At 38.8% G+C, this 71,271-nt stretch overlaps 7 protein-coding genes and 1 long non-coding RNA gene across 9 annotated transcripts; 3 read left to right on the top strand and 5 right to left on the bottom strand.

Moving 5' to 3' along the window:
- Nucleotides 1–3,950: 3,950 nt before the first annotated feature.
- LOC121055013 (interferon-induced, double-stranded RNA-activated protein kinase-like) lies at nt 3,951–9,003 on the bottom strand. Its single transcript, XM_040526347.1, is given in 7 exon segments — nt 3,951–4,137; nt 4,232–4,270; nt 4,272–4,349; nt 4,455–4,560; nt 7,431–7,545; nt 7,622–7,704; nt 8,892–9,003. Coding segments are annotated over 7 exon segments (720 nt in total).
- Nucleotides 9,004–22,007: 13,004 nt separating this feature from the next.
- On the top strand, nt 22,008–29,580 carry LOC102710421 (tyrosine--tRNA ligase 1, cytoplasmic-like). Of its 2 annotated transcripts, none has more exons than XM_015838980.1 (11): nt 22,008–22,336; nt 22,520–22,624; nt 22,704–22,863; nt 23,404–23,687; nt 23,780–23,903; nt 24,574–24,679; nt 24,813–24,895; nt 25,509–25,654; nt 25,885–25,990; nt 28,362–28,421; nt 29,424–29,580. In XM_015838980.1, the coding sequence occupies exons 1-11, from the start codon at nt 22,152–22,154 to the stop codon at nt 29,448–29,450; spliced, it is 1,386 nt and encodes a 461-aa protein (XP_015694466.1). In that variant the 5' UTR covers nt 22,008–22,151; the 3' UTR covers nt 29,451–29,580. The 2 variants fall into 2 exon arrangements, with proteins under 2 accessions (XP_015694466.1, XP_006658119.2); XM_006658056.2 differs by having other exon boundaries at nt 23,771–23,903.
- A 1,636-nt stretch (nt 29,581–31,216) lies between these two features.
- LOC107304627 lies at nt 31,217–34,789 on the bottom strand. Its single transcript, XR_001550702.1, has 5 exons — nt 34,497–34,789; nt 34,064–34,099; nt 31,738–31,876; nt 31,556–31,645; nt 31,217–31,463 (listed from the first exon to the last, which is right to left on the bottom strand). It is a non-coding gene; the product is annotated as an uncharacterized LOC107304627 (long non-coding RNA).
- Nucleotides 34,790–41,488: 6,699 nt separating this feature from the next.
- LOC102707327 lies at nt 41,489–42,479 on the bottom strand. Its single transcript, XM_040526482.1, is given in 2 exon segments — nt 41,489–41,842; nt 41,844–42,479. Coding segments are annotated over 2 exon segments (756 nt in total). The 3' UTR covers nt 41,489–41,722.
- Nucleotides 42,480–48,346: 5,867 nt separating this feature from the next.
- Nucleotides 48,347–53,248, top strand: LOC102710136 (pectinesterase-like). The gene is made up of 2 exons (XM_006658055.3): nt 48,347–49,479; nt 52,166–53,248. Exons 1-2 carry the CDS (start codon nt 48,444–48,446, stop codon nt 52,858–52,860), a joined length of 1,731 nt encoding a protein of 576 aa, XP_006658118.3. The 5' UTR covers nt 48,347–48,443; the 3' UTR covers nt 52,861–53,248.
- A 72-nt stretch (nt 53,249–53,320) lies between these two features.
- On the bottom strand, nt 53,321–60,512 carry LOC102709857 (probable acyl-CoA dehydrogenase IBR3). The gene is made up of 16 exons (XM_006658054.3): nt 60,118–60,512; nt 59,433–59,573; nt 58,454–58,585; nt 57,757–57,945; nt 57,590–57,667; nt 56,576–56,695; nt 56,358–56,456; nt 56,172–56,289; nt 55,703–55,971; nt 55,361–55,555; nt 55,107–55,249; nt 54,804–54,888; nt 54,505–54,714; nt 54,273–54,425; nt 53,857–53,961; nt 53,321–53,775 (listed from the first exon to the last, which is right to left on the bottom strand). The coding sequence occupies exons 1-16, from the start codon at nt 60,388–60,390 to the stop codon at nt 53,584–53,586; spliced, it is 2,502 nt and encodes an 833-aa protein (XP_006658117.1). The 5' UTR covers nt 60,391–60,512; the 3' UTR covers nt 53,321–53,583.
- A 6,122-nt stretch (nt 60,513–66,634) lies between these two features.
- Nucleotides 66,635–67,550, top strand: LOC102707049 (ethylene-responsive transcription factor ERF071-like). The gene is made up of 2 exons (XM_006658898.3): nt 66,635–66,794; nt 66,869–67,550. The coding sequence occupies exons 1-2, from the start codon at nt 66,635–66,637 to the stop codon at nt 67,333–67,335; spliced, it is 627 nt and encodes a 208-aa protein (XP_006658961.2). The 3' UTR covers nt 67,336–67,550.
- A 508-nt stretch (nt 67,551–68,058) lies between these two features.
- LOC102709578 (60S ribosomal protein L18-3-like) lies at nt 68,059–70,415 on the bottom strand. Its single transcript, XM_006658053.3, has 5 exons — nt 70,333–70,415; nt 70,162–70,251; nt 69,927–70,055; nt 69,645–69,827; nt 68,059–68,553 (listed from the first exon to the last, which is right to left on the bottom strand). Exons 1-5 carry the CDS (start codon nt 70,333–70,335, stop codon nt 68,395–68,397), a joined length of 564 nt encoding a protein of 187 aa, XP_006658116.1. The 5' UTR covers nt 70,336–70,415; the 3' UTR covers nt 68,059–68,394.
- Between the last annotated feature and the right edge of the window lie 856 nt (nt 70,416–71,271).

The raw sequence follows: 71,271 nt of genomic DNA, 5'->3' as shown, positions 1-71,271 counted from the left end.
TAGCTTTTACTCTTAGATCGCTAAAAAAACACACACATATATATATATATATATATATATATATATATATATTATTCATAATTTATTTTCGTTTGTAAATATATTGTTTGACTTTTTTAAATGATGAGAGTTTTAAGTATCATGCACTGGCTATCTGCTGGCACTTGTGTTATAAGCACGACAAATAACTGATCTGGATCGGTGGCATTTATGAAAGCAAATACATCAGATTCAGTAAATATATCAGTGGCATTTACGAAAGCAAACATATCAGATTCAGTAAAGTTCAGTTGAAACTTGGAGCCCGAGGCAGTCTGCAGGTGCAAGCATTTGCGAGGGAGTGCCGAATAGCAATTAGCAAACGGTGTATTCGTCGTGTGCTTTGCTAGAATTTTGAGAAGCATTGGCCGCTTACGATCTGTACATTGGATATTGGTTTTCAACATCTGGTCATATGCTACTCAAACCTTAAGTTTGGATATTGTCTTGTGGCTTCTTTCCCCTGAAGGCCTGAACTTTACAGCCTTGCAGGCTAGGGAAACATCTGGCTCGCGATCGAGGAGGAGCGTAACAATCGGGAGACAATCAGGCAGAGGGTCCGACAGTTAAAAGCCATGTTTAGGTACCGAAAATTTTTGGCAAAAAAATCACGTCGAACGTTTGATCGGACGTCGGAATAGGTTTTTGGACACAAATAAAAAAACAAATTTCAGATTCCGTCTCGAAACCGCGAGACGAATCTTTTGAGTCTAATTAATCCATCATCAGCACATGTTGATTACTGTAGCACTTACGGCTAATCATATCCTAATTAGGATTAAAAGATTCGTCTTGCAATTTCTTCCATGTAATTAGTTTTAATATACTCAATGCTTAATTTATGCGTCTAAAAATTCGATGCCTTTTTAACAGAAGTTTTTGAGAGCTATAAACAATTAAACAGGGCCTAAGTTTGGTGTTTCCAGCAGATCATGCACTGACCAAGAAACGTCTCTGCACGTCTCGAGTCCAGTCACGTCAACAGTAGGTATACGCGTCTCGGAGGACACGGCACGTCCCGACGGCCGGCCATACGGTGATTGCACTCATCAGAACATGGTCGTGATCGCAAGGCATTGTCGATCGCCGTTGTCACAAATATTTTTGCTAAACAAGCAGACAAACGAAAAGCAAATTAACCACCAAGCGGAAACATAGCACTGTTTAGCAAATTAACCACCAAGCAGAAACATAGGACTTTAAAGTAGTAGTGTAACTTCTTCAAAAAAAAAAGAAAGTACTGTAACAAAAACTGTGACAGTGTATCAATGCCTAGCACTGCCAGGACAACTGCAAACTATTCACAACAGCATCTTGTCGTACTTCCGTTGGTACCGCCTATCACTGCTCTATCATATATAGCCACATTAGTTCACTTTCTTGGCTCGGAGAGAAGCACGCGCTGTGAAAACAAACAAAAAAAAACTTAAGCAAACACAAATAAACACAAACTTGCCAAAGAAATGCTGTTGGGTTAACTATATACGTACCAATATATCGGTACAGGATGGGCGACGCGCTGGTGCATTCTCAAGCATCCAAATCAGGAGTTTCTCATTTCCACTCCACCCTTTGGAGAGATTGGATTTTAGCCAGGTCTCATGTGGTTTTGTTTTCCACTTGTGACTTTTTAAAAGTTTTTGAAGTTCCTCCAATCTCTTTAATCTTTCAGAACGACTCTTAGAAGTTCCAAAGAGCTCGAAATATATCACTCCCAGACTAAAAACGTCTGTCTATAAAAACAAGAACGAATAATAAATATTTTTTATAAAAAATGTTATTTCATAAGCAAGAAAAAATATATAGGCAAAAACACGTTTTTCATACATATACCTATATATCACCCCCATCGTTTCACATCTTAGAACAAAAGAAAAAAATACGTTTTAGCAAATGAAAAATAATTACAGGTAAAACTTTTATATTTATATCCATAACGACTCAAAAGCAAAATGTGTAAAATATACCATGACGAAAAACAATCACAAAATCAAGTTCTAACATTCAAATTTTGGTTTATAAGAAGTTGTAACTAGGATGGCAACAGGCCAGGTTTGGTGCGGGTAAAGCAATTACTCGCCCGCAAACTAGAAGGCTGCGGGTAGAATTCCCTACCCGTACTCATGCCCGCTAGTAAAATATGATACACGTACCCATACCCGTTGGGTACCAAGCAAGTATCAGGTACCTGTCGGGTCTATCATTTCACATGTCAAAATCACATCAAAATAATCATTCCAACATATAAAAAAGCTAAACATATTGCACATAATACAATATTGCATCACACATGAAAAGTTCAACAAATATAACATATTGCTCATAATAAAATACTCCAACAAATACAACTAATTGTAGCAATAATAGCGGCATAAAGCATATTATCTGATGTTCAGATTCAGTCATTCAATATTGCATCACACAACAAAAGTTTAAGACATAGGTCACATCAGAGTTTTAGCTAAAAAGGAGTACATCACAATAACGTAATAAGTTTTTAGCCAAAATTCAATGTGGGCTACATTCGGATACCCGGGTTACCCGCGGGTGGGAAAAAACACCCGTGGCCATACCCGTGGATAAAAAATGGTATCCGTTCTCGTCGGGTCGGGTACCCGGTACCCGTACCCGGATTGTCATCCCTAGTTGTAACTGCAAACGAAGGGAGCCACTAATTTAATGCAGTGTACATTACAATATTAATCCGATGTTTAGATTGTCAGTTATGAAATGTAAAAGAATAGTGAATGTTACCTTCTGATTGTGAGCACTTGCGCTCTGCAGCTCAGAGGACGCATATAGCTCGGTACCCCAGAATTGACGACCACCCGGACAAGATGGTGACCCAATAAAAGCCCCTATTGGAAAAATAATGACATACTGTATTGAGATGATAAGCGATTTGAAAACCAATTAGATACTTAGAAATGAGATCTAATCAATTTAAAATTAAAAGTTGATTATTGAAGTGACTAAAAAGTATTTTTATATCTGCTTAGTCTACCTGATGCTAAATAAATTAAAAATGTTTATATTTTAATAACGAGATAGTTTTTTTACTTGAATGACACTTAAGTACTACGTAGACTCACGCCATATAAAAGACCAGCCAAAATATTACATAGACGACACTTATAATAAAGGGATAATCCTTTGTATACACTTAGAATTTTGGCTAATATTTTCTATGCGCCTGAAATTTGCTTACTTCCTTGTATACCCTAAAAATTTAATTTTGATCTCTTCTATGCCCCTTACATCAGTTGACCATCAGGTGACCGTCTAATTTCTATATAATTGACCGTTTTACCCTTTGGATGAACATAGAAATTTACGAATTACATTATTGAAAATATAAAAGTTTATCGCATGCGTCTATTAGTAGTTATTAGTTTGCTACCGATACATTATTTATGAAAAAAATTATTTATAGATAATAAAATAAAAAAATGCATTTATTTTGTTTTTTAAAATTCATCAAAATAAGGAGTGTTCGTACAAAGATAGGACTAGCAATGTTCATGATATTTTTTAAGAGTGTTCCGATAAAAAATATATTGTTATATTAAATTTCAAATAAAAAATTATTTTTATGTTTTTTATTTTAAAATTTATGTCAAAATTTTCTACACTAATTATATAGTCTCGTTAGTTACGTACAATGCACACACTATGCACCCAAACAAAAATTTCAATTGTTTTTCAAGCTTATATTCAAACCTAAATCATCGAGGGCATTAAAGACAATTGTCACAAACTTAACTATGAAACAAGGAAAATGTAAAGACAGGGGCATGGAAGGGAACAGTTAATATTTCAAGGATAAAAAAGGATCGGGTAAATTTCGGGAGTACATAAGAGATTGAGTATGTTTTTAGGTGTATATAGGAAATTTACCCAATATGTTTTTATTACTTACCACTGCCAAAATCTCCAATTTTGATCTGCTTTAAGTTGCCCAAGAAGATATTGTCCGGCTTGAGATCCCTGTGAATTATCCCTTGCTGATGGAGATAGATTAGTCCAAGAACTATCAGCTTGAATGACTGCAGCTTTGCATTGATGTGTTCTTTCTTCTCTATATAGTCATCGTAGGTGCTGAAAATGATTATAATTTCAATAAATTACTAGATTGTGGCTTCAATGAATAACCAAGAAAAGAAACAAGGTCGACAAAAGTATATCGTAATACCATCTGCACAATTCCTGTGCCAAGTAAAACCGATTGAATTCCTTCCTTCTCCTCTTTCCAAGCAATGGCTAGTCTCCTCACATTGGGGTGATACATCATCTTCATGATTCTTGCTTCCCTGGTTTAACAAAAATGGCAACTAAATTATTAGACTCTAGAGGATAAAAAGAGTCACATTTGGACTTCATTGTTTTTATTAGAAAACTAAGACAAGGATTATTACCTAGGCTCATCATTAGTTGGTTTTCTTGACGTGCATATGTTGACAGCACATTCATAACCACCCTTTTGCGAAGTACGTCTGTACACTTGGCCTTCCGCCCCCCTTCCTAGTACAGTTGTAGTATTTAGATGCATACAGTATTTTCTGAAGACATCTTTATAGAGTAATTGGAGGCTCTCTAAGAAGCCCCATATTAATCCTAAGAGGTTGAAAAAGCTAGAAATTTATATATTATTTGAAATATCTAGAAAATCACACGTTAAACAGAGAAGAGAAAAGGTAAAAACAATCTTGATCGTCCAAATGATGTATCAAAAGTGATCAAAGGTGTAGATTTACGGCCCGATAGACAAGTATCAAAGTCATAAAATTGGTTTCCAAGCCCGATTTTCTTTAATTAATAGTTCTTTATACTAACCTCAAGAGTATTACTGTATTTGAAAGCTGGCATAAATAGAAAAATAAGAGAATTCACACATCAATACAAAAGGAAAATATCCTATCGAATTATCAGAAACAGCATGCGCAAAAATAAGCAACTTAAATTAAGATTAGGATTATGGGATGTAGCTAATCAGTTGCATGCGAACGTATTACGGACCCTGCACTTCTATAGACCGCATGCCGCGTACACCTTTTAATTTGATCCGTTGCTACGGAAGGCAGATTATCAGCATACAAGTATGCAACACATATCAAACGAGAATTATCATAGTTTATAGGGGAAACGACATGCACACACAAAGCAGGACCATTCATCCATTAAGTTACAATCTTACAACAAGCTTCGGACGTCTTAAACTAAACTGTATTATGTGGGCTAGCTCTCCCTCATACACATAAGCATTGCAATTTTTAAAAAAGAAATAAGCTTGATAAATTACTATATCCAAAACTAGACATTTTCATACTATAAATAAATAAGCATCCGATGATTTATTAGATATTACTCCCTTCGTTCCAAAATATAATTATTCATGCGTATTTCTCAAAACGAATCTAGACATTTGAAAATCGTGTAAAAATTTTTATATTTTGAAATGGAGGTGGTAGTATATTTGAATTTGTCGGTGATATGGGAACTATGGTTCCCCCATACTTTGGTTCACGACGTCTTAAGAGTTGGCCATGCCCCTGCCCCCTCCACTTAAGGAGTACACAGGCGTAGCATGGTGTATTGGCGTGCGATCAAAGGTCAGTGCAGGGGTCCTATCAAAGAAATGCTTTGAGACGAAGGGACCCTCCACCTAACGCATTTAAGGTCAAACACACATAGTGTCAGGCATGCTCGGTGTCTGACACCCTTTGCCCCCATGCCACAACATTAAGTACGACAAGAAAGCTTGTCATTTGCTGGGTAGGCATGGAAAAATGGGGAGGCACCCAGATCGAAGACTCCCCAACGATCGATGACTCCGACCACCCTGTATTTGTGCGGCCCAGCAGGGCCGACAACTCCTCATGGCCTCATGGGTCATGCACTGACTTACGGCACCGCTGGTCCTATCGTCATCTTATCAACAGGGACGAGGAATGCATATTAATGGTTCCCTAGAAGACGCAAAATGCATTTATGACATGCAATCTCCATGATATTGTGGTATCATCATAAGACAATAAATACTATAAAAGGACCCTGCCTAACGGAGTGGGGACCGATCTAGGCTCAATCGGCACAAACACATTCTGAGGAGTTCAAACATTTAGTTTGTGTCCTCCCAACTTGTAATCTACCAAATAATAAGAATATCATAGGAGTTATTACGCCTTTGAATGGCCTGAACCTATAAACTCATTGTAGTTTGTGCACTTTCTGTTAGAGTTTGTGTTGAGTATGTATACGTAGTTAGTTACTATTTAGGAATTTAGGACTTGGAGTTATACTAGGTATTAGGGTAGTAGTGGAGTCGGACTCTATCCTAGGCCCTCCTTTAAATAGGAAAATAGACATGTTGTAACCACACGACGATAGTAGCATAGGTAGGTGTAGGGAGCGACCGTTGGTGGCATAAGCGATCGGCCATGGTCGTTGATATCTGATAAGCTATAATTATACTGGAATCAAGGAGGAGCGCCCGTAATCAGTGTCCCAGGAAGTAGACTTGTCTGAACCTCATTAACAAATATCATGTCTCGGTGTCATTGTCAAGATTGGATCTCCTATGGTGATCGCTTTCGTGTTTAGCTACCGATGTCGATTTCGAGGCTGGCTTTCTAACACTTTATTCACACATTATTCACATCGCCACATTCAAACTAGCGATCTCTCTCACGCTCCATAATCCCTAAAACAAACTCAAAATAAGGGTCTCACGATCTCCCAGTGAAAGGGTTCATCCTCGGACAGAATTGAATAGTAGGATTTTGGTGTTGTGTATTTTATAGACTGTTTCAATGTCTAAAACATCATACTCAAATTAATTTCTCTGTCATCTAAATGTACTTATAACTATACTATATCCATATAGTACGACAGCTATCCATGCAATGTTCTCACCTTAAAAATATTATCATGCTAGTAGATATAAAAAAAAAATCTTACAGTAAATTTGACAATATAACATGTTGCAGTAAATTGGAAATCTATCATATTGAAAAGAATGTATAATCGGTGAGGAAGAAATTACATAATACGATACATGCTTAGGATTTTAAAGAAAACAATATCAAGATACACTCTTATGAATCATAAATATGCCCATTTGACTCTTTAATATAAAAATTTAAAGTTTGACCATCAATAAATTTTAAAGTTTGAAAACATAAAATGGCATGCATAGATTCGCTTTGAAAAATATTTTTATGTTCTCATAAACTTATAAAATTATTCTAATACATTAACTATGGTCAAAATTGCACCCTAATGACTAGACAAACACTAAACCGCAAGTGACTGGAAGGAACACATATCCATGAAGGCCTGTGCAATTGCATGGGTCGAAGAACTAGTATTATTAATAGCCATCATGCACTTACCTAGGCTCTGCAAGACTGAGAAATGGCTTTTCATTGAAACATCAAATTCTTCAGCTATTTTCTTGTCAATGAAACCTTTATATTGGATACAGCGCTGATTGTGACGTGCATTGTCCTGTTTATAAAAACAAGGATTGTCATGATGATTTCTACAATAGTATAACAATGGTAAAAACGAATAAGACACAAACCATGAGAAGACTCTTATTCCCTGAGTTTTGAATTTCTTTCATATTAAAGCTCCAGGTTGACTTCCATTCCCATCTAGATTTCTCTGCACATTAGAAGTGAAAACAAAGAAATCAGGCTAAATATCACATTATGCAATCTGGTCCAAATGATATTGCCTATATATGGTGCAACACGCCAACACTAAAACAACATATGGATGCAACGTATCTCACAACTAGCCTACGAAAACTACAAGTATTCACTAAACCAACTCCATCTCACGATAAATTTCATCTGCAAGATATATTACAATCGAAGGCAATAGAACAACATGAGGTAAGTGTAACGTTAACCAGCCTCATCTTTTCGCTTTTGCTTTTGCTTATAAGTCAAAATTTGAATTTTCAATTCTAAATTTGGAGTAGATTTTAGGGTTTTCATCGTAGTTTCTTTTTCAGCCTTGGCTTCTATATTGCTAAGAGCATGTATATAAAAATTTTATTCATAAATTATTTTTCATTTACAAATATGTTACTTGGTTTTTTCCTAAAAAACCAAACAATCAACCATTATAAGTTGTTGTCCAGAACAAGTCAGTTGGCACTAAAGTTCTACTCATAAACTAATAAAGGAGAGGCTGATGCGCATGATGAACGATGACTCTCCCTTGGTGCTCTGGCGATAGAAATGAATACCCTCCCACTCCCACCATCCTAAATCATGCTGCTAAACTAAGCTGAAGCTGATCCCTCGACAATGCCTCATCACCATGGCATCGTCTGCAAGCTTGCCGCTTCTCCCCAAGGTACAACTCCTAGCTTATCTCGCCAGGGTTGTTCTTTTCCAACCATGTCCTTTATGACTTCTTTTTATTCCCTTTGGTCCTTTTCGCTATGTCCCTCCCACCTTTCCTCGTGCCCCCATTTGAATTTTTCTTCTTCCTCTTCTTCCTCTTGTCTTCCTCCTTCCATTTGTTCAGCCATGCATGAACTTCCGGTTCATTTTCCACCTTGAGTCGTTCTTTGCAAAACCTTGTGGAGCACAAACTTGTATCACCAAAGTCAGCAATAAGAATGTGGCAAACCTAATAATCAAATCTAGGGTTAGTTTCTAGGCTGGTCACAAGCTCCATTTCCATGGATCCTGCCATCAGGCGGTAATGGCGAATCAAAATCCACCTACTCGGTTTAGTCATTCGAACTTGGTCAAAAAGGAGTCGAGGAGTTCTGGAATTAAATCTGGGTTTAATGTCTTGGATATGAAAGTCACTATTCACTACTAGTACCAAACCTTTTACATGCTCCGCTACTGGAGGCTTTGGAATAACCCCCAACGAGGTCATATTCAGAAGCTTTCCACCCTCAATTCCAAGATTACTCCGTGGCCTATGTTGAAGGCGCATGTCTCTGGTCATAAAGAATCAATTACCAGGACAGATTTGTTAGTTCGTCCTGGAAATAGATTTTACCCATCCCCATCCAGCACTTGTAATTCTCTAGGTTGTTTTGCCCCACGGTTTTGCTCCTTTAGTACTATCTCCTGCATTTTAATTGCAACATGGATCCGTTCTAATTCTCTACTTCTAGTTCCTCTAACTAGATGTCTCAATTATTCACGACGGAGATTGCTATACTGACCCAACATTCCTCTAACTAGCTCCTTTCTCTGTCCATCTCCAGGATATGTCATCCTCTACTCCTTCCCAATCTCCATACTCTATTGCTGTACGCACATGTCAGGGCCAGATGCCTGCCATTCTCGTCTTGCTGCAGGCACAACGGGCATCGAACTTGGTTCGGCCATCCTCTCTTCGCCAGGTTATCGGCTGTCAGACACTTCCCTTACAGCAGCAACCACAGAAAGAAACGAACTTTTGTTGGAGCTCTCGTCCGCCATACTCGCCGGCCCTCTCTTGTTGTCGTGTTGGTCGTAAAGAACCAGCTATACGCCGCATTCACTGAGAACTGTCCATCATTGGAGCACTTCCAAATCCTCCTGTCGCACACTCCCTGTTGCAAACGTACCGGTGCCACAAAAGTTCGGATGTCACAAACTTAGGCCCTGTTTAGTTTCTAAAAACTTTCTCTAAAAACGTAACATCGAGTCTTTGGACACTTAAATGAAGCATTAAATATACATAAACATTAAAACTAATTACGTAGTTATGGAGAAAATCGTGAGACGAATCTTTTAAGCCTAATTAAGACGTGATTAGCCATAAGTGATACGGTAACTATCATGTGCTAATGACAGGTTAATTAGACTCAAAAGATTCATCTCGCGGTTTCCAAACAAAATCTGACATTTGTTTTGTAATTAGACTACGTTTAATACTTCAAATATATGTCCAAAAGTATGATGTGATGTTTTGAAAAAGATTTTACAAACTAAACAACTCCTTAAAGTAATATTTCCATTTGCTACAGTATAGGTCTGACAGCTATGATAGGTGGTTAGGAGAAAATTACGAAGTGTGTTTTTTTTCCTATTTGGATGTTATTTTTATGCCATGCATGTGTGTTTCCCTCGTATAGCATGACAGAAATATTCTCCCGTTCTTGTGAAGTGTGGATTACTTCTGCAATGTCGAGAAACTTCTCTGACACTACTGCCTCTTTTTTTTTCTCGTAAAACTGGGTAGAGAAACATTACTCTCTCCGTTCCTTTATAAAGGGCGTAACTCGCATGCATATAGTTCTTGCTGGCATCCTGGGAGTAGTCCACATGCATGCATGTGCTTAGGAGTAGATGTATAACTAATTTAATGCGGGTGGATTGCATGTCCATGCGCTCCGTATTTTAGTACAGTTTGTAAAAACCAGTTACGTCTTCTATAAAGGAATGGCGGGAGTATCATTTGTGTGAAGGCGTTCTTAGAAGGTACCGTGAAGAGAATAGAGAACTTTGGATTCATACAATACATACCTGGAGGTACCATCTAAGTCATCGGTTGTTGCCAAAATAGATTTTATGCATTGTTTGCCTCTGCCCCGCTATTTCCTCAATCAAAAGTCACCAATTCGATGATCTGAGATACCAATTTTACAGAACGTCTGCATTTTTCTTTTTATATGGGCCCCTCTAGGGATTTACCAATACGAAAAATACTTTCATGTATCCTCTCCTGTCAAGTGCCATTGTACTATTAACCAATGTCTCCTAGTTCTAGAAATTCCATTATTCTATTGTAATTTGTAAATGATATATATACCAGTTATGGCCCTGCATGAATTTTGTGTGATAGTGCTGGGCTGCACATGCATGTGATCCTGGATTTGCTTCAAGCCCATGTAAGGCTGAAAGTTGAAACAACATTTTTCCAAAACAAAGAGGCAGCAGCAGTAGATGCTTACAGAACTTGACCTTATAGGATACCCTCTCAACTCTCAAGTTTTCCCAGTAAGATCCCCTATAATTGATGCTTGGAGATCTATCTATTATTATAATATAAAGACAGGCTTAGAAATAAAACTCCACGTTCGCTCTTGGGGCTAAAAATTACCACGTTAATCAGAGAAAAAGAAAAAAATACATACTGTTAGATCTAGGTGCATCTAGATTATAACGGTGTTACATAAAAGGAAAATAAATAGCTCATGATATATGGACTAGGCCCGTACGGCCGTACCAGTCGGATTACAGCAACGCCGGCCTGCAGATAAAATACTGGAGTTTAATTAGCTCCGTGCAATCTAATTTGCGCAGGAAATTAATTGAACTATACTATTATTTCTAAGGGATTAGCGAGAGATAAAAAGACAAATATGTATTTGGAGAACGATTCCAATTTTATTTATCCTATCTGAATGCAATGATGTTTCTGACAAACTCAAGAAATAATAATACTCGACAGCCAAGAAAAAAACAGGTAATGAACATGGTCTCGCAAGACGCTCAAGCTTGCCTGGGAACATGTACTCCCTCCACATCTTAGGGTTTGTTACTTGCATCATCTTAGTCTAACTCATCTCTCTTATCCAGGCTGAGTGTGGCCTAGTTAGGGTACATATATAGTTGTTTGGTTTTGTTTGGTTGTTTGTATCAGTATAGCCTGGCTGACATAGGATTGTGTTTAGTTACTTGTCGAGTAGAGAGGTTGTTTGGTTGCATCTACCATTTGCATGAGTAACTATTATGTACTACCAATTAAGATAATTAATTTATGAAGAAAAATTCTTATTATAGAAAAAGTACATATATAAAAATGGCATCAATGGGCATGTCATTTAATTAAATCTATGTATTTTTTATCATTCACACGATCAAATCCAAATGATAAAATTAACTATACAGTCTGTACCATATACATACAACATAATAATTTTGCTCGGGAAAAAAAAAGGAAAAAACGATGTTGCCAGGAGCCAGTAGCTCGGAGAGACGGAGACGGCAAAGCTCAAAGACAGCAAGGATGGCGGCGACGACTGCCGGGCGCGAGGGCGGCGGTGACTACTTTCGTGCGCGCGTGGGTGACCCCGACCGGCGTCCACCGGTGTAAAGCGGCGGCGACGACGGATCTAGGTGCGGCGTTGAGTAGCTGCTGCGGCGGTGGCGGAGTCGAATCGTGAACCAGCTGCGCCTGCGGGGGAGACGAATCGTCGAGCACGGCGGCGGATCTGGTGCGGCGGCGATGGATCTGGTGCGGCGTCGAGGGGCGATGGATCTGGTGCGGCGTCGAGCGGCGGCGGCCTCGCGTCAAGCGGCGTCGAGGGAGACGAATCGGCATCAGGCCTCCTACACCAGCGCGTCCGCCACTGAACCCGCTCGTCCCCGTGTTTGCACGAGCTCAGCTTGGATGAGGAGCGACGCCCGATTCTTGCGTTTCCAGCGGGCCTGGCTCGGGGGGTCGGCATCCAAACAACCCTCCCCTGCATGCGTGGATGCGAACCAGCCTTGGTGCAACCAAACTCATCTTTAATAGATGACTTTGTTCATTTTTCCATCGCATGTTTAACTATTTGTTTTATTAAATAAATGTGCAAATATGCAAAAAAATTAAGTTATATTTAGATTTGGTAATAATTCCAAACACAAAAAAAATTATAATTATAGAAGTTTTTAATAAGATAAATGATAAAAGTAAACGATGTTATCTATTAAAATAATATAAGCAAAGTATTATAAAAACCTATATTTAAATTAAATCTAGCCGCGCAAATGCGCGGACCACCCTTCTAGCAACGCGGCTTCACGTTTGCTCTAGGGCCAGAAAAAATTACCACATTAATCAGAGAAAAAGAAAAAAAACATGCATCGTTATCGGGAAAAAAAAGCAAAATCATCAATAAACATCACGGGAAAATACGTACAAACCTACATTAATTATCGCTATGTTCCTTCAACGGCAATGGCAAACTACCAACTGATTTTCTAGATTACCATCTCAAAAAAGAGCTGATCGTCTATATTGATCTTATCATACGTTCTAAGATTTGTTATATAAGAAAAGAAAGCAAATAAATCTAAATAGAGAGTCATTGAAGGAAAAAAAAAAGAGAAAATATCATGTTTTGTGTAATTATGTGGAATCGGACTATAATTTTTAAGAAAAAAATCTGTGTAGATAGTTTGTTACAACAGTGAGAGGAGAATAAGAGATAAAAAAGAAGAAAAAAACATGTTTATGTGGAATCGTACAATGATTTTTAATAAAAAAAGTCTAACAGTTTGTTTATTCCGTGCGAACAACAAAAATAAAAACGAGAAGAAGAGTCCTGGTAGAAATACAAATTATAAATAGAGGAAATTTGAATTAAAAATAATAATAAATACAATTTTGAAATAATATACTAAGACTATGAGTCTACATAGAAATACATCTTAATAAAGCGATAAAATAGGAGCCACCACATATAGAAATTTACACATTAGTCAAAAAATACAATCCAACCAAAAACAATTTAGAAAGATCTAAAATTTTAAACAAATAATAATAAATATTGAAATAATAGTCCACGTAGACATACAAATTCAGTTAAAAAAATCCAAAATTTGGTCAGAAAGATGCCACCAATAGATAAAATTAAGAGAAAGTCAACATATAAATAAAGTATCTAATTAGAAATATAGGTAAATGAGAGAAAAAATTAAAATTATGCAGAAAAGAGTTTATGTAAAGGGTAGTTTAGAATATAGGTAAATGAGAGAAAAAAGAGAATCCAATTAGAAATATAATTTCGAAAATAAAAATAAAGAAAAATACTAAAAGGAGTTTGTATGTAAATACAGTTTAGAAAAAATCCAAATCACTGATTACAAAGTAAAATAATTGATATTTGGGAAAGAGTCCATCTACAATGACAATTTGGAATCATCTAAAATTTTGATAAAAAATAAGTAAAGTTAAGAGAAAGAGTCAACATATAAATATAAAAAAGAGAATCCAATTAGAAATATAATTTCGAAAATAAAAATAAAGAAAAATACTAAAAAGATTTTGTATGTAAATACAATTTAGAAAAATCCAAATCACTGATTAAAAATTAAAAATAATTGATATTAAGGGAAGAGTCCATCTATAAAGATAATTTGGAATCATCTAAAATTTCGATAAAAATAAGTAAAGTTAAGAGAAAGAGTCAACATATAAATATAATTTAGAAGTATATCAAAATTAAATTATAAATTAAATATTATGCAGAAAAGAGTTTATGTATCAGTGCAGTTTAGAAAACAAGTAAATGTGGTTCCACTAAAAATATAGTTTATGAATAATTATTGTCAAGATAAGAGACACATATAGATACAATTTAACGATGCTAGCCGTGCAATATGTGCGGACCACCATGCCAGTTTGTTTTTATGTAAGAGGTTTATCGGCTCATGTACTCATTTATGATGCACCGATACTGCTCATGTGCACTATCCTCTTACTATTTAATACTGAAATTTGGTGCTTCAATCTTCTGAACAGGTGAATATCATGCAAATAATCCTGAGATGTCAAAACTGCTGTACAAAGCAGTTTGTGAAAAAAAAAAGTGATAATACATACACAGGAATCTATCAATATCTTGAAGCCGTCCTGTCAATGTTAGTGATGCTTAATTGTTACTTTGCAGTTGGTCAATCCACAGATCCTTTTTAGAGCTGTGCATTTGGTTCACTGCTATATCTTTTACACTGCAGGTTCTTCGAGATCTTCTAGAATTGAGTGATCGTGCTCCTGTACCTAATGGCAAAGTTGAGCTCTCAACGCCCATCGTTGAGCGATTTTGTACAGGTCGAATGACCCTTCCCTTGAAGATATTTCCAGATAAACACATGAAGCTATTGCAATTATGATGAATAGAAGGTGGTGAGATGCATCAGATAACTTTCCGTTAAATGAAGACAACTATTTAATTATGTCAAACTGATCAAACAGAAACTACAATAGACAAGACAGTATTGCTTCTGGACTTCTCATTTTGCAACTCTATCCACGGCTTCCTGCCAGAGGAGATTTTACCCTCCGACACCTTGAAATACTTGATAGACAAAAAAGTTGTATAGGTATTTGTTTTATAGGATTGTACTTGAGATTTATGATGCATTTTATTTTGAGAATGGTTGTAGTAGACTTCTGTTGAGTAAATTTTGAAAATATAAGTTTTCTCCATGCTGCTAAACAAAATGTAAGGACTCATACAAAATGGCTTAGTGATCTTCTCTATGAAAGTTCGAATGTCGCTTATAACATTTAAAAAGTGTTCTTTTGGCTTAAAGATAACTAATTGGGTGGTCCGTGCATTGCGTGCCTAGATTTAATTTATTTATATGTTTTACTTATATTATGTATTAATTTTTTTCATACTCTCATTATACTTTTAATTCTCTTAATTGTTTATTATTTTAATATAACTCTATTAATGATTTATTTGCTTGTAAAATTGGTTATAACATATATTAATTGTGTGTGTATATCACAAAGTTTCCAATTCACTTTGAATGTTGCCTCCATTCTCATGTATAGCACTCCATCCATATTATTCTTAGTTTTCCATTTTCTATTTGCCTTCTAGAAGCTCACGATGTAAAATATCTATAGTATGCTTTCTTTTATAATAGTTTGAATTTGGATCGAATAAGGTGTTGACAAAATTAATAGAACAGACACCGACAGAATTGGCTTCCCAATAATATTCTTATGTTTCTTTTCCTTTCAGTTTCTTTCAAAGATTTTTTATTGGTTTATGTTATTTAATAATTTTTACCTATATATAATTTAGGGTATGTGATTCAACTGTTAATATTTTTATTTTTCTTCGGTTACTATTTAACAAACTATATGTTTATCATGACTTGGCAAGACTTTATATCGACTTGGTTCTGAGTTGTAGATTTTTTTTTCTTTTTTTTTCCATGGTAAACACTTTTCTTTTTTCAATCGAAACACTATTAGGATCCTATGTATGTACATGTACGTGTGCATGCAGAATACTTTTTTTCTATTCAAATTGAATATGTAGTTTGTTTTGTAATAGAAATTATTGATAAATGTAGACCCTTTAATTTACATCCACTGGAATCTCACGGTAGATATTTTTACTTTTTCTTTGATTAATGTGGTAATTGTGGTTCTGTGAGTTGTAGATCTTTGTTTTTCTTTTTTTTTTTCAATCGTAAACACTTTCCTTTTTTCAACCAGAAACACTATTAGTACTAATATTTAATCTAATGGCTTCGGTAAAAAAAATCATCAAACAACATGATGTTTATTTTGTTTTTGCCTGCTAGTATGGTGTGGAGCTCGGTATGTCTTGCCTTTTTTTATCTGCTTCCTTCCGATTGGTGGAGTCGAAAAACATAAAATGATATTAATTAAAACAATGCTTTATTTGATTACTTCTACAACTCTTAATCTTGACCGTGAAAATATAAGATCACCATGATTCTCTTTTTCCTTAATTAACGTTGTAATTTTTAGCTTTCAAAGCAAACCTCGTACCCCAAATTATATAAATTCATTAAATAACAATTAGGAATTTATAAAAGACATTTACCAGAGAAAGAGATAAGAATATTATTTGGAAGCTAATTCTTTCGGCGTACGTCCATCTGTCGTTTTTTTTCTCAACACCTTATTCTATTCAAATTCAAACTATTCTATGCACATATATGTACTACAGGCCTGATCGGATAAATAAAAAAAACAAAATCATCAATAATAATCACGGGCAGCTACAGTAGCTAATTAGCGGATCGATCGATCGAGTATGTACACGTACGTCTTGTCGAGCTGGATGCCCACGGCGGACATAAGTTAAATTGTTTATATTTCTTTTGCATATCAATCTACGCCGTTAACATTCTATGATTTAGCTATCGAAATTTTTTTTCTCCGATTAATCTACACCGTTATAATCTGGACCCAATATGATTTAACGGTGCATGTTTTTCTTTTTCTCCTATCAATCTACACCGTTATAATCTAGATTCACCATGATCTAACGGTGCATATTTTTTCTTTTTCTTATTTAACGTGGTAATTTCTAGCCCCAGAGCGAAAGTGGATCCTTCTTTCCGTAGTGTCTTTATATTGTTTTTGATTTCTTTAAAGACAGCCATATAAGACTAATACAGATAATTATGTATTATGATGTAAATTTATTTCGTGCTAGCCACGCAATTTACGCGGGCTATCTGCTACTGTTTAGCAATGTATTAAGCAGCACACAGTTTAAAAAAATACTCCCTCCGTTTCACAATGTAAGTCTTTGTAGCATTGGCAAAATTTATATGGATGCTAATGAATCTAGACACATATATAAATTATATACATTCATTCATGAATGAATTTAGACAAGGCTAGAAAGACTTACAATATAAAAACGGAGGTAGTATATATTAACTAACTTAGACCATCCCCAACAGCTCATCTATCCCATCCTCTATCCTGAAAATAGAGGATGAAGACTACAAATTAAGCTCCAACAGAACGGCTATTCTATCATCTATTTTTAGATGTCATAGAACCTACATATTTGGATGATCTCTTTCCATCCTCTAAAGAGATATAGAGAATATCATATATAGATGATTTAGTGGAATACAAAGAGATATGAATGATAAAACTAGTTTAAATAATCATCCAAATGAAGACATAGATGACCAAATTTAGATGAGCTGTTGGGGATGCTCTTAGCTCTAACTAATTCCTCCATAGATAATGCTTGATCATGTAATAGGAAAAGAAGCCTCCACATTCGCTCTCGCATGCTAAAAAAATCCTACATTAATCTGGAGAAAATAAGAAAAATAGAAAACCTCATGTTAATTGAAAATAATATGAGAAAAAATAAAAAGGTGTCAATCGGAGACTGCATCCATATTAATAGGATCGGAATCACGAAAAACAAAAAAAAAAAGATACAGTCCGAGACCATGTAGATTGATTGTTTCTTTGGGAAGAAAGTAACTTTTATGGGCTAAAGAATCCTAAGGATAAATAATAAAAAAAACAAAATTTTCAATCGGAGATATCCACGTTAATGATGGAAAACAAACTGCTTCCACGTTAGGAGGATCGGTATCAAGAAAAACAGAAAACAAACAGTCCGACATGTGATTGATTGTTTCTTTTGGGAAACATATTTTAGAAATTAACTTTTATTGGCTAAAAAATCACTGAGGATAAATGATAAAAAAGCAAAAATTTCAATCCACCATGATCTAACGGTGAATTTTTTTTCTTTTTCACCATGATATATCCCCGACTAATCTACATCATTATAATCTAGACCCGCCATAATTTAATGGTGCATATTTTTCTTTTTAACCATGATATTTCTTTTTCTCCGATTAATCTACACGGTTATAATTTAGACTCACTATTGTCTAACGATGCATATTTTTTCTTTTTAACCATGATGTTTATTTTTCTCCGATTAATCTACACCGTTATAATCTGGACCCATCATGATCTAACGGTACATATTTTTTCTTTTTCTCCGATTAACGTGGGAATGTTTAGCCCCAGGACGCATGTGGATCATTCATTTCGGGCTGTGTTTATATTATAATAGATATATAGATAGATAGATAGATGTCTTTTAAAGTGGTCAGTTTGTTATATCATTTGTTCGTCTGAATTTATGAAGTGGTTGAAAAGCCTATTTATCTAAAGTGCATGAATCAGGAGACGAATCTTTTAAGTCTAATTAATTTATTATTAGTATATCTAGATTACTGCAGCACTTATGACTAATTATGGACTAATTAGGGTATGTTCAACGGTAGAGCCCATTGTGGGCTCTATCTCAAGCTAGGTCAGCAACAAGAATCTATTTTAAAATGATACTTACAAAGGTAGAGTCAGGTGTGGTATCTTTAGTAATGCAATAAAATATTTTTTATTAAGCTAGTTTCCCTTTTATACATCCCCATGTAAGAAAGTTTTTTTTTAATAAATGCTAAAATTAGTCGACTCTTTACTTCACGTCACCAAATTTGCTTACGTAATGATTGAGAGAGTCAGCTAATAGGCACATTTGTATGTGATCTTAGACTTAAAAGATTCGTCTTACGATTTTTTTTCTAACTGTATAATTAATTTATTTTTCATCTATATATAATACTTTATTTAGATATTTAAAGATTCGATCTAATCTTTTTGGGGAAAAAATTTTAGAAACTAAACGGGGAGAGTAGGTTGATCTGTGAACGGTAAATCCCATGTCAACGAAACTAAAGCAAACAAATGAGTACACAAGTCGGCGGCGGGCGCTGAGCCGGCGGCAGAGGCTTCGGTGGGCACCGTCACAGGTCACGACACGCGAGCAGGCATGAAAAAGGTTTTTAATATTATTAGATTTTTGACCAGTTTATGGAAACGAAAATAGTAGGTCATAATTTTTTCGAAATTTATTAAAACTGGAAACAGATTTGGTTTTTTGGAAACGGATACGGTTTTTTCGGAAACGGAAACAAATTCGTTTTTTTGAAACAGAAACAGATTCGGTTTTTTCTGAAACGGATACGGTTTTTTGGAAACGGAAACAGATTCGGTTTTTTTTTCGGAAACGGAAGCAGATTCGGTTTTTTTTCAAAAACTTTTTGAAATTTTTCTCGTAATTTTTCTGCATGCCTATGTGATATAAATCCATAATATTAGCCCAAATAGCCCAGCCCACTCCAGCAAGTTAGCCTTAAGTCCTTAATCAAAACATATATATACAAATACTTTACTTTGTAACAAATTGTATGATGTTGTTGACGTCAAAATGTGAACGTTGACGTGTCACACACGAAGTCCTGAGAGTCAATCTTAGACAGCTCCAGTGCAGGAGCTAAATCTTAGAAAGTGCTTGGACATGCAGTCAGTTTGTTCCTGTAACTGACAAGATAGACAGTAAAACAAGTCGATCGGCTATCGAGCCAATAGGTGAATAAATATCCAGCCGATCAGATGTTATTGTCCTAACAGCTAGCCGATAGGACAAACGATCAGCTATAGAAAGCTTGGATCGGCTAGAAACTTGGTAGAAATAGAATTAAATTAAATATTAGACCAACGTAATCCGCCAAGTTACTTATTAATCTCAGTCGATCGGACGAGCCTCTATAACCAGATCGAACTAGACGTGCATAGATTGGACTTAACTAAGACAGTATGCAGTCGAGCACGATATGATTATAGAAAACATGAAGATCAATAAAGCTAATAAATAAACCGACGAATTACTTGGAATGAATAATGAATCATGTGCTGCGATCGGCTAAAACCAATTTGCGTGTAATTCTCATAAGCCGATGCAACATAAATAACTGTCGATCTAACAAAATTAAGTCGATTGGTATAGAAATAATGCAGTAAAGCAATCGGCTACTCTATTGATGTAAATATGATAAGCATGTAGATCGGTAAAAATCATCGGCTATAGACAGCGGACAAACAACCAAGATCTATAAAATATCTAGCCTAGATTGGTAAGAATAATCATAGAAGATTGGACCCAACCGAAACAGTTCAAGATTAAACCTAGCAATGTCAGAATAGGTACTAAACAGATCTAGATTGCTATCAAGCCAATGGGCCGATGACTAATAACTTATCGACTGATATTCCGATAAAACTATGAGCAAAATACATCAATCTGATATAAACCATCTGGTAAACGCAATCTACTAGATCGGACCGAATCGAGACAGTACTAGATTGAATATATCAAAACGACGAATATTAAACCAACATAGATCACCCAAAGTAGTCGACCAGATCAACTCAAGATACCAAATTAACTTGAGTTAAAACTGATACGATAACTAGCAATCGCACAACTAGATTAGAAGATCAGATCAAATCGAGACAATTCCAATCTAGTCAATGCGATTACCGTGGCCCGGCGGAACGATGCACTTACCCCTCCACCGGAGATCGAAGCGATGCAGCCCCTCGTTAGGTGCCAAGTTCTGCCAGAGTTGAAAACCTCGGACAAGAGAGTGATAATGCGCCGAAAGTAGTTGATCTAAATTATGATGTAGATGATTTACCATGACCCTGGGCATACATATTTATACCCTCGGACGGATGCTAATCCATGTCGGACATGACTCCTAACAGATAAAAGAAATAACAAACTTTATCTCTAAGATGACACGGTTTCTAATAGATAAAAGAAAACAAACAAGTCCTGATCGGACTCTAATCTCTTAGAGATAAAATCATAACTAACTCTAATTAACAGATAAAATTAAATTACATGGACTCTGATTATTTCCGAATCTATCTGTAACAATCTAGGCCTAATCGGACTCTATTTCTTATCCAATCCGGACTCTATCGGTTGAATCCGAGTTGTATTCCGCCTGGTCTTTTATCCGATTGCCTTATTTCCTATCCGATTCGGTCTTTAATCACAGTTTAATCTCCAACAGCAAATTACCAAATTCTAGCGTTAACAAATGCACACTTTATTTTATAATATGATATATGAACTTTATAATAATCCGCGTGATTTGTTCTTTACAGTAATAATTTATAAAATATAGCCTTTATTTGATATTTAGATATTCATTAACAAAGTGACATATGAACTTGTAATGATAAAAAATGATATGGTTAGTTGCTAATATTTTAAATTTTGATCTATTGTTTTAGAAAAAAATATTAAAACCTCAGTTTGAGAGTTTTTATATTGGGATAAATTTTCGTTACCGTATCTGCTTTGATCGAAATTCGCTCCATTTTCGTATTCGATCCCATTTTTATATCGAGAGTCTTGATTTCGATTCCGATTTAAAAAAAAGATATAAAAACAGAAACAATAAAGATGATTTTCGTCGATTTCGGAGTCGTTTTTATCCCTCCACGCGGGCGAAGTTTTCGTCGCGGAGGAGGCGGTTCCCTTGATTGGGCCTACCACTACAAGAAAAACGGCATCATTTAATTAATTAATTTATTTATTTATTCATTAAAGGAACAATAAAAGGGGAGGACTTGTGGGGGGCGGGCTCTAACCCTAACCCCTGTCGACGAAGGCGGCTGATCGACGTCGACGAAGGCGACGGGCTGGGACAATCCAATCCGGTTGCCCCTAGATTTGGAGCTCCCGTGTCCGTGTGGAGGCAATGCTAGCGCGGGCGTTTGGCTTTCTGGGCAAAGCATGGAAGCGAACGCCGAATATGTCCGTCGAGGCCTCGACCTCGCCGCGCCGCTTCCACATGACACAGCAGCTATGCCACCTCCACAGCAGCCGAACGTCACAACCAGAAAAATTGCGCAAAGAACAGCACCCCCTACAAAATAATAGCGGGTAAGATCTGTCGCTTTGCCTATTTGATTGGGACAGAGTTTCTGCCTAGTTGGAGTAGGTGAATTCATGTTCGGAAATAAGGTTAATTCTCATGGGTGGGTTATTCATGATAAATTACTAATTTTTTTTTTGAAAGAATAGGCACTCTTTCCAACCGCAATCTGATTCGTTATTTTGCTACAGAGGAGCTCTGTCAATGCTGGACTATATCTCCAAACAGGACTGGAGCAAGCAGAATAATAATGTCAACAGTGATAATTCAGCTTTTGTAGCTGTAGATTCTATTAGGTAGCCTTTTTTGCTTCTAAACTTCAGTATAGCCTAAGCTTTGTAATGTTACCATGCTAAATTAGTTGTTTACATTCAGGGATACTGTTGATGGGAGTTTTGATCAGAGGTTTGCAACACTGAAGAGTATTGGGGAGGATCGTGTCAATGACCGTGAACTTAAGTTACTGCTAAAGAAGAAACCTGCCCCAAATTGTTATGTTTGGTTTGATCCCTCCCCCTATATGCACATTTCTCAGGTATAGGAGCATTTTGTGTAGCATTCTTATGTGCTACTCATTTGAGATTGATAGTTATATTTGAATATATGATCCATATATACCATATTGCAGCTGCTAAGAAAGATCAGTGATCCTTTATGTAGTTGTGTTCTTTAGTCTGTACTGTCGTTAAAAGTAAATTCTGTGATGCATAAATATGTTTCAATGCACTGCAACCTAGTCAGTATTGGCTTGAAGTTTGCAAAATAGTGCCCAAGTGTACTATCATTTGGGTTGCAGAACAATCCGAAAGAACCCTACAATTTTACTTTTGTACATCCTTTTGATTCAGTGTGTAAAGTTGAACTAGTGTGTTTTGTTGAAAAACATTTGGTGTCTTATAATTATTATTAGAATTCTAGAACATTTGTATCTTTTCTGTATTACTGAAAGATTCAGAAAAAAAAAGATAGCCTTTGTTCATTAGTATTCCAGTTAAATTAATGCTGACACGTGCAAATTATTCAAGCCTGTAATGTGATGTTCACTAGTATGCATGGGTCCGTTCTTGTTCTGCAGGGCATCATGAAGACACTCATTATTAATAAAATGGTTAAATCTGGTTTCAAAGTTAAAATCTTAATGGCAGACTGGTTCGCGCAGATGAACAGTGAGATTAGTGGCAATCTAAATAAGATGAGGACTGTTGGCAGGTATAATATTGAGATGTGGAAAGCAACTGGCATGGCTCTTGATGAAGTAGAGCTAGTCTGGTTGTCAGATGAAATAAGTCAACATGGTGATGAATACTGGCCACTTGTCATGGATATTGCAAGGCAAAACAGTGTGCGTAAAATAAGAAGGTATATTCTTGTTTGAATCATTTGAGTTTTCAAGGTTTATTTCACTGGAGAGCCTTCTAATTGAGCATTGAATGTTGGATCAGAACATGCAGGTCCTTTCATATCACTTTACCTAGCAGATTTTGTGGGAGTAGAAATCCTTATTCAATGGGGGAACTAACCATTGATGACATATTTTTCATATGTTTGCAGTGTGCTGGTATAATATTTGAGAAGGTATGTTTCTTCACTAACACACCTACTAGTTCTGTGTGCAAATCTGTTGCCATTGGTATGTGTCAGTTAATTTATCTAACTTTAACCACTAATACATTAATAATTTCTGGAAATAACAATCAAAGTGACACTGAATAATGTAGTTTTTAAAAATGAAGGGACTAATGAACGATAAAAACAGCTGGTTGGCCTTTGGTCAGACTTTTATTTACCAGATTTAAATATTTATTAATATACCTGGTTTTACATGCTATATAGGCAATAACTTGAGAGAAAAAGGACAACCTTAGAGGATAGGAGGGTTTATCCATGTTTTAAAATTACTAGGGACAATGGAAGGAAACACTTAGTGTAGTTCTATTAATATGGAGTTATAAGACCATGCAGTCCGACCCTTTTTACTTCCCTTTGATATTGCAGCTCATCAGTTGTAGTACACAAGGCCTATTGAGTTTTTACATCACGTATCTTTCCTTTGGTTTTAAGTGCAGATTATGTATTTGTTCAGTTTCACTAGACTGATTTCTGGGAAACTTTTATGCAACCAATTCTGTGATTACTGTATCAGTAAAGTAGAATATGCTTATATGTTTTACATGATATCCATGGCTTTTGTGATGAACTTCTTTAAAGCTTCTTATAATGTATATAAAGACATTATGAACTACAGGCAGACATATGGCTGTTGGGAATGGAGCAACATGATGCCAACTTATTAGCTAGACAATATTGTAAGCATGTCAAAAGGAAGAGTAGGCCAATTGCTGTTTTGCAGAGTATCTTTTCACTTTTGTTTCATCTATTGTTCCAATTTGTTATATGTGCTTGCATTTTTGATATTCGGTGCTTGGATGGTGGTACTTCCATACCAAAACATACCGGGATGCACATCCTTAACTGAAACTACAGATATGCTTCCTAATTTATTACAATGCCCTGAAATGGAGAATAGGAGGCATCCAGCTTGGGCTATCTTTATGGAAGATGATGAGGTATTACCACCTTTATACTCGTCCTATATGATGCCAACCCTGGTTATATATTCTATTTGTTCTATCTTTTTTATTGCAACATAAATTTACCTCGAACATTTTGATAAGGAGTTTTGGAGTGCACAAAGCATAAAAGTTTTCTGCTACTTTGCTCTCTATTAATATATGTTTAAGCAGTGAACTCATCTTGATCCAGGAAGATGAGTAACTAGAGAAGACTTTCAGTGCCTATTGCATAGATTGGTTGGACAGAGAGAGATTAAATGAATGTAATTTTTTATATGACATCTAAGATGACCCCCCCCCCCCCCCTCTTTCCTTGAGAAGAAAGCTTGTTCTTATGCACCTCAACATATGACTATTAACCAGTTTGTTTGGCCTTTTTGTTACTTAGACCTGTATGTGATAATTACTATGCCTTTTTAACATTTTGAGCAGTTCTGGTATGAATTTTGGTTTTGTCAATCAGTGTGACCATAGAGGGTTGTGAAAACAGTGTAAACATGCTACCTTATGCAGCTCAACGTCTGATCGACGTTTTTGGGAAATCATTAGCTATTGTTTGAATGCTATCAATGGAGATCGTTCAATATTTACTTGTTGTATATTTCAGGAAAATATATGTTATAAAATTGAAAAAGCTTTCTGCCCTCCAAAATTAGCAGAAGGCAATTCATGTTTGGAGTACATAAAACATATCATCTTGCCTTGGTTTGGAAAGTTTGAGGTGGTCCAGAAGAAAGAGAATGGCGGCAAAAAGTAAGATTAGTTGCTGAGTCACTTCTGCAGATTTTCTGACAAATCTTGACTATTCAACAGTATAAATGTACAATTATTTTATCATGTTTGTATCATCAATAACAAACAAGTAGCCACACATTCACAACTGAATAATATTGTTCACAGAATAATCATGTAGTATTTACTATGCTATGAATCCAGTACAAGAAGATAATATTTTTATGTTTTTATTCTTCTATCTTGTATAGGATTTTTCTTAGCATGGAGGAATTTACGGCTGATTATGAAAGTGGCACTCTGCATCCTGTTGATGTGAAGCTAGCCCTTGAAAAGTCATTGAATAAGATATTGCAGGTAATGCTTTTATCTGCTCATCTATCTCCTGATTCCCAGTCATCTTTCTTTTGCTGCATAAGTTCTGCCATTTTCCTTCTCTGCATCCGCTTAATTAGTACTATTATGATATTAATTGATCATCTCACAAGGAAGATTCCAGAAATGTTACACATTCCAATTGACAAGCTAGTGCTAAACTAGAAATGCTAGCAATATGCTTCACATAGGGTGAGGGGTTCCATTCCACAGAGGACTAACATCAACAAGTTTACTGTGACTCCAACTGATACTAGTTTAAATTCGGACTGACGTTCTGCCAAAAGTTTTCAACTTTTCATGTAGGATGTTGTGACTTTACGTCACAAACATGAGAGTATATACAACAAAGTTGAATACTAGTCGCACATATGGAATAAACTCAAGTGTAGAGAATACTCAAATACCTCCTTGAATTTTATAGGGTAGGGGTACGGATTTTTACAGTCCCAGATTCCCTTATACAATTACTAGAATACCCATGAGTGGTCACTGATAGAGCCACTTGGCCAACTGTCCTTACCTCAGGCATCTTGTAGTAATATACCTGAGAGTCATAGCCGACAAGCTCCGTCCCGTCTTGTTTGAGTCTCCTTTTGGGTGGTCTTGTTTTTCGGGCTTACAGATATTTATGTAACTCTCATACTACAACGCACATCGTGCGAGGCATATTGTCTCAACATGCTCTCAAGTCATATTGTCTTAATTATGTTCCTGAGGCATATTGTCTCAACATGCCCCTGGAACACATTCGAGCATCTTCGGGCGAATAGGTTAAGGTAACCGTGTACCAACATAGTAAAGAGCAAGAAAACACAGCAACAAAGAGCTCATTAGAGTTGTCCGACGCACACCTTTTTTAAAAAATGTCTTTTCTTGATAGCTAGCTTATCCTCGCTGTGTACTTTTTTGTTCAGTCTCAGAAAAAAATATTGAAAAAAAATTTGAAATTTGTAATGTGGAAATTATGTTGGTTAAGTTTATTTTTGGAGGCAATTTTTATAGAAGTTTTAATTCATTGGTATAAAGTTACAAACAGTAGCTGTCAAAGTTATCTCTTGAGTACTGTAAAAGTCAATAAAGTAAAATGTGACAGAAATCACATGCTGTTTTTAGTCGATGTCTCTGTGATTTCGTGAGTATTAACGGTTTTCCTCGAGTGCATTTATAACTCTTTATCACAACTCACAAGAAAACGTTAGTGGATGTTGGATTTTTCAGTCATACCAGGTTACAACTTTCACTTTTCTTGTATTTTGCATTTTGTTAATCATTTATGATTGATTGTAGAACAAAGTTGTGAGAAGATTAGTAGAACACTCATGTTGGTTATTTAAATTTGTAGTTTGGTAGTCTCATTTGTTAAGTTTAGCTAGAGGAAATAACTCTAATTATGTAGGATAAGTGCAATGGAGTTTCAGTTAGAACTAGGCTGGGCTGATGGTAGGCAGTAGTAGCAGAGTAGACTGGAACAGGTGGTGGTTCATTGGCCTGATTATCACAAAGGACCTTCCCTGCAACCAGACTGCTGAAAGGTATACAAATTGGTTTTCAGCAAACGATAGAGAATATTGGTTTTGTTAATGTGCATAAGCACTCACAGGCATAAATGGTTTCCTATTGCATTTTTGCATGTTGAAACGTACAAAAAAGCAGGGATCCTCTTTTTCTGGATAGTGTGTTTGCCTCAAAACTGAATAGCACTAAGTGTGTCAAGAGCAATTGAGGATAAAAGGAAATGTGCTATGCCTTTAGTGATGCAAATTATTTTACAACCATTTATGTGGTAGATTTTACTTCATTTGCAACTTGCCAACTTTCTTTTAACATCCAACACTAGTATTGGAGCATGTACTACTAATACCTTTGTGTGTGTGTGTGTGTGTGTGTGTGTGTGTTGGGGGGTGGGGGGGGGGGGATGTTAACAATTATATGAACGCATCTTCAGAACAAGCGTGAGAATACCAATTTCTGTGGAATTTATACAGATCTCATGTTATTTTGATATAATACTTTATCATTTCACAATATCTATCCTTTCTCTTGGTAGTTACCATTCCAAAATATTTGGCAAATGAGTAAAAGTGTGAGGTTATAGTTATTGCAACATTTCCACTCGCCCAGCTTTAGTAATGGAAATTAGTTTAACTAATTATACAATGACATACATTAGAGTTATAGTGCCATTTCCTTTAGCTAGATTTATTGATTTCTTGGTTTCTACACATGGTGGTTAAGAAAAGATTTATTATAGGATGGAGTAGTTAATCTGTATGTTCAGTTTTTTCGGTGCTTGTTCGTACCATAACATTTTTCCCCTCATTTAGTCTTACCATTTTCTTTCTGTTTCAAGCCTGTTCGTGATCACTTTGGAAGGAACGGTGAAGCAAAGGATCTAATGAAAGCTATCAGGGTAAACTTTTTTCATTGAATTTCTTGATAGTTACAATTTGTACATAGTTGGACTAGTCTGCTAAATGTAGTTGCAATGTTTAAGGCAGTTAATTTTGTCATTCCTAGGGAATAAATCTTGGGTCCAGCAATTAAGCTGGAAATTCGTATATTTTAGGCAACCAATTTCTCCTTTTTAAAAAAGAATATCAAGACGACCAGTTGTTGGATGAGACTGATAGTATGGTTCGAGGTCCTTAATTTGATGGCCAATGTAATCAACGGTTGTGCTAACCTATGTTGATGCTCAGTAAACTTACCTGTAGTCTGCTGTAGATGTTTGGTGATGCTAAATTGATATTTATATCTATAGCTAGCCTATGAATTAGTTCTGCAATATTTATACATGAGTTGGGTTGGGTTCTCTAAGATACTGTGATAAATTCCAAGCGCTATTAGTGAAGATAATATAGGTTCAGATTATTAGTAAGTACGATTAAGCCTCTATTCCAACCCCAGTTCGATTGGAGGAAGTGTTTAATTCCTTTTGAATCGGAACAAGGTAGGATAGGCTAGGTATAAGTTTGGGTTCAGTTCAGTTGGATTTGGATTTTGAATGGCAATGCATCGCAATGTTGGGAGTTTGATCTTGAGTGACCGCTGGGCCTATACGAACCTTTGCGAGTTGCGACACGTGGGGGTGGGGAGGCCGGGAGGCTTGGCTTTTTAGAGAAAAAGAAAAAGTCAAATAACATATTTTTAAATAAAAAATGATTTATAAATAAAAATTTTAGATAGGTGCTCTTAGCTATCTAAAGTCAAAATAAAAAATAAACTACGACGAAAAAAACATCAAAATCAACTCCTTAAAAGCAAAAAAGACGCGGGCTGAGTTCTGCTGAGTACCATGTCAAGCGGGCTGCCATATATGAACTTCATTCTAGTTACCAATTTGCGGTTGTTGATTGTCTATTTGAAGTTAACCACATATGACCCATGCACTTTTGTTTTCACCTTTATGCAGGAATGCTGCGTTGCCGACTGGGATTAGATTTACATTCTTGGTCTCGTAGATGCTAGACATAGGAGCAGTGTTATTATCTTTGGACATGTAAATGAACAAATCCAATCTGTGAACTTGGAGGCTGTTTAGTTAGGGAAATAAAAATTTTTGGGTGTCACATCAAAACGTTTGAATGAATTTGAAGAAGTTTTTGGACAAGAATGAGAAAACAATTTTCATGGCTCGCCTAGAAACTGCGAGACGAATTTTTGAGCCTAATTAATACGTCATTAGCGTATGTGGGTTACTGTAGCACTTTATGGCTAATCATGACTAATTAGGCTCAAAAGATTCGTCTCATGATTCTCACATAGCTATGCAATTAATTTTTCATTTCATCTATTTTTAATGCTCTATTTAGGTGTCTAAAGATTCGATGTGATGTTTTTTGGGGGAAATTTTTTAGAACTAAACAGGGCCAGCCTCATGTGTTCCTTTTGTCAGAAGCAGTGTATAGTCGCAGTTTCTACTCCATTCGTCCACCCGATCTAATAGTGTATTAGAAATTGGAACGATAGATTGTTGCCATTGCAGATTCGAGCAGGTTAATGTTTTCGTTCTCAGCTGTTTTGCTTAAATACTGTTGCCAGTCAAGTCGACACCTTTCTAACTTTGCTGAAACAACGCCTAGTCGAAGTCGGGAGCTTGAACACACCACGTTATAACTGAAAGGAGCAAAAAATAAAGCATGTGTCACATAACTTCTAAAGCAGTAATTAAACAACAGAAATGAAGACAACTGGATATAGTATCATGCAGGATGAATGGCTAATTTAGCCCCAGATAAGTCGTGTTTAGCTAGCTTGCTGAGCTTCATGGAGGTTTCAGCCACGACAGAACTTTATCAGTGATTTTTCTTTTCTTGGGTTCAACCCCTATCTGCCCATCTTTTAAAAAGCCACCACTAAAGCACAGTAACCAAATACATACGGTATGGTTCATTGTCCAATGTCCATGTACACATTTTATGGATTAACTTCATAAGTCATTACAGGCATCTCATGCAAAGTTACAAACTGATAGTTTTCATCACTTCCATCCTAAAGTGGGAAACAAATATCATTGTTTTTTTTTAAAAAAAATATAGTGCCTACATCCAATTTTCTCTGGCCTCTCCAGGGTTAGCAGCTCAAATGAATATCTTTTCCTGGACTACACTATACAGGCAAATGAAGAGCGAAAAAAAAAATGAACAAATGAGTATAGGGAGGAGGCTAGCTTATTTTGAGCAAAGTTCTTGGGAGCATAAATCACATTAGAATTAACCAGTTCAACAGCAATTTACAAATTCTTCGAACTTGATAGTTGAGAGAGTGCCAATGGGATTGCCTCCACCAGCTGGTTGTCCTTCAGTTCATATAATTTTAGGTAACAGCAGAGCTTACAATAAAAGAAATGCTGCAATATACTTACCATCCACCAAGTTTCAGCAGGATATGGAAAATGGTATATCTATTTCAAGTCGCTCCATATAATCAAACAAGTAGGAAGAGTTGAGAGGACTAATTAAGTATTTCATAATGTAAGATGTTTGATTTTTTTGGTTATAACGTTTGACCATTCGTCTTCTTTGAAAATTTAGTACAAATATAAAAAATGATAAATCGTGCTTAAAAAATTCTTTTGATAATAAAGTAAGTCACAAGCAAAATAAATGATATTTCCATAATTTTTAAAATAAGACAAATGGTCAAACATTATAAACAAAAAATCAAACATCTTACATTATAAAACGTACGTTATAAAACGGAGGAAGTAGCTAAAAACATGTCATTCCAGGAGACAACTTGCCACCACATTGGCCCAAAGCTTTCTAAATTCCCGATGGCCGGGGAAATTTGTTGCCCCCAATATCAGGCCCCAAGAGGTTGTTGCATTGCACGCATGAAAGCACATTAGTAATCACGGGCATTCAGCTAGCCATACAACAATAAATTGACATAAGTCAATCCGCCGTGATGGTGAAGGTGATGTCACAGAGCACGCTGTGACTTTGAGAGTCTGCGCAGGACAACATTGCGAAGAGTTCGTTACTCACTCTTACGATGGTTAGTTCATCATAAAAAGGAGGGAGTAATATTTTAGATACTCACCTCAAAATTCAAATCTTTTATAAATACTAAAGGCAGAGCAAAACATGGTTGTGCTTGCTTATTGCGATGGTAGGTACGGTTCATCTCTCTCTGAAAAAAATAGAATGGGAAAGTAGAGAATATTAGGCTCCATGTGGTGTATTCATCATGCTACGTGAGAAAAAAAAAATGAAGGAAAAAACCTGCAAAATGGGCCAGCCAACCTCTCTTCTTCTTACTGCTGAAATAGGCCGGTTGCAAAGCAGGATGAAAGGCGGCATGATCTTTGTTTGGCCCAGATTCCATTGATTTTGCCGCTAGGCCCTCTGTATTGCATAACACCTGCAAAACAATAAATTGTACATATTACTTTAGAGTCCATGTCTTAGTACACTTCGACTTGCAATCTTTAAATTTAAAAGGTAAACACATACCGGGAGAAATTTTAAATTTTTTGTTGATACAAGGCCACCTGACCCCTATTCATCTAAGCGCTTGAGCATCAATTGAAAGGTTTATGCTCCATGAGCATGTTGAAAAGGTTTATTCTCTACGAGCATGTTGTAGTGTTTATACTCTATAAGCATGTCGAGGTGTTTATGCTTTATGAACATGTTTGAGCATTTATGCTCCATGAGCATATCGAAAGATTTATTCTACATGAGCATGTTGTAGTGTTTATACTCTATAAGCATGTCAAGGTGTTTATGCTCTATGAACATGTTTGAGCGTTTACGCTCCATGAGTATATCGGTTGTAGTGTTTATGCTCCATGAGGATATTAGTACTTATGTTCCATAAACATGTTATAGTGTTTACGCTTCATGAGCATATTGGATTGTTTATGCTTCATAAGCATGTTGATTTGTTTAGCTCCATGAGAATGTGCTAGTGTTTGTGCTCAACGAGTATATTATACAGAAGAAATCAAGCACTTAGAGAGAGGTTCTAGAAGGGACGAGCCGAATCTTGTCAGCTACGTTTCTACAAAATATTCCCTCCAAATATGCCTAGACAAGAACTCAAATACCAGCAACAACTCATACTATGGTCCCAGGACCATTTAAATTAGATTACTGTAATACTCTTGTACACTTTATATAGATCAAGAGGTACTCCTGTAACTTTCCAAGGGAGTCTTAGGGCTATAAAACCATGCATCTCTCCTGTCTAAAGAAAGATTAATCAAGTAATACATTGTTAGGGTATTTGAGCATTTCAGGTTAGGGTTCATGTCAGATAGGTGAGGGAAGTCGCCTTGCATCGTCTATTTATATTCTAGTTTGTAACTTTTGATCACAACAATTTTCATGTTTAAACAATACAATAAAATACTACTTTCAAAAGTTACTTTTTTGTTTGACAAATGAACAACCAATAATTACAATTACGGTATCTTTTATGATAAAGCATAATAAAAATGCTTAAAGATTCCTTTGAATATATGTTTCAAAACAGTTCAATAAAAATCCTAATTGCATCTACATAACATGCAAATGTTTAAAACAATACAGATATTGATCGATGGAAACAATAAATACGTTTTTGTCGTTCCAATCACCGTGTAACTAAACTGATCTATGCACAATTAGGCGCGGCAAAACCGCTCTTGCTTTCTAGTTACATCTGAATCCATGGCTGGTTTGCACATATGCGGTAAACGCCTCCGGGCTGGCGGGCACCGGTTCAGACAAAAGATATAAGGTTTTGCATAGATGTATCAGGCCAAACGTTTGCATAATAAGTTAGTCAAACTAGTTGCATGCCCGTGCTTCGCAACGGAAGCAGCTAGCCTAAAACACAAATTCTATGTCTTGTACACAAATAATAAATAAACTTTATAAATAATAAGTAAAACATATAAAAAAGAATAATAACATATAAAATACCCCATATCAATACATACTACTTAATAAGTTAAACAACTTATATAATATAAATATATCTAATTTAATACTATGGTAGAATTTCATATTTCGTACTACAAAGAAACACTTGTATGAAAAAGCATAATGAGTTAGTACTCCCTTCGTATTTTTTTATATGACACCGTTAATTTTTAAATATACGTTTGATCATTTGTCTTATTTAAAATTTATATCTAAATATACAAAATTATAAAGCATATTTAAAGTTCATATAATAATAAATTATATTATAACAAAATAATTAATAATTATATAATTTTTTAATAAGACAAAAGGTCAAACATGAATGTAAAAGTCAACAGCGTCATATAAAAAAAATGGAGGAAGTACATCTTTATATACGTGAAGAGACCTAGTTGCTATAAGACAACATTTGGGGACAAACCATGAAGTATTGGTATCCACATAGAAAAGATGCAGAATAAATTAGTATCCACAAAAAAAACCACGGATGTCTCGTCATAAAATATTTCAAAAAAAAATCATTTGCAGTTCGACGCCATCCGTCCATCCACTGATCCTGTGTCAAGCTTCAAGCACACACCTGTCTCCACTTTTGCAAATTGGCCGAGATACAGCGTGGAAATTTTTTTTCACATACCTCGAATTCTCCAAATGCGCGGAGCCTCTCAAGAATCTACTCCATTGGAGAGCAGAACAATATAGAGAAAAAAAAAACAATAGATGGATCAGACCAAACCTTACTCCGTTCAACAACCAACGGCATGACTGGAAACCGCATTCCTCAAGAAATCCATCCACACAAGAACCAGCCAAATTAATAGACACACGCAGTAATGTCAAAAACAGCAAGAATCGATCAGGAACCAGAAACACACGGCAATGACACGAATCGATCAAAGAGTCATAAGCGCCTAAAGAAAAGAACAAAGGGAGAAAAACACAAGATCGAAAAGGAAAACAGATCAACAACCATGCCCATGAGCCACCCATGCAATTACCACGTGAACCAGCAAAGCAAATCAAACCGAGAGCTTTAAACCAAACGGGGAGGGACGCGGCAAGATCCCGACCTTCTTCTCCATGATGCAGACACCAATGGGTGATCTTAACGGCGCGGCCATTCCCCTCCACCACCATTGCTCCCTCCCTGCGCCTCGTTTCCTGATCTGCGTCCACGGAGTGATGGCGGCGGGGAGGCGGGCGAGAGGAGGGGGGCGACCGGTGGCGGCAGGAAGGGAGGGTGAGCGGCGGCGGCGGGGTTGAGCAGGACGTGCGGCGGCGCTTGTGTGCGTGAGGCGCGTGCGTCGTTTCTATTTTTTTTCGTTTTTACTTCGGGCGTGCGTGCGTTTTTCTTATTTTTTTTCCAGCGTGCGACGCTTTGTTTAGTGGAAGGTAAACGGACGGACGAAGCTCCCTTTCAAAGTGGTAAAAAATACTACACACCCTAATTTATAAAAAAAAGTCAAATGACATATTTACAGACAAAAATAATTTATAAAAAAACTTATATGCGTATTTAGTGATATAAAAGATAATACTGAAAAATAAACTTCGGTAAAAAAAACACCCTAAAATCGATTCTAAATATAAGGTTAAAAAATCAAATTTTAGCCAATAAGTAAATGGTGAAAAAGCAACGGCTGGAAATAAAAAAACATTAAAATTAATTCTAAATCTATTAATCCTAAATCTATGGTTAAAATTTAAATTTTAGTTTATAGAAATAAAAAGAAAAAGATAAAGACCGTATAACTGTACACGTGTCACAATGGCTAGGCAGTCTCTTGTATGAATTGAACTGACGGCCTCCCTACGAAATGAAAAAAATAAAATAAAATACTATCTTTTCTCCCGATTTACCCGATTTAGTGCCCACAGACCCTGAAATCCAATTAAAAGAAAAAAGTTTTCGATTTAGCTACGATCAAACCCAACTAAAAACTAAAAGAAAAACGTTTTTCGATTTAGTTACAATCAAAAATAATGTTAGAAATGATAAAAGAGAAACGTAACTATGCTCACCGACCCTAAAACCCAATTGAGAAACGTCTCAACAAGTACGTGTACCCGCGCTGATACCATTTTTTTTCCCTTCTTATGACTTTGCGGCTCTAAAAACTACTCTCTTTTTCATAATAAATGTAAAATAAGTTTAATTTCATAATGTTTATATTCGAAGTTTGATTATGTCTTATTTTATAAAAAAATTATAATTAATATTTTTATTATTATTAGATGATAAAATATGAATAGTGTCTTATGTATGACTTTTTAATGATTTTCTATATATTTTTAAATAAGCCAAAAGGTTAAGGAGCTATTGCATAACTGACATTATTTTGAGAGCTAATCGTAGATTTGACCTTTTTATTTTGCAGCTTTGATCCCATTTTTAAATTTGAAGTGGTCGGCTGATTCTAGTCTGTTAAGTGAGCGTAACGGCGTTAAATAAGGTATGAATGAACGTTTTTACCCTTACATATTTGACTCTACTTTATGAATGCTTATTGCACATTTGGTCCAATTGTGTACAAATGTCCCTGGTAACAAATAATTCAACTGTAATATTTGATTTATGTTTAATATTTGAGACAAATTTGTTTGATATTTGACTAAAGCTTGATTAAATTGACAAATTATACCAAAATTTGAACTGAATTCGGCTCAAATTTGAATTAATTTAAAAATAAATTGACATGATTTTGCCTAATTTTTAACAAAATTTTAACAGTGTACTGCCTAAAATTGCCAAATTGCATGCAGCGAGGTAAATCAGGGTAAATCAGAGACGAAGCGAGCTAAAAATACCGCCGAGGTCATCTTCATTAGCAGATGAAATCATGGATCGTGTTTTATAGAGATTTTAGGAATTATTGACCCCAGCAAAAAGGGCTGGCTCCGCCCATGAGGTAAATATACAAACATGTTCATGTAAAAATAGCACATAATCACTTACTAGAGTGTAACATTCTGAATTTCACGAGTCTGAAAATTTCGGCAATCAAAATTCCTAATTTCAAAAATCCTGATTACGAACTCAATTGTTTCCGAGAAACAATAAATCATCTATTCTATTCCGGCGTTCCTGACACTCCAAAAGTCCGCACAAAAAGTCTTTTCAGAGAATTTAATCGCGCAAATAAAATTTCCTATGCTCATAAATTTACTTATTTCTGTCCTTAATCGGCCTGACGAATTTTATTCGTCTCATCAAATCTCCGTTCGGAATATTTATTCCCGTCCTAGTATTCCTTTTTTATTTGAGACCCGATCGTTCAAATAAATATTATTCGCCTCTCGTCTATCCATTCATTTTAATCCCAATTTCGATCAAGCAACTGCAAATCATTCGCCTCATCTTTTATCCGTCCTATTTATTTCAGACCCTGTTATTCCGGCGAAAACCAATTATTCATCCCATCTAAATAATTTTTAAAAGACGATAAATTTCATTCATTCTAATCTACCAGTCCGATATACCACTAATATTTTTTCGCTCCACGGGCGCCATATACATTTACATACGCCGCAGTGGATCGTCTCTCTCAATATCAGAATACTTATGCAACAGGGAAGCCGTCATCGCCCATGCCCTGCTACTCCGCGCCGTCACGCCGCCGCAAGCCGCCATACCCTGCCGCCGCAACCCACGTCGCGCAGCCATGCCGCCGCCACCGCAGACGCCGCACGTCGCCATCTCGTCGTCGTCGCTCGGCCCCGTCTATAAAAGGGAGAGGCGAAGCCTCCGTCGCCGCCACCCCTCTCTGCCTCTGCGCCGCCCCGGCCGGCCGCGCCACACCGCCGACGCCCTCCTCTCCTCCACCAAGGCCGCCGTCGCCCCTATCTTCTCCCCGGCCGCCTCCTTCCGCTGGCGTCGCTGCCCGGCCGGCTGCGCCCCCATGCGCCGCCACGCCGCCCTGCCTCCGCCGCTCCTCCCGGCCGCTTCCCACTCCGGCCGCCGCGCCCTTGCCCCTCACCGCCGGCCTGTGAGAGGAAGAAGGAAAAGAGCTGAGGGACCGAGAGAGTACGGGAAAAGTGAGAGAAGGAAGAGAAGACAGAAAAAAAAGGAGAGGGAGTAAGTGTGGTGGACCCCACTGGGCCCCACCTAGGCCGGCCCCACTCCTTCTTCTTCAGCCTCTATCCAAAGGAAGTCCAGTTTCCCTCCTTCGTTTTTCCTTGGGCTGATTCGGGGAAGTCTAATATTGGCCCTCCACTTCCTTTATTCAGGCCGAAGCCTATCCGTTCATCTCCTCCATCTTTCCAAGTCTATTTAGCGTCCTCAAAATCCACTCAGATATAATCTTTTCCGTTAATTCACGATCAAGAATAATACCAGGCTATATTTGTTCTATTTATTTCTCAAAATATTTATTTACCTTATTATTTATTTAATCCTAAAATATTTATTTCGGACTGAGTATTTATTAAGACTATTTATTAAATACTAATTTACTCTCTCCTTTATCTGAAAACATTTTTCAACCATAATTATAAGTATATTCATTTAGTTTCTAAATAAAGTATCTAGTCATCCAAAACCTATATTTTATTTATAGCTATTTTATTAGCAAAAACTTTCGCTTTATTAAAACTCTTTCTAAGCCGTTGTCCTCCATTATCTAATTTAAATGTTTTCTTTTCAGAAGAGAATTATTTTATTTTGGGAAAATAGTTGCTCTCAAAACCTTTATTTGCTTCAAACTAATTACATGTTCCAACTGTTTATTCAAAATTATGTATTTATAAATACTTGTTTACTCGTTCCCTTATTTTGAAAACCTCCCCAACTAATATATATATATATATACCTATTTTGTCTCTAAGTAAAATAAGCGTACCCTTTTATTCAAAACCTATAATTTGTTATAAATAGTTTGGCTTACAAAAGTCCCTGTTTTATTAAAAACTCCTTCCAGCCACCCTCCCCCATTTTATTTAATTTAATTGTCTTCTTACCCAAAAGAATTATATTTTGTTCTAAGAAAATATTTGATTACAAAACCTTTTATTTATTTATTTCCAAACAAATTACTTATTTTTCAAATAAATATGTTGTTTCCAAAATATCGTTTATACAAGACCTTGCCTTTTATTTTACTCGATTTTCTTTGAAAAACTCTTTAATTCTTTTAAATCGCCTCGACTTCTTTTATCGCGCTTTTGTTAGCGACCTCATGATTAAGCCAACCGTTCGCTTTGTTAGTTTCGGGGGCAGCGAGCGAGTCACACGAGGACTCGGGTGTAGCAAGCGAGTCATACGAGGAACCGACTTCGCAGGACTTCAAACTAGGCAAGTCACCACACATTTTGACCATGTTGAACCTATATTTCGAAAATGCATTCTTTACTTTAAATTTGCATGCAGAACAATTAGAGACCCATTGTAGTTAGTTATACCGTCATATGCTTGATTACTCCCAAAACCTTTGTAGCCTCATTACTCAATTATAACCTAGTCAGCTTATGACCCTGTTTAGCCTTGTTATTAGCTGCATTTTCTTCGATGTTATATTTTTGAAATGATTATGCTGATGTTGAGGTATTACTCAGTGGGAGTAATTGCTTGACAGGGGGTGGAGACATGAGCATCACCCGGTTATGTGAGAATGAGTTGTTAAGGTAAACTGTTTTCGATCAGGGCAGAATGTTGAGATTTTGGGTGGTTCTAGGGAAAGGTTAGCCGTCCTGATCAGTTAAGGACCGAGTCATGCAGCTATAGATGAAATGACCACCGTATAACCGTGTTTCTCGAATAGATATAGACCTAGCTTAGTAAATGGCTGAGCAGAGGCAGTGCCCAAGCCGTGGTGGTTTTTATGAGGCCAGTGTTCAGGAAGCCTATTGCACAAGGAGTAATCAGGAAGATTAGTACCGACGGATTGTGGTATGTATGTGAATGTTGGCTTACTCCTCCAATGGGAATGCTAGAAGTCCCCTCACTGCTAGTTACGGTACGTCTAGAGTGTAATGGAGACTAAAGTTTATGGAGCAGGTACTATCGAAGTAAAGTTATCGAAAGGCTTTGCCACGATCGTCCCATGTGTTGAGACGAGGCTCATGTGTTGGATAGTCGCAGAGCACGGGAAAAGTGTACAACCACTGCAGTGTGTTAAATCTATTCGAATAGCCGCGCTCTCGGATATGAGCATCGGGACATGGCTTACACTAGGCTAGACTCATAAAACCCCAAAAGCTGGACAAGGATGGTGAAACGGAAGGAGTTGTATGTCTAGGTGATTCACTCCTTGAGGATCAAGTGGTTGAATTATCTAGAAGATGACATGGATGCCATGGAAGAAAACCATTAGTAGATGACTGATAGAACCTTCATGGCTATTTAATTCTACTCATGCTATAGAACTTGCTGCTAGAAATAGGTCTTGTGAAAACTATTTGAGAAAGTCGCGTTTATGCAAAAAAAAAACCTATAGCCCTCCTTGCTACAGCTGTGCATGTGCATACTTCTGTGGTGAATTGCTGAGTACCTTGTACTCACCCTTGATAAATCCAAACCTCTGGTGCTCAAGAGGATCTGGTTCCAGATCCGCTGTAGAGCTACGAAGTTGTCCCAGTTAACAGTCATCTAGTGGTTTCTGTCTCCCAGTTGTTGTTGTGTCATGTCAGTTATGCCCTCCTGTTCCCATTCGCTTTCGCTGTTGTAAAGGTTTTGATTTAACCAAAAGTTCGTAATTAAACCCTTTTACCTTTATCATTTTGTCGTGATATGTGATGATCCAACTATGTACATGTGAACCAACTATTGATTCGGGGATTAGTACTAATAAACACATGAGGTTATCGAAATCGGGGGCCTACTTAGAGTAACATTTCTTACTAGTAATTCTTAAACATCTAACTCTAGAGTTTAAATCACTCATGTTACAGTAATCTTTAGTTAAAACTTGCCTTTTTTATGAAATAAGCATGGTTTGCATTAATTATTGCATCACCGTTGACTGTGAATCTGTGATGAGAAGCAAACAAAGAGGTGTATAGGTGAGGAAATGAAAACATTTGGGTGTCATATCAGACGTTTGATCGGGTGTTGGATGGGGCTTTTGGACACAAATGAAAAAACGAATTTCACGGCTCGCCTAGAAACCGTAAGACGAATCTTTTAAACCCAATTAATCTGTCATTAGCATATGTAGGTTATTATAGTACTTAAGGCTAATTATAGACTAATTAGGCTCAAAAGATTCGTCTGATGATTTCTCACATAACTGTGAGATTAGTTTTTTATTTCATCCATATTTAATGATCTATTTAGGTGTCTAAAGATTCAGTGTGATGTTATTAATAAAATTTTTTGGAACTAAACAGGGCCAAACTCCTCCGTCCATGTCTGTCGATCGTCGCAGTACGTCCTAGCCAGCTAGCACTCAGTCCGAGGCAATGTCCACCGCGCCGTTGCCGCCGCAGCTGGAGCCTAGAGGACCTCGAGGCGTTCTCCCCGTCGCTGTTCCTCGACCTGCCCCCACGCCGCACGACGACGACGACGACCCCGACAATGACGACCCATGCCCGCTGCCGCCGCACGCCGCAGCTCCTGAACCCGCCCTTCTCTCGTGCGTGGAATGGGAAAGGAGATAAAATGTTAGATGAGGGTAGTCTTGTCTTTTTTTTTCTATTTTTGCTCCTAAGAGTAGAGTCATACATCCACTTTAAATTTAAATTTAAAAACCAGTATAGATCACATCTGCAGCTAGCTCTAAAAACATAAGATAAACCCTCAACATAGAGTAAAGTCAGTTATACGATAGCTTCAAAGGTTAAACACAAAAATCTATAAAATACAGTAATACTACTTATCACAAAACACCTTGCACTAAGCTGCCATGATTAGTTGTCAAAAATTTTCAAAAAACATCACATCGAATTTTTAAACGACTGAATAGAGCATTAAATATAGATAAAATAAAAAATAATTATACAGTTATGTGAGAAATCGTGAGATAAATCTTTTTAGTATAATTAGTCCATAATTAGGTAACCCACCTACACTCATGACGGATTAATTAGACTCAAAATATTTGTCTCACGGTTTCTTAGTCCAGCCAAATTTTTCATTCATGTCCAAAAACCTCTATGTACGTCTGATACATCTGATACGATACTCAAAAATTTTTATTTCTCCAACTAAACACCGTTATTATATATGTTATTATATATGGGAGTTAGACGGACGTCTACATCCCAAGATTTTAGACGAGAACAGTTCTACCGTAAAACTGTACTTCTTTTTTTGAACCAGTAGAACTGTCCTTGTACATAGAGCGACAAGTACGTACGGCACTTATGAGTTCCGCGGATCAGGTTCCCCAAGGCGCAGTGCCCCTGCTCCCTTCGCCGCGGCGCCGCGCCAGCATCTCCGCGAGCGCGCGCGAGTGCGGCCACTCGGGGTTTCCCCGCGACGCGGCCTCGCGGAACATGGCCTCGGCGCGCGCCAGCGAGTCGTCCACCGTGTCCTCCACCATCTTCCCGGGGACGCCCGACGAGCTTTCCGCGCCGGCGCCGCCGTCCGTGGCCTGCGTGATCGGCTTCCTCGTGTCCGCGAACTCCACCTCCGCGATGGGCGACGGCTTGTGCGTCCGGTAGTACTCCCTGTCCTCCCTCACCTTCCGCCCCGCCGCCTCCGCGTCTCCGGGCGTCGCCTCGCCGCGCGAGTCGGTTCGTCCGGATGAGGATGACCACCGCCGCTTCTGCGTGAACGACTGGCCTCCCGCCGGGTCAGCGAGTTCTTGAGACCCAAGCTGGCTGGACGGAGCGAACGGCGGGACACGGTCCTTGGTAGGTTCCGAAGGCGGTGCCGCTGCCGTCGACGGGTTTTTCTTGCCATGGCCGCCTCCGGTGGCCTCCTCGGCGCCAGAGAACTTCGGGGGACGGTCGGGGTAGTCGTCGCTCGGCGGGCCGCCGGAGTGCACCGACTGATCGCCTGCGCCACCTGCTTCTGTCGAGGTGGACGACAGGAGGCGGCGGCGCCCTGCTGCGAGGCTGCGGGGGCTGGTGGATGGTCTTGAAGCGACGAAGCGTATTGCTCGCGCGGTGGCCATGATGATGGAGAATTTCACCGGCTCGGTGGCGGAGCGGAGGGTGAGGTCTTATATGCGGAACGGCATGCGCGCGTCTGGGAGCGTCGAGAGAGTCACCGGAGCAGGAGACGAAGCGGGGGGAGTGTTGGACACGTGGACATTCTCGAGAGCATCGAGAATGAGGTGGAAGACACGAGTCGAGACATCATCGCTTCCCCCATTTTTCTGCTCTTGAAGGTGCGGGAAGCCTGCTACGAATGAGTTCCAACCGGTACTTTGCTGGGCTTTTTCGGTAATAACAAATGATTGGGGGCCTAGACTGGGAAAATTAATTGGAAAAAGTCTATTTTGGGCTCCTTACTATTGACCGTGTTTAATTTAGATCCTTAACCACAAAATGTCCTTCAACTACTAATATAATATGGGTGCGAATCGATTTCGTGCAGTTTTGATGTTGGTTTTATTCTAATTGGCGTCTATGTAATTTTTTGACTGCTGACGTGAGTCTACATAGCACTTAAGTGTCATTCCAGTAAAAAAAAATATTACCTCGATGGTAAAATATAAGTATTTTTAGTTTGTTTAGTATAGACTAAGTAGATATTAAAATATTTCTTTTTGTCACTTCATTGATCAATTTTTTAATTTTAAATTGATTAGATTTCTTTTCTAAGTATATTTGTCACTTTATTGATCAATTTTTTAATTTTGAATTGATTAGATTTCTTTTCTAAGCATATGATTGGTTTTGAAATCACTATAATGATTGGAATCATACATCATAGATATAATTGTACTATGGTACAAAATTTTAATCGTGGAATACATGTATTTTGAAACAAATTATGTAAATGTTATGGTGTATCGCGTGATGAAAAATAAAAATACAGCGTCCACCTCACCCTCCTCTTTCTTCTGTGTCCTCTTCCCTCTCTGGTCAGTGGTTGGCTTATTGATAAGTTGCGCTTAACTATCAACAGATCTATCTTTATATAAAGATTTTAATCTTATATTATCTATATTATCTTGGTTCAGTACAATCTATTAAGATTTTCTTTAATAAATAATGATATGTGGATAATTAAACCTAAATAGATTATAGTCAATGATAATATACATCTGTTTAAATCGGTGACCATCAAGGAATTTCTTTGTAGGCCTATCAAGCTACGATCAATATGTGCCGATTATATTGCCAATCATTGTCTTACTAACCGATCGCTCCAATTTACAGAATCAAACTAAGTGGCACGTTCTGAATCTGATTTGATAGGACCTGCACTGGAGTTAATTAGACCTCCGAGGTCTTAGTGTGTGCTAGCATGATTTCCACGTCACAACGGTGTGAAGTTTGTATCAATACATTCAAATACTGCATAAAAATGTCATATCAATGGGACATGAAACTAAGACCAAATCAAATAGGGCACATGGACGTCGTATCAGCCAAAACTATTATTCTCAACAATGTCGACCGACTCAATTTTAATAACTGAGGATATTCTATACCCAGTTTTGTGGTTAAGAGACACGAATAAAATGCCACCCGTTGTTGAGGGATCGGACCTAGAGTATATTTTATTTTTTTTCTGGTCTTTCATATGTCCAAGATGATTATTCTGCTTGCTTCAGAGTATTTTTGGGGCTACATATTATCCCGTTTGGGCTTGACTTCATAATAATAATAACATTTTTTCAATACAACAAATTTGCAAGGTCTAATTAACCTAAAATTGTAACACACGCTTAAAATACCCTTAATGATAAACCAAATTAAAACAAAATAAATAATACTTATGTAATTTTTTAATAAGATAAATGTTGAAACATAATTAAAAATATATAATGTAACGGATGTCGCGTTGCATTTCAGTTGTATATGGCTTGTATCCTACCTACCAAAGCGCGCACGCATGACTCGTTCCCGTCGACTAAACTAAACTGATGGAACAGGCAGGCGTCGTGCCAACACGAGGGGGGCTGGATGGCTGATTGATCAGCGGCGAGCAGAAAAGGTCACGACACGGCTCGTTGGGCTACGACACACCATGCGATCAAGCCTCGCCAAACTCGCCACGATGCCCATCTCCCACCGTCACACCTCACACGCACGTTGCCGTGGTTCGCCGCCCATCGCGTACGTTTCCACTGATATCCTGATCGATACACCCGCGTGCGGTATGCGGTATGCCTAATTGCCTACCAGCTCATGTCCCCGACGCGTCGTTCCTTTTAGCCTTTTGCTGATGCTAGTATGCTTCTCCCTTCGACTTTTTTTTATTTTTGCCTCTCCTTATTTATCTCTTAAAAATATTTACTTATACAATAACTAAAGGATTGCCCCATACAATTTTATACGCAGCTTGAAAATTTAAATGGTATTAGAATTAATATACAACTCAGAAATTTTATTCCTATGATACCTATATATATAGAATTGCATTTGGTTTTCATATACAACTCTTAGCTTATATTATTTTAAGTTTCGGATTTCATATATAATTCTTAAATTCTTTTATGTAGTTTTGGATTTCATATACAATTCTTAACTTATATTTCTATAGATATAATTGTATTTTATATATATCAATATATACCATTATAATCTGCACGTGTCATGATTTGATAACTAAGTATATTTTGATATTATATACACCTCTTACTTTAATACTTTATTATATCTATGTTAGGTAAGGATTTCATATACAACACTTAAATACTACTACCTCTGTTTTTCATAATATAATGTAAGATGTTTGACTTTTTTAGTTATAACGTTTGACCATTCGTCTTATTCAAAAATTTAGTACAAATATAAAAATTGACAAGTCATGTTTAAAGTTATTTTGATAATTAATAAAGTGAGTCACAAAAAAAAATAAATGATATTTTTATAATTTTTTGAATAAGACAAATAGTCAAACATTGCAACAAAAAAGTCAAACATCTTACATTATGAAACGGAGGGAGTATTTATATAGATTCTTGCATACTATTTCTATAGATTCTTATGTACTATTTATATACATGTAGATTTCACATATAATTCTTAGCTTTTATTTGTATAGGTATAGCTGTATGTTATATATGACTGTATGATCAATCTATATACTATAATCTGAACTCACAAAGATCTAATGATTAAGATCTTTTTCTTTATTCTGATTAACGTGGTAATTTCTTTCTGGAGAGAACACGGTGCTTTACGGCATTGGAGTTTGGTAGATTTGAAGATAAATAAGTGAATTTTGAAAAGACGGGAAATGTGTGCATTAAGATTTTAAAAAGAAAAGATCTTTTTAATCTTTGCAAATGTATGTTTATACTAGCTAAATATCTGTGTTTTGCTACGGAATAATATGAATTATATGCATGCTAATATTGTTTGGAAAATATTTTAGAGACGAAAGATAGAATAAATATGTAGGAGTATTTTAAAACAACGTGGTTGATTGAAGTCAGATTCCTTATCATCACTATTATTTTTTTTAGAATAGTGTAGGTATAGAGGCAAATCTATATCTACATTGCCTTTAAAAAAAAGAACAGTGTAGATATACGTAAGGCAAGAAATATAATTTTTTTAACAAAAGAAGTATCACCATTATCTTCTTTCAGAATAGCGTAGATATGTAGGGCAAGAAATATAGTTTTTTAACAAAAGAAGTGCCAGGATATCCTCTGCTATTAGAAGTACATTTTCTGTGCCGTTGGGAACAGAGACTGAGCAACAAGCGCGGTACCACGTTGGAGACAGAGAGTCATGTATACACAAGAACGATGGCACATCGGACACCGGGTGGCTGGTGGCGGAGAGAATTGGAATTGGATGCGTCGGTGTGTCGTATGTGCATCTGCCGGTGGGGCCAAATTTGAAACGGCGATAAAAAAGAAGCAGGCGAGGCGACTGTGCCTGCCTGGGCTGATGAACGCATAGGAATAGGAAGAGGAATGGGCCATGCAGCTGTGCGCCGTGCGCAGATGCATTCGCATGTGAGCACTCGTCGCCCGTTGTTGTGTTGGTGTTGGCAGCCACCACGAACGCCACTACCTGTCGCTCCCATGCTTCTCTTGCTGTCTTGCTCTGCTTCTCCCTACCGTTTCTTCCCTTTGCTACATGGCAGTAAATAGTACTAGTACCATCAAATAATCAGCTATGATATATACTATATTTGATAGGAGTAGTGAATGGTATTTCGTAATGGATTTAGTCATTTTAGCAGTATCACGCGTCTATGTAGCCAAATCTGAAAATGAAAGCTTGGAGTTGTACGAGTTTCCTATCACAAACATATATAGGCAGGAGAATCTTGCGACTTTGATCCACGGATGTTTGCATGTTCATTTCGTCCGTTCTCGTGGACGATATACGCATGTGCTCGCCCTGGCCTTTGCTGCACATCTGTTCAGTGGGGGTGAATGTGACTGACTACTCCACTCTGAGCAATTCTCTGCTGACCTACTAGCTTACATGTGACAATGCTAACAACATGCCCGGTCCAAAAAAGAATTGCATGTCACAGACTCACAGGTCGATGTTCATCAGAACAAGCCGGGATTGAAGAGATTTTATATGCACACAGGACCCTGTTTCACGTGACCAATATTGACCTTTGTGCCAAGAACATCTGTAGCCACAAGTCAATGACGAATCCAACATGAAAACGAATTTGTAAAATAAACGAAAGATACGACCCAACCCAAAGGCGCGTCGTCGTCGCAGGCGTCTTGGCACGTAAATGCACTCGTGACGCACGGGAGGTCCGGCTCCAGCATGCTCTGTTCATCTGTTCCTGTACTTTCTGAAGCAGTACGTGCATTTTGTAGCATATACTAGTGGTACATTAGTGCTACTATTGCACACCAACCGTTGCTGCCCATTTGCATATTCTTCATTAATGAATCTTGGTTAGTCCGTAGCCGTTGCAGTAAATTCATCCCGAATGCTGTAGAACAAGAGCTGTCCTCCACATTCTGTATCAGCATAAGAAAATGGTTCTGGAAAAAAAATGAGTTCACCTTCTGGAAATTGTTTGCCACTTGACTACAAACACTTCGATTGAGAGCACCAGACCGCAAATTAATGGCAAAGTATGAATTAACAATGTCAGTTGCTCCTAATCCATATTCCGTACGTGCAAGTACACTAATGCTAGTGAGCCATGGCGATAAGATGTACCTTTTGAATTTTTTTTTTACTTTCAGAAAGTTAGTTAGCCAGCTACGATATTGGCACAAATCAGTTAGCTTCATTATTGGATGCGGTTTGCCTCTGTAGAGGATTATCCAACTGAGTGGACCAGAGCCAGCTGACGAGCCAATAAAATTCAGTACAAAATGAGAGCCTAACTACTGACTTGCGTCCGTACTAAAATATATGTATTTAGGGGTTATCATTTAGTTTTTTAAAAAAAGCTAAACAAGTATATTACAAACAAAAAATAATTTTATTCTTAGTGATGTAAAAATAAATACTGAAAAACAAATTATAATAAAAAACCTTAAAATCAACTCTAAATTTTAATATTAAAAATTTTAAATTTTGGTTATAAGTATAAGCATAAGTAAAATAATGAGATCGAAGAGTAAAAAAATATAATGGTTGTGAGCAATGAATGAGGTAGGACTGTAAGAGTGTAGGTGTGGATAAATTAAATAAAAAGGTGTTTAATGAGACAAGTAAGTAATAGAAATACTTATATGTTAATATTATACTTTAAATCCTAAAATGATTATAACGGAGAATTAAGCAAGATTAATAATGAAATGTCTGTATAGGACACGAAAAACCATAGATTCTCAAGCAGACAGCAGCAGATGCAGGCAGCATCACTGCATCAGCAACCAACGCTGCATGCTATAAAAAGGTCAGGCCCAGCTCGCCGGCTCACACACCACCACTGTCCTTGTCACGTTCGCTACGGCCGGCCGCGCCATCCCGTCCCATCCGCCGTGATCCCACCACACAGGTCGCTGCCAGTGCCAATGCCACCTCCGGCTCCAAGAACCAACCACCGCCCGCTTCTCCTCGCCGCCACCTTCCTCTTCTCCCTTCTCCTGCTGCTGCGGCTCAGCTTCCTCTCCGCGCACAAGGCATCCACCGGTCACCGCGCGCGCGTGCTTCTTGCGGACGGCGGCGATGCCGAGCACGCGCCCGCCGTGGACCGGCATTGCGCCGGCACGCTGCACCGGGACGTCTGCGTGTCGACGCTGGCCACCATCCCGAACCTCGCGCAGAAGCCGCTCCGGGACGTGATCTCCGAGGTGGTGGGGCGCGCCGCGTCGGCGGTGCGCGCGTCGTCGGCGAACTGCTCGTCTTACCTCCAGCGGTCGCAGCAGCTGCGCGTGCGCGACCGCCTCGCGCTGTCCGACTGCCTCGAGCTGTTCGGGCACACGCTGGACCAGCTCGGGACGGCGGCCGCGGAGCTCTCCGCCGGGAACCGCTCCGCGGAGGAGTCCATCGCCGGCGTGCAGACCGTGCTGTCGGCGGCAATGACGAACCAGTACACCTGCCTGGAGGGTTTCGCGGGGCCGTCCGCCTCGGAGGACGGCCGCGTCCGGCCGTACATCCAGGGCCGCATCTACCACGTCGCCCACCTGGTCTCCAACTCGCTCGCCATGGTGCGGCGCCTCCCGCAGCAGCGGCGTGGGCGCGGTCGTGGCCTCCGCTCGAAGGAGCCGCTGGAAGGATACGGCCGGGTGCGGCGCGGGTTCCCGTCGTGGGTGTCAGGCTCGGACCGGAGGCGGCTGCAGCAGCAGGTGGCGCCGGCGGCGAACGTGGTGGTGGCGAAGGACGGGAGCGGGAACTTCACGACGGTGAGCGAGGCGGTGGCGGCGGCGCCGAACAACAGCGAGACGCGGTACGTGATATACATAAAGGCCGGAGGGTACTTCGAGAACGTGGAGGTCGGGAGCGAGAAGACCAACATCATGTTCGTCGGCGACGGCATGTGGAGGACCGTCATCAAGGCCAGCCGCAACGTCGTCGACAACTCCACCACCTTCCGCTCCGCCACGCTCGGTAACCCTCGTTCCTTACTCCAAATTCCAATCTCGCTGCTGCACACACCAGAAATGATTTAGTACCGCAAGACACCGATATCTCGAGATACATTTAATTACTTTTTATTGGACTGAAACAAATCTATAGCAACTAACATGGCCTCGTGGATAATGAAACCCACGTATCTGAAACAACGTCCATCTGATTACGTTATAGGAACTGTGTCCCTGCCCGCGTCGGTTGTCTCGGGACGCCGACAAGCCAATCAGTTGTTGAACCAGTAGTACGTAGTTTGTATTGTATGATAGTATCCAGCTCGTGAGCGACTGTACTACGTAGACTACATAAATCACGTGCATCGCCGTCAAGTACTGGTACATGAGCTGATGAGCTTTGCTTGCTCTAGGAAGCAAAAAAAAATGTGGCCTCTGTGAAGAACATCCACAGGTTTGCGTCAACTTGTTGGTCAGCACAAAACCAATTTATCACCCATCACCTGGCAGTACCAAACACACCGGGCCACATGACTGTATATTATTACCCCTAGAGTGCAGTACACAGCTTCCCCTTGCTCTTGGCATTTGGAGTTATACAGCACGGGAATGGTTAGGTGAGCCATTACACGCGTGTCTGGAGGACGCTAGCTGCAAACCAATTGCAAAATGGGGGAGATGGATGGGAGTATCTGCACTGCCTGCAACCAACTGTGGATTGCAAAATGGAGCCGGCCAGCTCTCTGATCCAGCCACACTTGCAAAAAAGAGGCATCCAATTATAACACCATGGAATGCTGCTGCTACTACTACTACTACCTTTTAGAGGGATCTCTTCTTCTTTTCTTTCAAGATCATTTTTTTCTCTTTATTGTTTGGTGGATGTGAACTTGGTGTAGATCAGCATTAGCTGGTCCCCTGACCCTGTGGGGATGCAACATTCCCCAAGCTGCTTCTTCTCTAGAAGAAATTATGAGCCAATGCATATGTGAAGAGACAGATCCATTCACCCAGTTATATATAGCACTCGATCCAGTGGCAATAGAGGAGTATATATTCTTCGTTCGAGCTGAATTTGATCTCCTTGGGGCGTGACCAAGATGCCACATTAGCTAAGCAACAAGAGCAAAGGGACACTACACTAGATACCAGTACCAATTCGCGTGGCTTTGCCCGTTGGTTGCTCGACATGGACACGGCCACTGTACAACATGGGAGCTTGGGACGTACCTGCAGTGGAGTATAGTGTCTTCTTTAACTCCGACGCTGCGAGACGAGATGCGATGTGGTTGACACGCCACTGTCGTCTTCGTGTGTCGGTGGAGGTAATGCGTTCGTCGGTGCTCTGGCCCACCTGCGTAATGTAGTAGTAAGACTCATCATGGCCCATGTACGTACGTGTGCACTATGAATGCAAGGCTCTCTTTAGTAGAAAAAAAAATTGAGTTTAGTTGTCGTATGAATATTCGAACACACATTTAAAATATTAAATATAGTTCAATAAAAAAATAAATTATAGATTTTATCATAAAACTACGAGACACGAATTTATTAGGATTAAGTAATTTGGTATTAATGAATATTTACTGTAGCATCAAATTGTTAAGTTATGACGTAATTAGGCTTAAAAATTTGTCTCGCAATTTATACGTAATTTGTGTAATTGGTTTTTTTTTCCTACATATAATTATTCATCTATGTATCCAAACATTCAACATGATAGTATGAAATTTTTATGTTGGGAAATAAGCGGGGCCTAATTGTGTCGCTTAGTTGCTGCTATTACTTGGTAGGCCATAGGACATGTACCACATCGCGATATCAACCTTGTTGGCGTCATACGTGCTCACGTGACGTGACCACTGGGGAGCTAGCATTTGCATTTTTGTGGACCAGTAAGAAAGAACTTTTTAATATATCAGCAGTATGTAAATAAAAAGACACCTTCAATTTTTGCTTAAAAATTTGAAAAGTAAATTATAGTAATATTGTATTTCACTTTAATAGGAACTTACTTTTTGTGTGGCTTGCGGCACATGGCACGGTCGCTTATATTGAACGATGATGGAGTGAGAAACTGGTGATTTCGATAGAGCAGAAGAGGGGAAACAACAGTTACTTTGCATACAATGCAGATTTACTAAAGTGCCCCCATTGAATAACATAGAAAGACAACATTAATTTTATTTTCAAAAATTTTTAACTGTTGTCTAATTAGGTACAACATCAATGTTTATAACGATAACACACTATTGTCTACGTTTCGAACGTAAGACTATGAAATTTCATATATTTATATTTATATAGATATTAATAAATTTAGAGATCATCAAAATATTTTATAATATGAAACATAAAATAGATGAAGTATTATAATATGAAACATAAAACGGATGGAGTATCATTTACTGTTAGTCTGTGTATTGTGTTTTGGGTAACGGTCGGCAAAAACTGATAGTGTAGTACTTACTCTTAGCCGCGTTAGCCGGGGATAAGTTAACTTAATCATATTGTTTTCCACGTACGTTTACAGAACTACTAAGCGGTGTATTTTTTAAAAAAAATCTATAAAAAATTGTTTTAAAAAATCATATTAATTTTTTTATATTTTTAATAATTAATAATTAATTAATCATGTACTAATATTACTCCGCGTTAACTTATCCATGCCCTATCCAACGCGATCTTACTATGATTGGCATTTCTTGCAGCGGTGGTGGGCACTGGATTTCTAGCGCGGGACATAACGGTGGAGAACGCGGCGGGGCCGAGCAAGCACCAGGCGGTGGCGCTGCGGGTGAACGCCGACCTGTCGGCCTTCTACCGGTGCAGCTTCGCGGGGTACCAGGACACCCTCTACGCGCACTCGCTGCGGCAGTTCTACCGCGACTGCGACATCTACGGCACGGTGGACTTCATCTTCGGCGACGCCGCCGTGGTGCTCCAGAACTGCAACCTCTACGCGCGCCGCCCGGACCCCAACCAGAAGAACGTGTTCACGGCGCAGGGCCGGGAGGACCCCAACCAGAACACCGGCATCGCCGTCCAGGGCTGCAAGGTCGCCGCCGCCGCCGACCTCCTCCCCGTGCAGGCCAACTTCTCCTCTTACCTCGGCCGGCCGTGGAAGACGTACTCGCGGACGGTGTTCATGCTGTCCAAGATCGAGAGCCTGATTCACCCCAGGGGCTGGCTCGAGTGGAACGGCAGCTTCGCGCTCGACACGCTCTACTACGCGGAGTACATGAACCGTGGCCCCGGCGCCGACACGTCGGCGAGGGTCTCGTGGCCGGGCTACCACGTCCTCACCAACGCCTCCGACGCCGCCAACTTCACCGTGCTCAGCTTCGTGCAGGGTGACCTCTGGCTCAACTCCAGCTCCTTCCCCTACATCTTGGGGTTGAGCTGAAAGTGGGCTTCTTACTGGGGATCCGGAGATTTTTGGGGTCAATAGTTCATACTGGAATAAGATAAGTTCAGCTCAGGTTTGAAATAATTTTTTACTAAACCTGGAGCTACCACCACCACAAGTGTTTTATTACCAGGGTTGAAAGCCTACAATGGCCGAAGGCTAATCATTGGGAGGGGATAGGTTCATTGCTTCTGAGATCTTACTCATCTCTGATGTACAACAAGGCACAGTTGCTGGGGCTGAATTAGAGCAAGTATAATAGCAGGCTATAAACCAGCTAAATGTTGATATGGAAGAGAGAAGGGAGTAGAGAGAGAATAAACTAGCTATAAGCTTATAGCCAGCTCAGACACAAAAACCAAGACACACCATGTGAGAGAGACATATAGATCCTGCATTAAAAATGAATAGCTAACTATTATATAAATGGACTATAAGAAGACTATAAGAAGTCTTATAGCCAAATTGTTAGCTATATTATTAGCCTTGCTCTTATGGACAGATGAAAGTGCAATAGCTAACAGTTGAAGTACTTGCAGCACAACCCCTACGAATTTCACACAACGTATTAGCCATTCTATACAACTATCGTATGTCGTTTCCAAGTTCGTTCAATAAAAAGGGGGAAAAGGGACATGTTCCCCACCGATTTCCTTCTCCCCTTTTATTTTTATTTATTTATTCATGAAACCTTGGGTGAAAGTCATCCTGATGACGAAACTACATCCTTGCTCTTTGCAGCTCTAGCTTAGCGATTGTCCCAAGATGAACTTCATCAGGGCCGTCAGCGATCCGCAGTGTCCTAGCAGTTGCCCATAGATGCGAGAGAACTGTGTCTGATGAGAGACCAGCACCACCATGAACTTGCATTGCCATGTCAAGCACTTTTAGGGCCATATTTGGAGCTGCCACCTACAGGAAGGCCATATGTCACTTATCTTTTGTTGCAAAAAAGATTAAAAAGAAGGTGCTGAATGCTGACCGTTAACTTACCTTGGCCATTGCGAGGATCCCACGGGCTTTCTTGTTCCCATGCCGGTCAAGTTGATCGGCTGCTTCAAGCACCAGTAGTCTAGCCTGCTCCAGTTCTATCCGGCACTGGATTCCAACATGGATGTCAAGGAATGCAAATAGCATAACACGACAGGAAGGTACTAAAATTTAGGACTGCAGCATTCCTCTGGTTCTATCGGGCATTGGATTCCATTTGGATGTTAAGGAATGCAAATAAACGTAAGAGAAGGTACTAAAATTTTAAGATTCTGCAGCATTCATGAACTGAGTAATAGAAAAGATGATGCCTTACTCATGCTGCGGCTAAAAGAATAATGTTTTGTTAAATAGACTGATCCATTTATAAATTCAGAGCTTCAGAAATGACCATGCTTAAGCAGCCAAACAGGCCATACCTTTGCTAGATCTGCTAAAAACGAACCATGTTGCGCAATCTTTTTCCCAAAAGTGGTCCTATTTAAGGCCCTCGCGACCATCATATTCATGCCACGTTCTGCTGCCCCTATTAATCTCATGCAATGATGTAATCTACCAGGACCTAGTCTTCCCTGCAAAGCATCAGAAATGTGATCCGGAGAGCGCATATTACAGTAGCATTGTTGGTACAAGAAACAGCATATGGCTTACCTGAGCAATCTCAAAACCACGGCCTTCCCCAAGGAGGATATTTGTGGCTGGAACACGCACATTCTCAAAAGTAATTTCGGCATGCCCATGAGGTGCATCATCAAAACCAAATACTAACAGTGGTCTCCTTATCTGCACTCCAGGTGTTTCAACATCAACTAAAATCATTGACTGCTGTTTATGTTTAGGTGCAGAAAAATCTGTCTTCCCCTGTATAGAAACAAACAACTTTGAACACTAAAAGAAAAGGATAAATGAACCGCAAGCAACACATCTTCATAGATAGGAGTTATAGTTACCATTAATATCAGGATTTTGCACCTTGGGTCCATAGCACCACTGGTCCACCATTTCGTTCCATTTATCACATAGAATTCTCCTTGTCTGTTGAAATCAAATACCATGTGAGTAAGCACAATACACAAAGTGATGCCATTTGCATAAACAGTCAAAATAAGTGATCAGCAACAGTGCAGTATCATTAGTTTACTGAAATATAGACTGGTTGACCCTCAAATAGACAATAACGTGTAAATAAAGCAACAGCATTATCGAATGGCAATAATATGCGTATGGACATTCTTTTTTCCCCTTTTTTTTACCTGGAAATGGAACACTCTATATTTGTTGCATCTGAAGATGCAACTTGTGGTTCTGTCATTGCAAACCCTGAACGAATTTTCCCTTCCAACAAAGGAACGAGCCATCGCTTCTGTTGTTCCTTAGTTCCATATCTCAACAAGACCTACAGATGGAAATACAGAGTTTTGCTCCTCAAAATATACCCGACGGATTTTCCAATATAAGATGTTTTTTTAAATATTTCCTATCAAAGAACAAGTTAGTTGTATCTTACCTCCATGTTACCTGTATCAGGTGGATTACAGTTAAATATTTGTGGAGCCCAAACTGAACGGCCCATAATTTCACACAGATATCCATATTCAAGATTTGTGAGACCTGCACCTAGCAAAAGATCCTCTGAACTTCCAGGGGAATCATGAGACCGATCCTCAAACAGAAGCTCTCTTGCTCTAGCAGCACTGTCTAGCTGCAGATCAAACAATACTATTATTAGAAGAAAATTCAAATAAATGCAGTCTACAGTACTAACATAAGGCACATAATGTGATAATTCTCTCTATCAGGTAAAAATGAAGGTCATTAAATTTTTAAACTTAAAAAAAAATAAAGTTACCGGAATAAACAAGTTCCATAGTCCCTCGCTCTTTGCTAAGGCTTTTAGTTTTTCTTCCTCTGGATGAATTGTCCACCGTGAGGTCGATTGTGCACGTTTGTAGAACTCACCCTCCATTGGGTATATGTGATCTTCCATGAACTTGATCAATTTCTTTTGGAGCTGCATAACCTTTTCACTTGGAACAAATCTTCCTTGATCATTTGTTGAAATTGATCCTTCCTGTGCTCTTTGGAATTGTTGCCATGGACCTTTTGAGACATGCACACCTAACGGTAAATAGAATGGTCAGTTAGTAGCATTTGTCGTATTAGACTTCAAAAGAATAAAGGAATATAACCACATTTTTCATGTCTTTGCCAATACCATCATTAAGAAACGACCTTAGAGTTTTAAGAAATTATAAGCAGCACTTCCACTTGCCACACCCACATGGCATGAGGTTGTGGAGGTTATAAAATATAATTACCTCTAGCAGGCTGTTCTCTCAGGACATTTTCTCTGTTTATGAAATCCCAGGCACGGTCAACCATAACATTAGCAAGCTTGCCACAATATCTAGCACGCTCACCACCTGATGCGTTACCCTGTGTGCCAGCTCACATAAATTAGAACAGATAAGAAGAATTAGATTTCAAGAGTTAAAGATAAGTACCATGGTCCATCTGTGATAAACTCCTGCATATATAGATGCCCCTCGAAAAAGCGAAAAGGCAATATAGAACTTCCAATTTGTAGCAGGCCAGGGTCTCCCCTAAGGAACAATTTAAAAGATGAATAAATTTGACACATATATATTCAGCTCAAGATGTATAACATGTGATTCTTAGCGTATATGAGTCAGTATCAAGATGTAGGAAATGTGGTTCTTACAGCGATAGAGCAGTATGCAGTAAGGTACTCTTCCAGTGAGGGAATGCCATCTGGAACACCAGTATATTCAAATCCACCATATGAGTGGCTTTCAGTAGATGTTGCATCAATAATATATGGCTGCACAGATAAATCATAATCATCAAGATCAAAGTGACTAACAATATCATCCAAGACATAGCAAAACATATTGAGTTGTGCAATTCTATCTGCTATGAAATATGATCGATCTGTTATTGGTACAAGATGTGGATAGAAAGTAGGGACGATGATAGTGGACTAGCAAATAAAGTATAAAAGCATGTTAAGATAATACCAACTCCAAAACTCCAACTACATGTAATCGGTGCTACTGCTAGCAGAGGTAGGTGCTTTGTAAATGTATTGACATGCTGTAAACTGATTCCTGTAAGTCCATCATGCAAGAAATACTACACTAAGGTCGCGATCGGCAAAAGAGAGGGTAAGTTAACTTACCCAGCGCGAAAAACGGAGCAATAGATTAGTACATGATTAATTAATTATTAATTATTAAAAAAATATAAAATATATTAATATGATTTTTGTAAAACAACTTTCCTATAGAATTTTTTTGCAAAAATACACCGTTTAGTAGTTCAAGAAGCAGGCACGCGGAAAACGAGAGAGATAAGTTAACTTAGCCATGCCTGCAAACGCGGCCTAAATCAATTGAAAAACCAATGTGTATGCCAGCTTAAATTTCTAATAGTGGTATGCATGCTCATATTTTTTTTTCCCTGGTTGCTAAAATTATGGCCAGAAAAAATGTTCAGATCACTGGAATTAAATATAAATGTTGTCAAAATAATACAGAGTGATTAAAAAATAATATGTTCATTCTGATATAGATATCGTATAAAACTAACTTCAGTTAAGACCTATTATTCCTTAATGTTACATTCAAGAGCTAGACAATGTCTAGTAACAACACAAAAACACAACATAAAAGGATGCATAACAACATTGTAAAAGATCTAACAAAGCGCTTCATACCAAAGAGCTGTATGCAACATCACACATTTGATTACCCAAAGTAGATAGTTCCCAATCAAGTACACCAATAACTCGATCCTGCAGAGAAACAGTGTTTATTGAGGAACTTAAGCAATGTGCATTCATTAGAAGATTGAATAAAGCACTTGTGGTGCCAAAATGCGAACCTCTGTTGGATGAAAAACAAGATTATCAACACGGTAATCGCCATGAACAAGACCTGTTCCAAATCCTGCTGATAAATCTTCTTCTGGTATATGTTCTTTCAACCAATGAGCTAAATCAAGCATCTTCTGGTAACGTGTAGGCTTTCCTTCACCAGTGGAAGAAAGATATTGTCTCTCCCATCTTTCTACCTGAACCAAAGTACATTTACTATCTTCAGTTGCAGATGGATCATCACAGCAATCATCACCACAACAAATCACCACATGACAACTAAAACTCGCCTCTTGAACTTAAAATGATCAGATGATAGGTTGTAACAGCTAGCTGCTGGGAAGAGGCAATCCCCTGCTGTACTCACATAAACAAGTGATATTCAAAACTCTCAAGAAAAACGTGTATATATCACTTAAAGATTAAAAATACCAACTGATACGCTGCCTAGGAATATACGGTTTCTTTCCTGGGACTAGGAGCTATGACCTGATCTGAATTGCAATAAACAAAAAAGACACTTGGGGAGAGAAGATTAACTAAAGTGGCACTAGGAAAAGCAAAATTTATCTAATACAGTGAAGGGGGGGGGGCGCAAATAATGAGCCATTGTTATAGCAGTCGGAATCAGATAGATAGACATAAGCTTAATCAGATATTAGGTAGATACTAAATATTATGAAACATGGTAGCATTAGCACTTACTTGTCTTTTGCAATAGTTGTCTCTTCTCCCATACTTTTGCAATCCAATTGCAGTCACATCAACTTTATGCATAGCAGCCAAAGTTTCAGCAGCTGCAAGATATATAGTCTTCCTTTTAGTTGGAGCTACTCCCTGCATAAACAAAGGGCACAGAAATTCGTTTTACTAAATCATCAGGAAGACAGCCATTACCAGTTCAGTGCATACATTTCAAGGAGCATATATAAGCCCTTCATTGGATGATGAGATTTCTTATATCAGCTGCTAGATCAACTGTAAATGGTGGAGGGAGGGAGGATTTAAAAAATGATGTGCCATTGACTTCTATAGTTTTAGCATTTAATCTGGGTCTCTTAGATGCTACCCAATGACTAAGGGTCTCATCTTTTCACTTTTGCTTATGCTTATAAGCTAAAATTTGAATTTTCAATCTTAAACATGGAGTTGGTTTTGGGGTTTTTTCATCATTATTTATTTTTCAGCCTTTTTTTAGGTCGCTAAAAACACATATATTTAATTTTATTCATAAATTATTTTTCTTTTGCAAATACATTGTTTGGCTTTTTCAAAAAGAATGCCAGACGAATAGACGATGATCCTGTAACGTATCAACTTCTTAGTCAACTCTAAGACTAGGTTTCATTTGATGTGTTCCCTTATGCACATAGAAGAATAAAAGCCCAGTGATTTTTAGTACCTCTGTTTCACCTTATAAGATGTTCAGCCCTGCCTAGATTCATATGAATGTTAATAAATCTGGACACATATATAAAACATATTTATTGTGCAAGGATGAATCTAGCTAGGGCCAAAAACATCTTATAATATAGAATGGGGAGTACATGGAACCAACATAACCTAGAAAAATGCCTACCTGACAGGTAAAACTGTAAAGATTTCATACTAAATCATCACCCAATAATGGATATACCAAGAGTCAGAGAATAGGCTAGACTAAGAATGCTCGCAAGAAGTGTACCGCCAACTTGATGTCAGGATATATTAGTCCTTCTAGATACTCCATTATATAGAAAGGAGTTCCAATTACACTTGCATCGGTGCAAAGACAGAACACCTTGGGGACAGGAACATCAGTGTGAGTACCCAGGGCTTTGAGAACCTGCTCCCAATTCAAACACAACTAAAGGGGTTAGCTCATAATTTAGTTAGGAGAAAAAACACATATAAGAAGCAATTAACATCACATCATCAGTAGGCTTGGTAAGTGCACTAAATACCTTAGAAATTACACGGATAGAGGTTTCATGTTTCTCTTAATAAATAAACTGCTTAGTAGCACATGCACCTTACGTGTACAATTTTCAGTAACCAACTAGATTTACAGAGTTTTAATCAGTGAAATAAGGTCAACGTGATAAGTTAAGAGTACGTGGATGGTCAGTGTACAAGTAGAACACTGAAATTTGCATCGCTAACATCAATCGAGGTTCAGAAATCTGCGTGGATGCATGAATCCTTCCTTTTTGGAGCCTTTTGACGAGGAAATACAGATTCCACTCTATTGGTGCTTCCGCACTTTGACTCGGCAAACAAAGCCCTTACCTAGCAACCAACCGTATGAGATCGACACCCATCCTTCCATTGGAGTAAGCTGAAGTTTAATCGAAGAACTGTAGCTGAAATCAGAGCGGAGAAAGGCCAACCTGGAACTCGCGCTCGACGGCGTGGGCCGACTGGAGGATGGCGCCGGGCGGCTTCTTCCGCAGCACGTAGCGCCTGGGCGCCCCGCCGGGGGCGGAGGCCTCGATGCAGTAGGTGGGGTTGGACTGGCCGTGGCCGAACTGCGTGAGCGTCAGCCCCGGCGCCGCGGAGGGGAACCCGGCGACGTGGTCCGCCGCGTAGCGCAGCAGCGCCGCCTCGTCGATCGCGTGCGCCGCGTCCACCGGCCGCAGCAGGCCCGAGGTCAGCATCGCCATCTCGCCGGCTGGCTGGCTGGCTCCCGGCGACGTCGACGGCGACGACTAGGTGGAGAGAGAAGGGTAGTTGGGGAGATTTCCGTCGTCGAACTGTTGTTGCTACTAGTATTTATCTGGCCTGAGTCTGACAGACCGCGACCGTCTGTAATTGCTTTGTGAAAGATGTTTAGAGATTTTGGAGTTTGGATCAATGCGCTGCCGTGCCGGATATGCCTCTCTTTTGTCTTCGTTTGTTTGGGGGAAATTGGCACGGCCACGACGCCCCACAAAATACAGCTCCACCCTCCCAGAATCTAAAGATTAGCTTAGCTTATACTGACCACACTACCACTGCATCCGTCTCGTATTACAGATATTTTGATTTTCTGTTTTGATCACTCGTCTTATTTCAAAAAATTTAAAAATATTATTTAGTTTGTTTATTATTAAAAATAGTTTAAGTATTACTTATAAATTTTTATATTTGCACTAAATTTTTGAATAAGACGGGTAGTTAAACGTTACAAACAAAAAGTCAAAATCCCATATATTGTGAGACGGGGGTAGGAACTACTATTTTATACGTTATTGAATAATGTAAATACTTTATTTGAGGCGGTGCTTTGCAAATATTGTTAGGGTGGTTAGAGTTGACCGACTAATTATTTGACTTGTCCATGGTTAAACTTGCTCACTTAATATCTAAATCTGATAAGTTTCCCTCCCATCGTATTAGATGATTATCCATGGTCACACGTGGATAGAGCTATACTTTCTAGAAAAATATACAAAGTAAGAGTCTGTTATATGGGTTGAAATTTCAAAATTTTGAAAATTAGTATAGCCGTTAAGACTTGGAAGGTAAGAATAAAGAGCCCGTATATTAATTTAAAGATTAAATCTTTTTATATGAATGGCTAAACTGAGATTTGAAAAGATAAATTTTAGTACGCTCTTAAATATCTCTAATATCGAAAGCCGTGCACTTTTTCGGTCAAATAAACGTGCCACGTGGCACACTAAAAATCGAGCTTTCGGATTTGCTTGCTGCTGGCCTGCTGCTACTACCACCGCTTCTTTTTTTTTTCTTCCAGGTGCTTTCACGTTGTTTCTAGGTACTGCATTGCACTGCTACCAGTAGTACACTGAGCTGCAGTGTGCATGTGAAAGTGAATTAATAATTTTGAGGGACAGATGGCCCACGAGACCTGTTGAAACATCACTTTAATATATACTGTTTAATACACGATTATTTAATCAGAGACATAGGATACAGAATATATATATATATATATATATATATATATATATATAGCAAACTTACTATTAAAAATATATATCAAACTTATGCACCTATAAAATAAAGGCCAAAACACTAATATATTCATTATTTTATCAAATTTAACACAATTATCTTTACTTTAATTATTTTTTCTGATATATGTATCTCTTACTTTTACAAACTATTTAGAAATGAACTTATTTAGGAAAAGCTAAATTGGACGAAAATGATCTTATATTGAAACATCACTAATAGATTTTGGAACTTGGCACAAATATTAATAAAGTAGGTGCCTAACCACATATGGTAAAGCAATTGAGAATGATTAAATGGTGATTGTGATTGATTGAGAAGGCAATACATATTAACAGGTTAATTATGAATCACTGTCACCCTTAATATCTTGTTTGTGTTCATGTTCATAAGCCAAAATTCAAATTTATAACCTTAATTTTAGAGTTAATTTTAGAGTATTTTTCATCGTATTTTATTTTTCACTCACTTTTCAATCGCTAAAAACATATATAAAAATTTTATTCACTCACTTTTCAATCACTAAAAACACATATATAAAAATTTTATTCACAAACTATTATTGTTTACAAATAACCTTTTGGTATTTAGCTCTCTTTACCTTGGAAATTGAATGCTATAGGTGAGTTTTAGACCCAGTAGAGATCGTAGAAATAATATAAGCTTTTATCTGATATTTTAGAATTCTATTTACAATGAACAACTTGAGAAAAAAAATAAATAGTAGACTCTTATAAAGCTAACCTATTTGCCGCGCTTGCTTTCTAGTGTTCTATGAATCCTATGCACCAAGGAAATTTGAACAGAATCACCTAAACTGGTCAAGTAACTCAATCCTGTAAATAAACCCACAGTAATTTTATCTTCAAATTAGTTTAGTTTTGATCAGTTTCTTCCACGAGCATGTAAGGCCCAATTTTGTTATTGGGCCTCAAGTAATCCAAATCCACCCCAACCAACAAATATGGGCCGCATGTAAGCCGAAATCTCAGCGCACGTAACCGAAATCCCATATTGGGCCTAATATTCCTTCCTTCTTGGGCCAGAATTTGAGCCGCGGCAGTGGCGGCGTCGACGAGCACATCCCTCGCCGTCGCCGGCGTTGGAGGACCGTGGCCGTGGCTCTCGCTACGTCGACCGATGAGCAAGCGCCGGTGAAGTGCTCGCCTCAGCTCCTTGTCGACGACGGCTTGGTTGCCTTTTCATTCCAACCCAAGTAATGCTTGTGCTGTACCGCTTCTGCACATTGTTCTTGATCTGGATTTCTCGGTTCGCATAGGAGTTTAAAAGATAGGATTGTCAGTGTCAATGTGTGCCCTTTGTTAATTCATAGTTACAACATGACGAGAATCTGAGATGGATTTGCTAGTGTAACGTCGTAACGTGGAAGGTACATTCAGAATTTCAGGGACGCCTCAGCTCTGAAGGTAGAAATCAGAGCCCCACTATACCTGAAGAACTATTCTGTGCTGTGAAACTTGTGAGGCTGTGACTTGAAATTCGAGTATTCCATTGATAAGATCTGGTTCAATTCATCAGCATCAATAAACCAGACTCTGACAAATTCAGAGATAACCTGTCCTGGCACACGATGACAACTTTAAATTTTTAACCTTAAATTTGAAATTGATTTTTAATTTTTTTTCACTGAAATTTATTTTCAGACTTGGCTTTTAGATCACTAAAAATATATATATAAAATTTTTGTTCATAAATTATTTTTTGTTTGTAAATATGGCACAATCAACCCTTTTTACTATGTGGCAACGGTGGCAACTAAGGACTTGTGAGTAAATATGGCTATTCCGCAATTGCATATATGTACTCCTCCACGTTTTGTACATATTGCAATGGTTTCGGCTAATCAGCTAAAAGTTTGACCTGCAGTGGCGTTTACCCAGCCTGCATTTCTGGAATTTTATGGTCTTACAGATACTGCAGAAGGTGACTTATCGGTTGGTACCAGTTTGTTGAACACAAATACTATAATGTATTAATGTGTAGCTGGAAGCAGCATGTTGATTTCTGTATGTGGATTTTGGCCCATCATACTTAAATCTGCCTGCGAAATTGACCAACCTGGTATGGTATGCCCCCACACGGCCACACCGTTCCTGTGTTTCTTAATTTGTCCTATATTTCATATGTTATATTATACTCATTCCGTCCCTAAATGTTTGACACAAGTTGACTATTTTATATACATCTGACTATGTCTTATTAAAAAATTATATAATTATTAATTATTTTTATATTATTTTATTTATTGTTAAATATACTTATATATATTGTTACATATTTTGTAAAAAAAATAAATAAGACAAATAGTTAAACGTGTATAAAAAAGTTAACTGCGTTAAACATTTACCGAAGAAAAGAGTATATCGCAGCCATAGGCTTTTGGCTGATGACATGATTACAGCTGCTTACCTTCTGTCAGGGTCCTTTTCCTCGTCAAATAATCATCCTTATGTCTGTATTAGCAGCATTCAAAGTATCAGCTGCTATACTGCCATCGTTTTCAATCATGCATTCTTTGGGGTTTGGACTCAATCCGTTAGGAACTGGGCAGGCGTGTGTTACCCACAAGAAGAGCGGTTTATTATCCTCTTGGAGATATACTTGGAGTCATATATATGAAGTTGGCTTGCTGGAATTCACTTACGTTGGTCTGAAAGGTGACACTTTCACAGGGAAGCAGAGAGAGAAAGAGGTCCAATAAATTGATTCTTTCCTTGCGTCTGATATCTTCCCTCCCTTTTGGCTTAAGCTGGTGTTGGCAATAGTTAATTGTGATAGCACTGTTCTTTTTTCTATGGGAGTCCGCCGTTCGTTTGACAGAATATTTTACTTAGGCCATCTTAATTAACTTCTTAATTAGGCTTATGATATAAAGTAATGTTTGTTTACTGAAAATAGGGCATATGTTCATATGTTGCTCGAAAGACATTGGTTGGAACTAGCATTTTGCTATGCCATGCCAGCCTTATCGTCAAACAAAAGTCAAAAGTCTCACGGAGTCCACAGGATTGCAAATCACACGGCCATCTAATAACTAGTGAATATTTAATCTAGTGTAGGGTTGTCTTACAAGTGGAGACTTTCATTCAATCATCAAGGACTCCTGTACGTGTCATTGTGGTTTGATTACAAGAGTAATCAACGCTTTCGAAATTAGATTCTGAATGAATTATGTAGTAGATGCTGATACATGGGTGTTTAAGTAGTGGTTTATTCTAGCCAAATTTTTGCCTGTAGGAAAAAAGTCTGAATTTTGCATTATCTACGATAATAAATGTCATAATATTTCTAATCCAGTATTTAATACATTTTAGTTTGCAGGTTCCACACCGATCACGGGACACTTACCCGTGCAGCAGCTATGACACTTGCATGAAACCCACGGCCGAATGGATGCAACCAATGGGCCAAAAGATCCAACGAGTTGAACGCTTCATTTCGGTGGGCGTTTCATGGTACGTTGCTTTCGTGAGCTGACCGCTTTGGTTTTGGCGGCGATCTCAGATGGACTCCTGGTATTCTTTTCGTATCTTGGATTATTTTGTTGAATTTTATCCCGTGATCGAACTGAGTGTGTGGTTGTGCATATGCATGCTTGCTCTGATCACTTGCTAGTCACATACTCTGCTGAATTTAGCTCATTTTTAAGGTACGGGGAGCTACCGATGTGCTATATATAACTGCTCCATTTGTTGTCAATCTGTAGCTTGTCACTTGTCAATATCATGTTTGTTCATGAGAAAATATATATTGTTTCTGTCAAATTGGGACAAAGTTAGGTTATTATAGTAAGTTCCGATAATTGCTGACGGTAGGAGAAAAAGTGGATAGAGATATACGCAGCCAATGAGCCAAACCGTCTAGAAGACCATGGTTTGCTCCTGTCCTGTGCAGTTCAATCAAGCTGCCTCAACCTGCAACTTGTCTAGGCTCAGGCATTTTTAAGCCTTTAAAGGTGAATGTAACCGTCCTTTTCAGCTACAAAACCTAGTACCTACCATATATAATTTATTTTGGCTCTATCTCTCACGTGTAGTAAGATTGTATACTGAGGTGAGGATGGTAATTTCGATGTGCTGCCTTAAACGAATACAGAGATAGGACTAAAGCTGCAGTAGATATACAGAATAATGCTGCGCCTTTACTGTGAAAGAGAAATCGAGCAAAACATTGTGCTGATCAGAACTTTGTTCACAAAAACATATCTCATGCAGCCACTCCCGGCACTGTAGCATCTGAGCATCTACCACAGCAGCGCCGCAACATGGGCACAGATACTCCCTCCATCATGCAGCTTCGCAAGTTGCTTCCAGAAAACAGAGGCAGCCGGCAGCGTCCAAAACCATGGTCCGCGCGTATCATCTGGCTGGCTAATTACTACCACTACTTCATTTTCACCACGCAAACCTACACCTTTACCAACGCTGATCATGCCTGATGGTACGTCAAAGTATGTTAATTTGGATTAAATGTAACTGTTGACTCATACCCAAAAAAGCGTAATCAGGTGGTTCGCTGTACAAGATCATAGAGGGTTAATAGTATCGGTAGCCCGTAAATCGGGCAGTGCTGCGTCGGTGGAAAGTGTAGCACGCAGAAAGAACGCGACGCGCTCTGCGCTTGCATGAGCGAATACCGAGACGATAGCGACCGGAGCTCCCGATTTCGTCGACCACGGAACGGGTGGAATCCACCGATTCGGTCATCCGAGGAAGCTACTACGCTCCACGCCAAAGAGAAGAAAAGCGCGGCACACAGCGCCCTTCTATATAAACCAACCGCGGCACACGGCTCCGCCCCCCCTCTCCTCAACCCACCCGCCACCTTTCCGACGTGCCCCAGCCCACCGCACCGCACCGCAGACGCGCGCTTCCTTCGGCCACCGACTCGTTCCAACCGACGCAGCAGCAGCAGCGGAGTTAGCAAAAGATGTGCGGCGGCGCGATCATTTCCGACTTCATCCCGCAGCGGGAAGCGCACCGCGCGGCCGGCGGCAGCAAGCGCGCCCTCTGCGCCTCCGACTTCTGGGCTCAGCCATGCCCCGACCTCACCGCCGCCGCCGCCCCTTGCACCTTCACCCCCGACCAAGGTACGTGAAAAGAACAGCACAGTAACGTAGCTGATCTAGCTAGCTATAGTACTAAGCGGTGTGCGCGTGTGTAGGTGCAGAGGAGCCGACCAAGAAGAGGGAGAGGAAGACGATGTACCGTGGCATCAGGCGGCGGCCGTGGGGGAAGTGGGCGGCGGAGATCCGTGACCCGGCCAAGGGCGCGCGCGTCTGGCTCGGGACCTTCGCCACCGCCGAGGCCGCCGCGCGCGCCTACGACCGCGCCGCTCGCCGCATCCGCGGGGCCAAGGCCAAGGTCAACTTTCCCAACGAGGACCCGCCCCTCGACCCGGCCGCCGACCACCACCACGACGGCGCCGCCGCCATGCCATGCAGGGAGTTCATGGACTACGACGCCGTCATGGCGGGCTTCTTCCACCAGCCCTACGTCGCCGACGGCGTGCCGGAGGAGGCGCCCACGGTAGCGTACGTGCACCATCACCTGCCGCAGCAGCAACAGGAGGCCGCCCTGGAGCTCTGGAGCTTTGATAATGATAACATCCACTCGGCCGTGCCGCTGTGATGATCAGCAGATCGATGATAGCTCATATATTGTTTTTTTTCATCACACCAAAAAAAAAAGAATGTTCAATTCAGTTTATTGTTGTTATATGTTTCAAAAATGTTTCATTAGGTTCAAGCTGTAGGAGTGATTTATCAGATTGAGCTCTCAAGTGACTGACTTTTGAGTTCTGTGTGTAAAGATGAATGCTCCAATGAATAAAATGCAATTTGTATCACACTTCTTCCAAACTATACATCTTCTATACCGCATATGCACACTGAACATTGTTCTCACTGGATGCAATTACTCATCGAGACTCTTTTCGAAGCTCCAAATGATATTTATAGTAGTTCTGGGTTTCATGACAAATTGCTAGATCAAAGTTGCTAGTCTCCGCTGATTCGCTCTTGCAAGCTGCTGGATCAAATTTGGACATTTGTGAGCAATCACCAGAGACAGCACTCTTTCGAATCTTTACATAACATATTCAAAGATGATCAGTAGACCGATCAGTGTCATTTTTTACAGCTTCACGTCCGCAAACAAACATCGTAATTTCACATCGATGCTGATAGCCTGGAACTGAAGTTTTTTTTTTGCGTCCAGCTGGTCTCAGGTATCCCTTCTGAAATTCTGACCGACTCATGGAATATATCGTTTTGCAAGAACAAGTTTCAAAGGCATGTGTTTTCAACTGTTCAAAGACATGTCCATGACATGCCTCATGAGAACTGAGAAAAGCTGAATTACAACACAAATTCGAGCATCATCAATCAATTAAAGCAGCAGGTTCTGCGCAAGGGTTAATTTCTGAAACTCGACATGTTGATGTTCAGAACGGAATTGCGCAGCCCCATAAGTCTAGAAAGAAAACATATTAATGGGATGTCAAACACAAATCTTGAAGCGCAAAGGACGTAAACAAAATTTAATTGGTGGTAAACAAAATTTAATTGGCTCTGTGAAGTCAGTAACACAATATTCTGACAATCTAAAATAGTGTATGTTTGACGTTCAAAACAGTGATGTTCAACTGATACGAGTAGTTTGAAGCAGTGGCGCAAAAGCTGATACAACTTAAACTTTGAATCCCTTGCTATTCCTCCTTCCTCTTGCCTTCTCAAATTTCCTTCCCTTTGAGCGAACATACGGCTTAGTGTTGCTGTGTGGAACTCCTGGCGCAGGGCCAAAGTGCTTAACAGCTTCCCTAGCGTTCTTCGGGCCCCTCAAGAGAACCTATTAAGCAATATCGTAAATTACATTGAACGTGCAAGGAAAGAATTTCAGCAGTGGAAATACAAACAATTTGATCATAGTGGGTGGAAATTCCAGTGGCAATGACCCAAAGATGTCTAATATCTAAATTATTTGGCTTCATGAGAAGGCACATTTGGTATACTAAAAAAAATTCTGGAGAGGTCTAACAATCATAAAGCTTGAAAATATGGGTCGAAACACAAGTTCATAAAATGAAAGATGATAATCAGTAGAACAAAAATAAAGAATGCAATAGATTGGACCAAAATATTTCAACATGATTACAATCTGAGAATTCCTGACTTACGTAACATTGTAATATAGAGCAAATAGTAGAGGCAGCACCATAAACTGTGTTCTGTGACTCTAGATTGAAATCCTCCAAATCAAGTTGAGAAATATTCATGGGGTGGTAGTATTGTAATAGGTAGCTAACACACACTATCCAGTACTATATGATATATTGATATGGATTGCGCCCTGTTTTTTTATTGTGCAGGAAATCTTACTAATCCAAAAGTTAAGCCATAACAATAGAAAAAGAACCACTCAAAATTTCAAAACCAACAGTTATATAGAATATGATCTATTATACCAATAGAATGGCACTGTAGTCACAGGTAAACTAATTTTGATTGGACCATTTGACACCAGGGCAACCTTAAATTGATGCAATGGCTGGTAAGCCAACCATGTAGATCTATGCACCAGTTATATCTCCTTGTCCTTTATAAGGATACCAAGAATAGAGTAACTGATGCATCTCTTGTCCTCAATAATTGCAAAGTTCATTAATCGATAACTTTTTCTCTGATTAGCCTAGCATATATAATTCACACATGCCTTGATTAAATACAACACTAAGCATGAGGTTAACTTGGTCGTTTTAGCAAATGTGAGATGCATGGGCTTAGCATAGTTATTAGTTAGATCATCAGACAGAATTACAACTTTCAATCTTAAAATAATTTGTGTACAGAAGATACTGTACTAGTAATTGATACTAGAAATGAGCTACAGCAAGCTGTATCACCAGCCAGTAGCAGATGAATTAGGCTTCAGAGATATACCGTGTTCTGACCAAGCGGGGCGCGGAGGGCGAGCTGGTCGAACGTGAGGCATTCGCCACCAGCATTGATGATCCTGGCCTTCGCGGTCTCGGTGAATCTGAGAGCGGCCACCTTCATCGCAGGCACCTCGTAGACCCTCTTGTCGTCGGTGACGGTGCCCACGATCACGGCGATCTGGTCGCCCTGCACTCGACACGCCACGCACACGCGCAAATGAGCCGTAAATCCCAACTCTATTCGCAGCAGCAGCAAAATGGAATGGGGGATGAGGCTATGAGGTACCTTCCCCTCCATGAACCTGACGAGGCGGCGCATCGAGAGCGGCGGGCGGTTGGTCTTGCTCATGAAGAGCCGCTTCAGGATCACGGCGTTGAAGTGGCTCTTGGTCCTCCGCTCCAGGAAGCGGTAGAGCTGGGAAGCAAGAAGAAAAACCCACCGACTCAGAGCGAATCCCCGAGCGTCATTAACCGCGAAGGATCGATCTCACAGCGCCGGGATCGAAGAGGAACTGCCTGACCTTGACGAGGAGCTTGACGTACACATCCTCCGACCTTGGCGCCGTACGCTTTGTCTTCTTGTTCCGGCCGCCGGCCACGAGGTCAATACCCTGCGGGCGACAGAAAAGGTACGGTGTAAGTCAGGTTGAAGCTCCCCACACTCCGGGGCGCGAGAACGACGACGGGATTACCATGGTTGTCCGGCAGCTGCGGCGGTGGCGGCTGCGGCGGCGGCGGCGGATGTTAGGGTTTTGGAGGCGGATGGGGGAGTGGAAGATAAGTATAGTATAGGCCGTCAAAATAACGTTTCGGCCTGTAACGAGATTAGGCCGCAATAGTTGGGCCGGCGTGGAACTGTGAATTTACGTGAGGCCCGTCAAAATAGGATTGAATATACATATATTATTTAGAGCTTAATTTATTATTTTTGTTACACTAGAAATTATATTTAAACATGTATGTGTGTGAAGTGATATATATCATATCATTCTATCCTCAAATGTCTATTTAATTTTTATTAATAAACATTTAAATGATATGCAATAAATAAATAAATGTCCCCTCAAGAGTTAAGAATTTTCTCTCCTACCCTCTTGGTCATTTAACTTTTTGCCATGACTGCGGTAGCGAGTTTACATATTAGGTATCTTATAAGACATATTGATTAAACGTCATATATAAGAATGACAAATAGTTACTACCTCTATCCCTAAATGTTTTGACACCGTTGATTTTTTTATACACGTTTGATCATTCGTCTTATTCAAAAAATTTATATAATTATTAATTATTTTTATATCATTTCATTTATTGCTAAATATACTTTTATGCATATATATAGGTTTACATATTTTACAAAAATTTTTGAATAAGACGAATGGTCAAACGTATATAAAAAAGTCAATGGCGACAAAAAGTAATTATTCCCTCTCTCACCCAATCTTTTGGCTTTTACTTATACTTGTAAGTCGAAATTTAAATTTTTAACTTTAAATTTAGAGTTTATTGTGAAGTTTTTTTATAGTTTATTTTCTAGCTTTGTCTTTTATATCGATGTGAACACGTATATAAAAATTTTATTCATTTGCAAATACATTGTTTGATATATTTTTTATCAAGCTAAAAGATGA

Source organism: Oryza brachyantha, chromosome 7 (assembly GCF_000231095.2).
Source record: "Oryza brachyantha chromosome 7, ObraRS2, whole genome shotgun sequence".
NCBI classification, from domain to species: Eukaryota; Viridiplantae; Streptophyta; class Magnoliopsida; order Poales; family Poaceae; genus Oryza; species Oryza brachyantha.
The sequence above is the reverse complement of the archived record's forward strand: the minus strand, read 5'-3'. Positions and strand labels throughout refer to the sequence as shown.

Coding starts and splice junctions, on each gene's coding strand:
- LOC102710421 (XM_006658056.2), top strand. CDS start 22,152: ATGCTAGCGCGGGCGTTTGGCTTTCTGGGCAAAGCATGGAAGCGAACG. Junction 23,688..23,770: donor AGTGTGCGTAAAATAAGAAG/GTATATTCTTGT, acceptor ATGTTGGATCAG/AACATGCAGGTCCTTTCATA. Junction 24,680..24,812: donor GCCAATTGCTGTTTTGCAGA/GTATCTTTTCAC, acceptor CTGAAACTACAG/ATATGCTTCCTAATTTATTA.
- LOC102710136 (XM_006658055.3), top strand. CDS start 48,444: ATGCCACCTCCGGCTCCAAGAACCAACCACCGCCCGCTTCTCCTCGCC. Junction 49,480..52,165: donor CTTCCGCTCCGCCACGCTCG/GTAACCCTCGTT, acceptor CATTTCTTGCAG/CGGTGGTGGGCACTGGATTT.
- LOC102709857 (XM_006658054.3), bottom strand. CDS start 60,390: ATGGCGATGCTGACCTCGGGCCTGCTGCGGCCGGTGGACGCGGCGCAC. Junction 57,668..57,756: donor TTGTTTTTCATCCAACAGAG/GTTCGCATTTTG, acceptor GTTTCTCTGCAG/GATCGAGTTATTGGTGTACT. Junction 55,556..55,702: donor TATGGAACTTGTTTATTCCG/GTAACTTTATTT, acceptor TTTGATCTGCAG/CTAGACAGTGCTGCTAGAGC.
- LOC102707049 (XM_006658898.3), top strand. CDS start 66,635: ATGTGCGGCGGCGCGATCATTTCCGACTTCATCCCGCAGCGGGAAGCG. Junction 66,795..66,868: donor CACCTTCACCCCCGACCAAG/GTACGTGAAAAG, acceptor GCGCGTGTGTAG/GTGCAGAGGAGCCGACCAAG.
- LOC102709578 (XM_006658053.3), bottom strand. Junction 70,056..70,161: donor ACGTCAAGCTCCTCGTCAAG/GTCAGGCAGTTC, acceptor CTTGCTTCCCAG/CTCTACCGCTTCCTGGAGCG. Junction 69,828..69,926: donor TCAGGTTCATGGAGGGGAAG/GTACCTCATAGC, acceptor TGTCGAGTGCAG/GGCGACCAGATCGCCGTGAT.